Source organism: Enhydra lutris, unplaced genomic scaffold (genome assembly GCF_002288905.1).
Source record: "Enhydra lutris kenyoni isolate GAN:26980312 unplaced genomic scaffold, ASM228890v2 scaffoldscaffold12, whole genome shotgun sequence".
In the NCBI taxonomy this organism is placed as follows: Eukaryota; Metazoa; Chordata; class Mammalia; order Carnivora; family Mustelidae; genus Enhydra; species Enhydra lutris.
Window position 1 is genome coordinate 50,019,401 of NW_019154096.1, and position 60,948 is coordinate 50,080,348.

General features: G+C 51.2%; 2 protein-coding genes across 4 annotated transcripts; both read right to left on the bottom strand.

The window, feature by feature from the left end:
* Positions 1-3,220: 3,220 nt before the first annotated feature.
* Positions 3,221-5,500, bottom strand: LOC111145112 (FRAT2, WNT signaling pathway regulator). The gene has a single exon (XM_022499764.1). It carries the CDS (start codon positions 5,329-5,331, stop codon positions 4,618-4,620), a length of 714 nt encoding a protein of 237 aa, XP_022355472.1. The 5' UTR covers positions 5,332-5,500; the 3' UTR covers positions 3,221-4,617.
* Positions 5,501-28,806: 23,306 nt separating this feature from the next.
* On the bottom strand, positions 28,807-59,591 carry LOC111144799 (ribosomal RNA processing 12 homolog). Of its 3 annotated transcripts, XM_022499278.1 has the most exons (34): positions 59,367-59,591; positions 58,595-58,824; positions 56,182-56,265; positions 54,448-54,524; positions 53,910-54,015; positions 53,587-53,703; positions 52,351-52,489; positions 52,111-52,238; positions 51,129-51,227; positions 50,404-50,495; positions 47,808-47,919; positions 47,483-47,580; positions 46,156-46,270; positions 44,772-44,914; positions 44,436-44,557; positions 43,474-43,538; positions 43,217-43,379; positions 42,618-42,772; positions 42,325-42,392; positions 41,672-41,765; positions 40,953-41,111; positions 40,737-40,817; positions 40,426-40,531; positions 40,108-40,215; positions 39,426-39,583; positions 37,951-38,042; positions 37,585-37,746; positions 37,292-37,464; positions 36,937-37,074; positions 34,344-34,393; positions 32,888-32,960; positions 31,300-31,367; positions 30,953-31,035; positions 28,807-30,587 (listed from the first exon to the last, which is right to left on the bottom strand). In XM_022499278.1, the coding sequence occupies exons 1-34, from the start codon at positions 59,503-59,505 to the stop codon at positions 30,485-30,487; spliced, it is 3,900 nt and encodes a 1,299-aa protein (XP_022354986.1). In that variant the 5' UTR covers positions 59,506-59,591; the 3' UTR covers positions 28,807-30,484. The 3 variants fall into 3 exon arrangements, with proteins under 3 accessions (XP_022354986.1, XP_022354987.1, XP_022354988.1); XM_022499279.1 differs by lacking the exons at positions 53,910-54,015; positions 54,448-54,524 and having other exon boundaries at positions 59,367-59,541; XM_022499280.1 differs by lacking the exons at positions 53,587-53,703; positions 53,910-54,015; positions 54,448-54,524 and having other exon boundaries at positions 59,367-59,541.
* Between the last annotated feature and the right edge of the window lie 1,357 nt (positions 59,592-60,948).

Consider the following 60,948-nt stretch of genomic DNA (forward strand, 5'->3'; position numbering starts at 1 on the left):
TCTCTCCAGCTTCCAGTCATTTTTGAACCACAAGGCTGCTGTCCCTATGGCTTCCCACATGATACTCCTCATCGAGCCCCATCCCCCCACTCCAACAACCAGCTTCTGCTTGCCACTTCCCTATTGTTCTGGACCTTCTGGGCTCAAGACTTGCAGAATGTTACCAGGGAAACCTAGGCCCCAGCTCCTTCAGAAGATGAGAGCTGCCTCAATTCTGCCGGCTCCCACACCCCCAGTTCTGTGCCCAGCCACTCCAAAGGGCTAGGAATAGCCCAGGCATAGTCATTCCTGGGCCAGGTGCTAGGAATGGGCGATCCCAAGGTGCGGCGTCCCCTTGGAAATGGCCATTGCCTCAACACAGACACACTTGCCCAGGCCCAGGCTCTCTACATTCTTTGCAAATGGCTGAATCAGTAGCAGGGGCTGCTCGTGAGATGTGTGGTAGGTTCAGGCAGGAGGCAAGAGGATCAGCTCAAGAGCCATGAGTACAGATCCCGCTCCACCACCAATAATTCCTACCTCTCCCCATTATAAAGAGCAAAGTAACGTCTTATAAAAAGAGCCCCCACAGTACCTGCCCTTAACAGGTATCAGTTTTTCCCTCTCTCTCCCTTGCTTCTCAGGTCCTAGAGATCCTCTCTCCTTGTCTGCAGATACAGCCCTACCTTCATGCCCGAGTGCTGTTAACGGCAGTAATGCAGAGACTGCAGCATCTCAGCCTGATGCCCTCATCCTACAGACAACCTGAGGTTCTGCAAACAGCAGCCATATACCATTTGCTATCTGTGCCTCTCTGATGTGATTCCTACTACCTTACGGGAAGGCCTTGGCCCCAAACCTGCTGGTTAATTCTTCCAGGATGTCTCAAACCCTGCCCCATCCCAGATCCCCCAGGCCCAGGACCTTGCACATATGTGGCTGGCATTTAAGAGAAGTTTGAGAAAAGGGATGCTACTGTGTTAAGGTACTTAGTGGGTCAAGGTCTGTGGGATGCTCTTAAGAAAACTTAATAAATCCGGGACGCCTGGGTGGCTCAGTTGGTTAAGCAGCTGCCTTCGGCTCAGGTCATGATCCCAGCGTCCTGGGATCGAGTCCCACATCGGGCTCCTTGCTCATCAGGGAGCCTGCTTCTTCCTCTGCCTGTGCCTGCCATTCTGTCTGCCTGTGCTTGCTCTCTCTCCCTCTCTCTCTCTGACAAATAAGTAAATAAAATCTTTAAAAAAAAAAAAAAGAAAACTTAATAAATCCAACATGGGAGAAAATTGTGTCAACAAAGTCTCATACAGGGGCACCTGGGTGGCTCAGTGGGTTAAAGCCTCTGCCTTCGGCTCAGGTCATGGTCCCAGGGTCCTGGGATCGAGCCCCGCATCGGGCTCTCTGCTCAGCAGGGAGCCTGCTTCCTCCTCTCTCTCTCTCTCTCTCTCTGCCTGCCTCTCTGCCTACTTGTAATCTCTGCCTGTCAAATAAATAAATAAATAATCTTAAAAAAAAAAAAAAAAAAGGAAGTCTCATAGTCTCATACAGGTGGTACAGTATCCTGGACAATCTGGTTGAGGAACAAGAGATCCCAGAACCAGGCTGCCTGGGTTCAAATCCCAGCTCATCCACCTAAAAGGTGGTGACTTCCAGCAAGTCACTCAGTCTCCTGGGCCCCATCTATAAAATGGGTCCTCATCTATAAAATGGAGAAAACAGGGGCACCTGGGTGGCTCAGTGGGTGAAAGCCTCTGCCTTCAGCTCAGGTCATGATCCCAGGGTCCTGGGATGGAGCCCTGCATCAGGCCATCTGCTCAGCAGGGAGCCTGCTTCCCCCTCTCTCTCTCTTTCCTGCCTCTCTGCCTACTTGTGATTTCTGTCAAATAAATAAATAAAATCTTTATATAAAAAAAAAGGAGAGGGCGCCTGGGTGGCTCGGTGGGTTAAAGCCTCTGCCTTCGGCTCAGGTCATGTTCTCAGGGTCCTGGGATCGAGGCCCACATCGGGCTCTCTGCTCAGCAAGGAGCCTGCTTCCCCCTCTCTCTCTATCTGCCTCTCTGCCTACTTGTGATTTCTGTCTGTCAAATAAATAAATAAATAATCTTCAAAAAAAAAAAAAGGAGAAAACAGTACCTACCTCATGGCCCATCAATCCATGACCTAATGAAATGACAGAGTGATTACGCAGAACAGTACTTGGCGCACATGTGCCCAGTGAACACTACTCCCAGAATGATAAAAGCAGAGGGACACTCTGGTTTAGAAGGCCATGTGGGTACAGCCTTCTGGGAGTTAGAAAGAGGGACTTGTAGGGTACAGTAGCAAAGGCTGGGGACAGCTTGTGCTCATGGTAGCTGAAGTTAGTGAGGGCAAGTTGGGACACATTTAGGGCACAGATAGGGCCCCCCTGGGAGGAAGGGACAGTGGTGGTGCCAAGAATGAACACTACCACTTTTTGAACATGTAAGTTATCTCAGACACCCAGATCTTAATTTAATCCTGCCAACCACCCTATAAGTAGTATTGTTTTATTAACGAGAAGGAAAAAGCACAGAGCAGTGACTTACTTGCTCGATATGACACGGCTGATGAGTCGCAGAGCTGAGTCAAACTGTCATAGAGTACCAGCTTTCTCCGGCGGCCCGAGCGTGGGTGAGTGGTGGGCAGGCCAGGGAGGAAGAGCTGCTAAGCAGACCACCACCTAATGTGGCTGGCTGGCAGACCTCTGGGCTGAAGCAACTAGGAAGGAACTCAAGAGTTCCATGCCTGGGAAGATGGACCTGACGGAGGTCAGGAAGCCTTCAATTCAATCCAAACCCCGCCTGCTCTAACCAAACCATTTACAAGACCAAATGCATGGCTATGAAACCGTTTTCAGGGTGGCTTTGCCTGTGTCCTCCCCATTCTTCACATACAAAAATCCAGATGAAAATCAGCTCCTCCACCCCCTCCAGACACAGCGAGTCACTTGGCCTCTGCCCTCCAGCCTGGAAAACATTTCTGGAATATGTTATTTCACAAAGGGCACGGAAGCCCATCTAGCAGGTTTCAAAAACCTGGACTTAATCCTCTGATCTCGTGGAACATCAACCCAGAAACAATGAGGGAAGGCAGCCCTACCGATATTCTACACTGCACAAAGCTGGCTCCCACCATTTGCCCAGGTACCCCCCCCCCCACTCTCCATTAAGAAGATAGCCCCTAGGTGTTTTTCTCCCCCCCCCACCAAAAAGCCAGAGCACGCTCCAAAACAAAAACCAAATTTATTCAGCAGACATTTTAATTAAGAAATCCTATAAATCAGGACCACCACAAGTTCTGACACTCCGGTGCGAAGTGTACGTCAACAGCTACATCTGGAGGATGAACAAGCCATTGAATCTGTTTTTTAAAATTGGTTTAGCTACCTTAAGTGTGGGGGTGGCACTTTACTTAAAGTGCCGTCAAGTTTCACAAGGGTAAAGCCAGCGGGTTCTCCTCTCGGAGAGTCACATTTTGAACACGGTTTCATTCACTCACAAGAAGAGCTGGTGACAGGAGAAAACTGTGAAGGGTGAGGACCCACACAAAGGCTCAGGCCCACAGCTCCACAGACGGCCAGAACCGAGCAGAAAAATGGCCAGGGTCTCATCTATCCCATGCAGACAGCAGAACGGGTGGAGTAAGAAAGTCTGGCTGGGAGGACAGGGGAGACTGTTTATGACTGTTTTTGAGAAAGCTCATGGCACGGCCAAGCGTGGCCCCACGGGAGGAGGAGGAGGAGTTGTTCTGGAAAGAGGAAAGCACAGAAAAACACAAATAACTCTCCCCTCTCTGCCTCTGTTTGTCCTCCACGGACTCCAAGAGGTAGCAAAGCACACATGGCTCTTCTTGGAGCAAGAGAAAGAAAAGTCACAGGGGTGAATTTAGCTCTCCCAGGAACCCCACAGCCTTTTGCACACAGCAAACTGTGACCTTGAACCACAGGTGGCAAGGTCAAGTCAGTTAAAAGTCCACATTCAACTCCAACTCTACCCACCTTTAAAATTCTCCACCTCCCTCCAACCCCCTAACAGGACCTCCCATCTCCCACCCCGACCAAACACCAATTAGGTGGGAAGAAGGGGGTGATGGCAACCCACACACCAACAAGCTTTGACGTTCTTCTTCCCTCCCGAACTTCTTTGCACAGCAATTGTAGCACCATTTCCACTAAGCTCTTCCACCGGAAAATAAAGAAAATGTATGCGTATCATTAGTTTTCAAGTATTGTTATAAAGCCCGGGCGACACCCGCCCCTTGGAGCCCAATCTTTAAACAATCCAAGTACACGACGCCCCCAAGGGTTAAGTCAGGTACAAGTCGATGCAAGTAGCTGCCACAGTTCTCCCAGTTTATCCCAGGTCCTTGGCGCCGAGGTGGCCAGGGAAATTCTCACGCGGCACGTCTGCGCCCTGGCCGGTGCATTTCTCCACGCTCTTGTTCTCCGACAGCCTCGCTGGGGCCGGCAACTTCTCGCTTTGAGGTCTCTCCCCACGCGTCTCCCGCAGCCTGGGCGGTTACTCCCAGGACGGCGACGGCGGCTTCAGCTCAGTGTTGGGGAGGGCAGGACGCTGTTGGGTCTGCGCAGAGGCGTCCTCTTCCTCCTCCAGGGGCCCCGGGTCAGTGTAAGGCGCCGGAGGGCTGCAGGGCGACAGGGTCCAGTCCGCTGCGGCCGCCTCCGAGCCCAGAGGCGCCCGCGGGGCTCGTGGCTGCCACGGCGGCGACGGCTCGCTGGAGCCTCCGCACGGCCTCCTTGATGAGGTTCCCCGAGAGCACCAGCTGCTGCAGGAGCCGGTGCGGGTCGTCGTCGCGGGCGCGCGTCCCGGCTGGGGGCCATCGTCGCTGCTGCAGGCGGCGGGAAGCGGCGGCGCCCCGCAGCCATCCTCTCCGGCACGGCCCCGGCAGCGCGCTGGGGCCTGCGGCGAGCTCGGCCACGAAGTAAGGCGCAGCCCGGCCCCGCACGCGGCCGCGGTCCCCGAGGGCGCAGCGCAGGGCCCCCGGGGGCGCCGGGTCCACCGGCTCAGCCGGCGCGGGTGCCGGCGGCAGAAGCAGTGGCAGCGCCGGCGGCCGGGCCTTGTCCGCCCGCACGGCCGCCGGGGGCCGCGGGGGCTGCAGCGGCTGCCCCGGGGGCGCGCACGGGGAGGCCGGGCTGTCCTGCGCCGCGTCCAGCTGCAGCGTCTCGCCGATCTGGGCCACCAGCAGGTCCACCTCGCCCGAGCCGCCCAGCGTCACCGACTGCTCCAGCAGGAGGAAGCTGTCCTCCTCCTCCTCCTCCTCCGCCTCCCCCTCCGCTTCCTCGCCGGCTTCCTCTTCTTCCTCCCTCCGGCACGGCATGGCCCCCCGCCCGGGCACCCGGAGTTCGGCGGCCGGCAGGACTCGGTGGGTCGCGGTGGAGCGGGTCGCGGGTCGCGGGGGTGAGGCCGAAGCGGGGCCCGGGCCGGTGTTGGGGCCGGGGCGGACACGGAAGCGGGAGTCCGCCAGACACTCACGCTGCTCGCCTGCAGCCGCGGGAGCCGGAATCCTACCGGCTCGGGGTGATTTGTAAACAATGGGTGACGTCGCCGCCGGGCCCTACCACCGCGCGGGGCCGGGGTGGGGTGACGCGCGAGCAGGGGCTGGGCTGCGGGTGGTCGCGGGCGGTGCAGGGCCGCGGGAGGAGCCCTCTGGCGTTTGCTCCCAGTACCTACCCAGGAGGGGGTCCCGGGAGCGGGGAGAGCTGCGTACTTCCTCCGCGCGGTAACCAGCACGAAAACACGCCGACTCTGAGGTGGTCTGGTTGGTTTCTCCCACTCGCGGACACACCCACCCACACACCCGACCCCTCCTCCTCCGACGCTTCCTCGCTTCCCACGTGTCAGCAACGCCTGGGCCCGCCCCGCTCCTCCCCCGCGCACCCGCAGTCACCCGGACCTGGCGTGTTGGGGGAGGGGAGGGCTCCGCCGGCGTCCCGGCTTCGCCGCGGTGGGGGCAGGGAAAGAAGGAGGGGATTGGGGTGCAGAGGGGACACTGCAAAGGAGGGCAGGTTCGTTATGGATCCGCTCTCTGAGACTTTCCCTCTGCCTTGTCCTCCAGTCCGCACGGACACTGGGAGAGAAGGACGCGCCACCGCAGGGCTAAAGAAGAGTTGATTTTGTTCATTAAAAAAAAAGTTAAATAGACATATAGGACGGTGGGAAAAAAAATCTTTCATAATCATGGGGTTCAAACATGTTCACATTTAAAATTTTTTCCTTTCCAGCCTTTCTCTTATCAGGGTGTATCATACAAACAACCACACACACAGTGTTACACGCTTTTCCACTTCTCATTACACCATAAATGGTGTTTGTGTTACTGCATGCCCTTTGAAAACCTATAATGATTACATAAGTTTCCATCAAGTTGCTGTTCCATAAATTATTTAACAATTCCTTTAGCGTTCGCTGTTTACCAAATTTCACCACTCTAAGTGTGTGACTAACATTTCTTTCCCTAAAACTTTTTCCATATTCATGATTCTTTTGCTAAGACCAGATTCCCAGGAGTGGAATTTTAGGTCAAATGATATGGATATTTTAAGGTTTCTGATGAACGTACCAAACTGCTTAGTGTTGAGAACTACAGTTAAAAAAATTTTATTTTTATGATTTCATAGGTGAAACTGACATCTCCTTTGTTTTCATACCTCTGATTTTTAGTCAGGTAGAGCAGTTTTCTAAATGTTAACCAACTGCACTTCCTTTTTTGGCGAATTGTCTGTTTCCTAGTAAGTTTTTCCTCTTGAGCTTTTCTTACGTATGCATTTGCGTGACTCCTCTACACACCAGAAGTTAAGTTAACCCTTTTCTTTCACATTTGGCTCTATCTCTTCAAGTTTTTGTTGGCCCCGTACAGTCATTTTTTCCTCTACTAAAACTTAACGAATTTTAACGTAAGACAAATCTACAAAATCCCTTTCCTTCAGACTTCTAACACAATGCTAAATTTAGAGTCTTCTTGTCTCCAGAAAGTTATTAAATATTCAGTTCTATTTTCATTAGTTTTTTTTTTTTTTTTTTTTTTTTTTAATGCCTTGTGGTTGTTTTTTGTTTGTTTGTTTTGGTTTGGTTTGGTTTTCAAACCCATCTGGGATTAATTTTGGTCTTTGGTGTAGGGAGATGATATGAATTTTTTTTTTTAATTCCCCGGAGAGTTTGCCGGTCTGGGCTGTACATCTTCATTAGAACAGAGGTGTGTGGGCAGCGTAAACACAAGCCCCATCTTTGTGAGCTCCTAGTTGCTGGTTAAGTGATGGTTGTGAGGACTGGGTGGGGCTGGGAATATTTGGATGGGTCTGCGCTGTGTGAAGTCAAAAGAACCCTGAACAGGTTGTACAAAGACCTGGATTGAAGTCTCTCATTCCTGCCACATCCTGGGTGTGCGGCTCCTGGCAAATCAGTTTACAAGTGTTTTCACTTGTAAAATGGAAAAATAATCCCTGCCCTGCCTCTCTCTGAGGGTTGTTTTCAGGATCAAATGAGATAATGGGAACAGGCTTTGTCAGGCATTACACAAATGTAATGTGGGATTAGGTCCAATGATTTACTAACAGAGACCTGGCTCAGTTCCAGCGATTGCCCCCAGGGAAACGGCTAATATATTAATGATAAATGTTCCCCCTTGCAGCCCACTAAGTAAAATGAACCCGGAGGGCATTACTTCCTCGAGTTTACCCTTGAATTCTGCCTCCTGTCTACCCTGACCTGTGCTTCTTTGAGGCCTTCTGAAATCAGCCCAGAGTCTCCCAAGTCCCGAGGAATGTCACCACAGCCATGGTTTCGCAGGTTTGGCGACAGATCCTTTCCCAGCTGGGAGCCTTCCTCCCCTCGTCTCCGTGGAGGGCTCTTCACACACTTACTGATGAGGACTGGAAGCCATTCCCCCCAGAGAGAGCGATTCTCATTTTCATTCTGATGGTACTTACTGGAGAATTTCAGTGGGAATAAAAATTAGGGGAGGGCTTAAGGATTTCACTAGAGTTAAATGGTGATTTTTTTCCCCTCCTCTCTGTAAGATGATGCCTGCCTGTAAGTAGAGAAAAGCAGTTTTATGCTCCATTGATTTTAAACATTAATGGGGCTGGTGTAGCTATTGTCTCTAACCCAGCATCTCTGGGAGTCGGTTCTGTCTTCTTGTCAGGGTAATTCCCAGAGTGTTCTTAGTACTATAAGAAATGGAGCTTTGAGAGGACATTCTTTTAAAAATCTTCCCTTTGTAATGTTGCTTTTGTGTGGAGATTGCTATGTAAATATGCCAGGGTGCTTGGTTATTATACTCTTCATTATAGAGACGAATTCATTAGAGAAGACCAACTCCATTTTCTGGGGGCACTTCTCTGGGGAGCTCTGAGAAAAGGAAGTGCTGTGCTGGACCAGTGGGAGGCGGAGAAACGCCCTGGATTAGGAACCAAAATGCTCAGAGAGGCTCAGATGCAATTTAAAGTAATGAGAGGGCATCAAGAAAGGACTCGATGAGACTTGTGCGCTGGGCATGGGGGCTGCCTGCCTGGAGAGAGATGCTCACGGAGGGTATTCAGAACCCCTTGTGGAAGGACACAGAATTTAAGGGTTTTCTGCATTAGTCTACACTGCATTGAATTCTTCCCCAAGGATTTGCTTTCCACATGGACTTTGTTTTCAGTTACCTGCACTCAGAGATACCAGCAGGGGTGCAGTGGAATGGACTCTAGGCTTATAATGCCATTTGGATCCAGAAACTTCATCCTTCTATGCCTCAGATTCTGAATGTGTAAAATGGGGGATGATCCTTTCTTTACAAAAATGTTATATGGCTATGAAAACATGTATGGAAAGGCTGAGCACATGGGCTCTTGGGGTGACATTGGAGTTAGGCTCTGGGCAGTAAAAAGAATTTTAGTGATGTTCAAATTAAAAAGAAGGCAAATTCTGTGGGCCACCGGCCATCTGTGGCATAGCCATACCATGGAATATTACTCAGCCATGAAAAAGGAAAGAACTGCTCATCTGCTACCTTCCACTGAAGGGAAAGAAGCCAGACCCAGGGACGCCTGGGTGGCTCAGTTGGTTGAGCAGCTGCCTTCGGCTCAGGTCATGATCCCAGCGTCCTGGGATCGAGTCCCACATCGGGCTCCTTGCTCAGCGGGAGCCTGCTTCTCCATCTGCCTCTGCCTGCCACTCTGTCTGCCTGTGCTCACTCTGACAAATAAATAAATAAAATCTTTAAAAAAAAAAACAAAAAAAATAGAAGCCAGACCCAGAAGGTCACATCTGATCCAGCTATATGAAACATCCAGAAGAGGTCATTCATAGAGCCAGAAAACAGATTGGTGGTTGTGTAGGTCTGGGGGGTGGGAATGTGAGGGGTGCATAGAGATGGCTGCTAATGGGTACAAGGTTTTCTTTGGGGAAGCTGAAGGTGTTTGGGAACTTGACAGAGATGGTAGCTACACAACACCGTGGGTGGAAATGTCACTGAATTGTACGCGCATGCTCTCTCTCTAAAATAGATAAATAAATCTTTTTTAAAAATTGCCTTGGACAAAACTGTAAGTTCGGATAACAGAACAGTGGTTGCCAAGAGTTAAGAGAGGAGAGCTCCGGGGAATTCTGGAAGGTGATGGGACCGTTCAGGGTCCTGATTGTGATGATGGGTTCATACAGCTATACATAGGTCCTAAAACTCAGAAGTGTGCACATGTGATTAAGTCAAACATCTTGAGATGGGGAGTTTATCCCAGAATTATCCAGGTGGGCCCAATGTAATCACAAGGGTCCTTATAAGAGGGAATAAGAAGGGTCAGAGGCAGAGAAGGAGACATAGAGGTTGGAGGACTGTGATGGCTGGCTTGGAAGGTTTGTGAGCCAAGGAGTGCAGGAAACCCCTCACACTGGAAAAGGCAAGGAAACAGAAGCCTTCCACCCCCACCCCGGGCCTCCAGAAAAGAGCACAACCCTACTGACATCTTGATTTTAACCCAGTAAGAGCCACTTTAGACATCTGACACTAGACCTGTAAGAAAATGAATTTATGTTGTTTTAAGCCACTAGAGTGAGTGGTATAATCTGTTACAGAAGCAGTAGGAAACGAATACACATTCTAATACAGAAAACTGTGTAAATAAATGATTATTGTACTCTACCTTCAAAATGGGTTCTAAAAGAATTGGCTTCCAAGTATAGTGTTTCAACCCCAAAAGGAGCAGCTCAACCCAGTCAAAATGAGTTAGGAAATAGTTTCTGTGAAAGTGACTCGGGCTGACACTCAAAGATGGTGTGGCAGTGTTGACAAAATCCCATTCCTTCTTCTCCAGGAACATAGCTAGAATGTTGCCCAGACCCCCTCGCAGTGAAGTGTGGCCAAATGATGGAGCAAAAACAGTGTGCTGACCCGTCAAAACCTCCCTCGTAGGATCGTCCAGCACTCCCTCCTGTTGGGCAGACGGTCTGTCAATGCCTGGGGCAGTCTTAGAGGCCTCGTGGGGGGAAGATGGCAGCCCCCACCCTCACCGCCATCACGCGACATCCAGAAATATCAATCCAGGTCGTTAGGAGAACCTGAAAACGATTTTGTGTTCAACACGGAAGTTTTGAAATTTGTTACAGCAAATGGCATCACCCTAACCAGTAGAGATGGGGAACGGCTAAGAGGGGAGAGAGAAGTGGGGAGAGTAGCACACTAAAGCAACTTGGAAAAGCTCAGGGTGGTTGGAAGCAAGCGTCAGAGGTGAGAAAGGGGACCTGTGAGGGATGGGGGTGCTGCGCTGCAGGGCACAGGGTCCACTTGTGGGCACTGGTGCATGAGGGGACCTGATCCACATTTTGAAGAGGGTAGTACCACCCAAGGAGGTAAACCCCAAAGAAGTGAACTCGAAGGCCAGATGCCTGTTTAGACTCATGGCAAGTAGAGGCCTCCCAGTGTTAGGAAGGTCTCCACCATCTGGACGGGTGCAGCCCAACCCTTCCCTTCTCCCATGCCACAGCTTGTATCACCCTGGCCTTCCTCCCAGGAACACAAGTTCCATTTCCCAAGTCTCAGAGGCCCTGTGTTTCACAGAATCTTGATTAAGTTTGTCCTAGAAAGGGCAGGTTGCTTCAAGTAGGCCATTCTGCCGTTCTGAGTTTTCCTCCCCGAGTACCTTTGTTTCTGGTTTCAGGGGGTGGGGGGGACACAGGTGAGTCTATGCATCTGTAGACCCCAATCTGAAAGGACGCTTGAGGCCTTCTCTTTCCCATTTCAGATTCCTGCCTGCAGATCTCAGGCCCTCTCTGGAGACATTGCTGGTCTTATCACAGAACTACATGACCTCATTTGGAAAAACATAAATCCCGCCCCACTACCTGCCCATTTGGAAATGCAGACTTGAGGGCACTGTCTAAATTCATTATTAGCTATTTCTAGCCTCCATCCCTAGGTCTAGCGAGCTGCGCATGGCCTCCGGCTTCCCTGTGTAGTCCTGACCGCCTTTAGCGGAGGACACCGGGTTGGGAGTTGGTGACCTGGGTTCTAGTCCTGGTTCTTCCAGTACCTGGATGCTGAGAAGGGCAGTCCTTGCTCTGGGCTTCAGTGTCCCCATTTGCAAAGCAAGGGGTTTGGACTCAATTGCTGGAGGCTTCCGTGGCTCTGGGAGCCTGGGTGGGCAGCTTGGTCGATACACAGGCTCATAATTTCTTGAGACTTCCTCATATTCTTCTTCCAAAATTAGGATGGCCAGAAGCTAGTTTCAAAAAAGATGATGAGGGGGGACTCCTGGGTGGCTCAGTTGGTTAAACCGCTGCCTTCAGCTCAGGTCATGATCCCAGGGTCCTGGGATCGAGTCCCACATCGGGCTCCTTGCTCGGCAGGGAGCCTGCTTCTCTCGCTGCCTTTGCCTGCCTCTCTGCCTGCTTGTGTGTACTCTCTCTCTCTATCTCTGGAAAATAAATTAAAAAAAAATCTTTAAAAAAAAAAAAAGATGATGAGGGGACAAACAGGCTTCTCTGTGTTATTTACTCTGTTTCCAACTTTGTAAAATAGACATAATAAAAACATCTAACTCAGGACTTGTTTTAAGCAGGGAAGGGTCAGCTTCATCTAGTGACCAGCTTCCCAGCCCCCAAGTAAATGATGGCCCTTTGCCTATCACCCAGGTCCATCAAATGCACACTTCTAGATACCTATTAGCCTGGATTTGGGGTTCATTCTTCTCTCTCTTCTACTATGTGGTTTTATTTTATTTTATTTTATTTTTTCAAATGGATATTTTAAATGGAATTTTTTTTTAAAGATTTTATTTATTTGCCAGAGAGAGAGAGAGAGAGAGAGAGAAAGAGCACAAGCGGGGGGAGGGGGTAGCAGGCAGAGCAAGAAGCAGACTCCCCGCTGAGCAGGGAGCCAGACAGGGGACTCAATCCCAGGACCCTGGGATCATGACCTGAGCCAAAGGCAGAGGCTTAACCGACTGAGCCACCCAGGCGTCCTTAGTATGTCCTTAGTATCCTTAGTATGTCCAATATTTTCTTTTCTAGCAGTCTTGCTGTATTTTTGGCTTGGGTTTTTATATCTATCTATCTATCTATCTATCTATTTGTGGATGTAGATGGGCTATATATTTAAATAAATAAAAACTGTTGTGTTCCCAAAAGAACAAACAAAACCTGCAAGGTTTAATTGGATAAGAACTTAGGTAATGATATCTAACACTTACTTGTTTTTTGGTTTTTTTTAAAGATTTATTTATTTATTTGACAGTCAGAAATCACAAGGAGGCAGAGAGGCAGGTGGAGAGAGAGGAGGAAGCCGGCTCCCCGCTGAGCAGAGAGCCCAATGCGGGGCTCGATCCCAGGACCCCGGGACCACAACCCGAGCCGAAGGCAGAGGCCCCACCCACTGAGCCACCCAGGTGCCCTAACACTTATTTGTAGTTAACATAGGCCATGTACTGAGCTTAATGCTTTACGTATGTTTTATTTTATCCTTAAAATAAATGTACAAGTCAGATATTATCTCTGAGAATATTATCTCTGGAGAATAGAGAAGTCAGAGAAGCAGCCAACCCCAAAGAAGTGGGTCGCACAGCTCACAAGTGGCAGACTGTGGCTGGGTTTCTCTTGGTTCTAGCATCGGAAGTCCAGTGTCCTGGGAAACCCCCCGAGTCCCAGGCAAGCCAGGACAGTTGGTCACAACTCGGGTTCTCAGCGTATTGTCTCAGGAGATATTCTGCAAGTTTTTATGAAAATGGGGGTCATTATTTTTTGTATTACAATTTTTACCAGGTATAACTTTTTCATCTCTTACTCTCCTTTCCACCATAATATCCCTAAGAAAGTATTATTAGCTCTGTCAAACCACTTTCCGTGTTTACAGGAGGAGGAAAGGAGTTTGTTTAAGAGTACCCAGGGTGAAGGGTTCCTACGTCTTACCTTTAACCAGAACTGACTTTTCTGGCAAGACAGGGCTCCTTGGAACATCCTGCTTTGAAAATCAACTGACTCAGGGGCCCCTGGGTGGCTAACTCAGTCAGTTAAGTGTCTGCCTTCAGCTCAGGTCATGATCTCAGGGTCCTGGGATCGAGTCCTGCATCAGGCTCCTTGCTCAGCAGGAAGTCTGCTTCTCCCTCTCCCTCTGCCCCTTCCCCTGCTTGTGTACACGCTCTCTCTTTCTCTCTCTCTCAAATAAATAAAATCTTGGAAGGAAGGGAGAAAGAATAAATCAATTGGGCCATTTCTCTGGGTTCTGAGGACCTGGCTGGGAGTTTTTAAATGTTACCTGGGATACTGGTTTTATACTGGTACAGTGAAGTCAACAGATCAGTAAACTCCAACCACCAAAATGAGAGTTTGTTACTCACGGTTCCTAAGAGTTCAGGGCCTGCTGGATCCCAAGCAGCCTTCAGCCAGAACACCAGCTGCATGGGAAGAGTGAAGGCAAGGAACAAATCAATGAGTAACCCCTGAGCTCCTTTGTGGTGTCCCCTAAACCTGGATCCTTAAAGGGGACAGTACCTTTTTCCTTTCTGAACAATGAAAGTACATTGCAAATCAAGCCATTTTAAAACGTGGTTGATTAGTGGTTTCCATACAAAGAAAAAATCCTCTAAAAGCTAACCAGCCCAACACGAGTGTAAGATAGTAACTTTGGGGGTCCTGTGTCCTAAAGTGGTGGCCACTGCCCCATAGAAATAGTTCTTTTTTTTTCCCCACACCCCCCTGTAGAAGTAGTTCTAAGCCTCAAAAAAAGTCAGCGGAATTTGCCCTATGATCCCGCAATTCCAATTCTGGGCACATACCCCAAATCAGGAAAAGTGGAAAGCAGGGATCCAAATAGATACTTGAGACACCCGTGTTCATAACAGCCTTATTCTCAATAGTCTCCACTTTGGAGGCAACCCAAATGTCCACCAACAGAGAAATGGAGAAACACATGTGTGTACATATCATGGAATATTATGCAGCCTTAAAAAGGACAAAAATTCTGACACATGCTACAATGTGGATGGAATTTGAGGACAGTGTGCTCAGTAAAATAAGCCAGACACAAAAGGACAAATGCATCATGATGCCGTTTACAGGATGGATGTCGAGGAGTGACATTCAGAGAGAGGCATTGAGATGGTGGCTTCCAGGGGCTGGGGGAGGGTGACAAGGAGTTAGGATATAGTGGGTATGGGGTTTCAGTTTGGGACGATAAGAAGTTCTGGAGCTGGGGAGTGGTGACAGTTGCACAACAAGGTGAATGTACTTCATGCCCCTGAACTGTACGTTCAATACGGTTAAGATGGTGAATTTTAGGTTCTGCATATTTGACCACAGTAAAAAAGAGAAAAGGAGTGCCATTTGCAAAGAAGAGGGAGGAGGAGGAGAAGTAGCAGCAGCAGCTGGTGGTGGTGTTGGCAGGGATGTGGAGAGACTGGAGGCCTTCCCATACCTTGCTGGTGGGAATGTAAAACAGTATAACTGCCTTGGGAGTCAGTCTGGTAGTTCCTCAGAAAGTTAAACATGAAGGTAGCAGAGGACCCAGCATTTCCGCTCCCGGATGTACACTGGCCAGAGCTGACAGCATGCATTCACATGTAATCAGCATTATTGACTGGAGCCCCCAAGTGGAAACAACCCAGATGTCTATCACCCGACGAATGAATAAACAAAATGCACTGCTTATCCACACACGGAGTGCTATTCGGCCACAAAAAGGGTCTAAGGACTGATACGTGCTATACCATGGACGAAACTAGAAAATATTATGCTCAGTGAAAGAGCAAGAAAAAAAGGCCATATCTATGATTCAATTTATACGAAATGTCCAGATAGGCAAATCTAGAGAGACAAAGTCAATTGCAGGGCATGGGGAATGACCGCTTAATCGGTACAAGTTTCCTCTTTTTTTTTTTTTTTTTTTTTTGAGGTTTATTTGAGGCAGGGAGGGGCAGAGGGAGAGGGAGATAATGAATCTCAAGCAGACTCCCTGCTGAGTGTGCGGCCTGACTTGGGGTCCATCCCAGGACCCTGAGATCAGGACCTGAGCTGAAATCAAGTCAGCCGCTTAGCTGACTGAGCCACCCAGGCACCCAGTATAGGTTTTCTTTTTAAGGTGATAGAAATTTGTGGAATTAGATGGTGGGGATGGTTGTGCAACACTGTGAATATACTAAAAAAAACACTGAGTTCCACACTGTAAAAGGGTGAGTTTGGGGGCATCTGGGAGGCTCAGCGGATTAAGCACCCGCCTTTGGCTCAGGTCGTGATCCCAGAGTCCTTGGATTGAGTCCCGCATCGGGCTCCCTGCTCAGTGGAGACCCTGCTTCTCCCTCTGCCGCTCCCCCTGCTTGTGCTCTCTCGCTCTCAAATAAATAAAATCCTTTAAAAACAAACAAACAAATAAATTTTAAAAAGGGTGAGTTTTATGGTATGTGAGTTATATCTCAATATAGCTGTTATAAAAAAGATATCACTAAGAAAATAAAATGCCATTAACCAAGTGAAAATTGGGTAGGGGCGCCTGGGTGGCTCAGTAGGTTAAGCCTCTGCCTTCAGCTCGGGTCATGATCTCAGGGTCCTGGGATCGAGCCCTGCATCAGGCTCTCTGCTCGGCGGGGAGCCTGCTTCCTCCTCTCTCTTTCTGCCTGTCTCTCTGCCTACTTGGGATCTCTGTCTTTCAAATAAATAAAATCTTCAAAAAAAAAAAAAGAAAAGAAAATTGGGCAAAAAAATTGAATAGACATTTCATTAAAGAAACACAAATGGCCAAGTAAGTACACAAAAAGATGCTTGATGTCGTTAGTCATTAAGAAAATGCAACTTAAACCCACAATGAGATTCCAGTGTACAGCCACTAGAGGGCTATTAAAAGAGACAGACAATGCCAACTGTTGGCAGGGATGTGGAAAGACAGGAGTCCTCAGACATGCTGGTGGGAACACAAAATAGTCAGCTACTTTGGAAAGCAATTTGGCAGTTTGTTAACTTTTTTTTTTTTTTTTTTAAGTAATCTCTACACCCAACATGGAGCTCGAACTCATGACCCCGAGACCAAGAGTCACATGCTCTACCAACTGAACCAGCCAGGAGACCCTGTTCAGCAGTTTCTTAAAAGATTAAACATAAACTTAGCATATGACCAAGGAATTCCACTCCTAAGACTCTACTCAAGAGAAATGGAAACATATGTCCACACAAAGACTTGGACGTCAATGTTCATAGCAGCATTAGTCATAGCTCTAAATTGGAAACAATCCACATGTCTATCAACCGGTGAGCAGATAAACAAATGTGGGCATAGCCGTCCACTGGAACGCTAGTCAGCAATAAAAAGAAATGAAGTACCGACAAGCGCCAAAACAAGCAAGAATCTGGAAAACGCTACGTTAAGTGAAGAAAGTCAGAAGCCGGGACGCCTGGGTGGCTCAGTTGGTTAAGCAGCTGCCTTCGGCTCAGGTCATGATCCCAGCATCCTGGGATCGAGTCCCACATCGGGCTCCTTGCTCATCAGGGAGCCTGCTTCTCCCTCTGCCTCTGCCTGCCATTCTGTCTGCCTGCACTCGCTCTCTCTCCCTCTCTCTCTGACAAATAAATAAAATCTTAAAAAAAAAAAAAAAGAAAGTCAGAAGCCGGGGCACCTGGGTGGCTCAGTGGGTTAAGCCTCTGCCTTCGGCTCAGGTCGTGATCTCGGGGTCCTGGGATCAAGTCCCGCATCGGGCTCTCTGCTCAGCGGAGAATCTGCTTCCTCCTCTATCTCTCTCTCTGCCTGCCTCTCTGCCTACTTGTGATCTCTCTCTGTGAAATAAATAAATAAAATCTTTAAAAAAAAAAAAAAGAAAGTCAGAAGCCAAAGATGACACATTATACGATGTCATTTACATGAAACAGCCAGAAAAGGATAATTTATAGAGAGAGAAAGAAGACCAGGGATTGCCCGGGGCTGTGCATGGGAACAGAGAGTAACACCAAAGGGGCCATGAGGGAACTTTCTGGGGTGATGGAAATGTTCCAAAATTAGAGGTGGGTAATGGTTGCACAATCTGTAAATTTACTAAAAACAGTAGAACTGTACACTTGCAATGGGTAAATTTTATGGTAAAGAAATTATATCTCAGAGGTGCTTGGGTGGCTCAGTCAGTTAAACATCGGCCTTCGGCTCCGGTCGTGATCCCAGGATCATGTCTCACATTGGGCTCTTCTGCTCAGTGGGGAGCCTGCTCCTTCCTCTGCTTGCTGCTCCCCCTGCTTGTGTCCCCTCTCTCTGTCAGGGGTGCCTGGATAGCTCAGTCAGTAAAGTGTCTCTCTGTCAAATAAATAAAATCTTAAAAAAAAAAAAGAAATTGGGACGCCTGGGTGGCTCAGTGGGTTAAGCCTCTGCCAACCTGAGTCGGCTCAGGTCATGATCTCAGGGTCCTGGGATTGAGCCCTGCATCGGGCTCTCTGCTCAGCGGGGAGCCTGCTTCCCCCTCTCTCTCTCCCTGCCTCTCTGCTTACTTGTGATCTCTCTCTCTCTCTGTCAAATAAATAAAATCTTTAAAAAAAAAAGAAAAAAAAAGAAATTATATCTCAATAAAGCTGTTAAAAATGGTTGCAAGGGAATTTATTGGCTCAATAAAAGAAAACTCTAGAGCTGTGGCAACAGTTTGCTAGTCGCCAGCCACCCAGGTCTACTGAACCCTTGAAATACAGGTAGTCCAAATAGAGACACTAGATGTCATACTTAGCATGAACAACAGAATGTAAGATGGTTCATTAATTGTATTTTACATTTTTTTATGTTAAAATGCTTCTATTTTGGATATTGGGTTAAATAAAATATATTACTAAAACTATTTTACTTCTTTTTAATGAGGCTGCTAGATGATTTACCCAGATGACTTACGTTATATTTCTGTTGGACGGTGCTGTGCTAGAGGCAGATCGAACTTCAGATGGACCTTGATCTAGCAGCTTGATGGTGTCACCCAAGACCTGATTTTTTTCCAGTTCTCTATTTGGTCTTCTACGGGGTGGGTTTCATCCTATAGCCAGCAGCTCTTAGAGGGACAGTCTTCCTTATCCAAGAGCAGAGCCTGCATATCAGCATTTTCCAAAAGGGCTAGGATTCACCCATTGGTCTAGCTGACGTGCTCACCCCTGAATCAATCCTGAGGACAAGAAGAAAGACTCACAGGGTACCTGGGTGGGTCAGTTGTTAAGTGTCTGCCTCTGGCTTGGGTCATGGTCCAGGGGTTCTGGGATTGAGCCTTGCATCAGGCTCTCTGCTCAACAGGAAGCCTGCTTCTCCCTCTCCTACTCCCCCACTTCTCTTCCCTCTCTTGCTGTGTCTCTCTTTGTCAAATAAATAAATAAAATCTTCAAAAAAAAAAAAAAAGAGAGAGAGAGAAAGATAGACTCAGTGGATGGCTTACATGCCTCACTCCTAGAGCTGGTCATGGGTCAGCCTCCCCCGAACCATATTCTTACTAGAACTGAAATTAAGAGTGTTGAGAAGGGAAAGGAGGGAATGGGTGCTGGAGAAGCAACCAAGAAATGTTCCCCATTGAAAAAAGTTCACAAATAATAATAACACAATGTGGCCAGTGAGATCATAGAGGTGTGAAGAGATGTCCTGAGGTATATTCTTGTTGTTTATTATTTCTGCTTTTTCTCACTCACACTTTACTGTCTCCTAGTATGCCTGGTTACTTTTGATTGAATACCATATATTGTATTGAAGACTTACTTGTAGAAATAAGTTGGAACCTGGGATGATGTCGCTATGTTTGTTTCTGCAAAATTCCTGGGGACACTAGCCTTCCAGAACCATCTAAATCCAAGTCCTAGCCTCAAGATTCCCAGACCATCCCGACGGCATGATGGTAGTTGGCAAGCACGCGCCATGCGCTCTAGATTTACCCTTCTGCCTAGGCGGTGGCCCATTAGGGTCCCAGACTAAGATGTGCGTGTGTCGTTTATTTCAGTTTCTGCCCTTGGTGGTTCCCAAACTCCAAGTTCTGTCCCCTTGACCCCATGAGGCCTCTGAAAGTGCACTTCGGCCTTACAAGAGACTCTTCCTACTCTGCCCTTTCCTGCCCCACCACCCCCCCACCCAAGCTTAAGTTCCCCTCCTGCGGGGCTTTTCCTTGCCAGCTCCTGTCCACTCCTGGGGCTTGGTTAGGTAATTCTTTACTCTCCAGCTAGCTCCTTGTTGCTTTTAAGAAGTTTATTTTGGGGGGCGCCTGGGTGGCTCAGTGGGTTAAAGCCTCTGCCTTCTGCTCAGGTCATGATGCCAGGGTCCTGGGATCAAGCCCCGCATCGGGCTCTCTGCACAGCAGGAAGCCTGCCTCCCTCCCCACCGCCCTCCCACCGTCTGTCTCCCTCTTTTTTTTTTTTTTTTTTTTTAAAGATTTATTTATTTATTTATTGGACAGACAGAGATCGCAAGTAGGCAGAGAGGCAGGCAGAGAGAGAGGAGGAAGCAGACTCCCTGCAGAGGAGAGAGCCCGACGCGGGGCTCGATCCCAGGACTCTGGGATCATGACCGGAGCCGAAGGCAGAGGCCCTAACCCACTGAGCCACCCAGACGCCCCCTTTTTTTTTTTTTTTAAAGATTTTTTTATTTATTCAATTGACAGAGATCACAAGTAGGTAGAGAGACAGGCAGAGAGAGAGGAGGAAGCAGGCTCCCCGCCGAGCAGAGAGCCCGATGCGGGGCTCGATCCCAGGACCCTGGGATCATGACCCGAGCCGAAGGCAGAGGCCTTAACCCACTGAGCCACCCAGGCGCCCCGTCTCTCTCCCTCTTGTGATCTTTGTCTGTCAAATAAATAAATAAAATCTTAAAAAAAGGGGGGGGAGTTTATTTTGGGGCGCCTGGGTGGCTCAGTCAGTTAAGCATCCAACTCTTCATTTCAGCTCCGATCATGATCTTGGGGTTGTGGGAGGGAGCCCCACATCGTCGGGCTCCCTGATGAGCAAGGAGTCTGCTTCTGCCCCTCCCCTGCTTGTGCTCACTCTTTCAAATAAATGAATACAATCTTTTTAAAAAAATAAATGTTCCATCCTACTTTTTAGTTGAACTTGAGAGCAATTTGGGTGGAAATGCCGATTCCCAGAATGCCTCAACAATGACCTTCATGTTACCAAATCCAGCAATCCTCATCTTACGTGACCTCTCAGAAGATCTGATGCAGCTGATAACCTCCTTTTCCTTGAAATATTACCTTTACTTAGTTTCCAGAATACATGTTTTTCTTTTATCTTGTTGGTTTGTTTTTTCTACCTCCCTGGCTGTTCTTCCTTATCTGCTTTTATAAGGAATCCCAAGTTCAGACCTTAGACATGTTCTCTTCTCTATCTGCACTCACCCACTTGTTGACATCCCAGTCTATTTGCTTGAAACACATACACACGTACACACACCACTCTCAAGTGTATATAGCCATGCTGGAACGCTCCTGAGTTCCAGATTCCTATCTCTAGCTGCCCCATCTCCATTTGATGTCTAATACCATCTCAAACTCAGTATGTCTAAAACTGAACTCTTGTCTTTCCTGCCCCCAAATACTCCATCTGCAGTTGTTCCCATCTCAGATGATGGCCTCTTTGGGTCATATGACCCCTACATTCACAATCATCCAATGGTTCCTCTTTCCATTGGGAAGAAAAGTCAAAGTCCTCACAATGACCTATAAGATACTATGCCATCTGGGGTGCCTGGGTGGCTCAGAGGGTTAAGCCTCTGCCTTCGGATCAGGTCATGATCTCAGGGTCTTGGGATCGAGCCCCACATCGGGCTCTCTGCTCAGCAGGGAGCCTGCTTCCTCCTCTCTCTCTGCCTGCCTCTCTGCCTACTTGTGATCTCTATCAAATAAATAAATAAATAAAATCTTAAAAAAAAAAAAGATACTATGCCATCTGGTCCCAATTCACATTCTGATCTCATCTCCCTCTCACTGTCTCAGCTCCAGCTGTTTGTTTTTCTTTGAACACCACAGCACGTGCCTACCTCAGGACCTTTGCACTTGTGGTTTTCTCCATTTTGAGGAGTTATCTAAAGGCTCAATTCCTTGAGTCTTTAACCACCTTCTCTGATTGGCCAATTTAAAGTTGACACCACCCTTCCCTTCTATCCAGTATTCCCTATCCCCTTTTCTGCTTTTTAATTCTCCAGGACACTTACCACTAACATACTAAAAAAAAAATTTTTTTTAAGATTTTATTTATTTATTTGACAGACAGATATCACAAGTAGGCAGAGAGGCAGGCAGAGAGAGAGGAGGAAGCAGGCTCCCCGCTGAGCAGAGAGCCCCATGCGGGGCTCGATCCCAGGACACTGAGATCACGACCCAAGCCGAAGACAGAGGCTTTAACCCACTGAGACACCCAGGCGCCCCTAAAAAAAATTTTTTTTAAAAGATTTTATTTATTTACTTGAGAGAGAGAGCAAGCGCATGAGCGGGGGATGGGCAGAGAGAGAGGGAGAAGCAGACTCCCTGCTGAGCAGGACCATCGGATCATGACCTGAGCCAAGGACAGACACTTAGCCAACTGAGCTATCCAGGTGCCCCTAAAATTTCGTATTTATTTTGTTTGATCTTCCCATGAAAGCAGGAGTTGTTTTGTTCTCTGATGTATCTGCAGTTCCTAGGACAGTGCCTGACATATGGTGGGCAACAACTAAAAAGGGCTTGAATGACTGAATGAAGTTCGTTCAGCCCTTGTGGTCCAGTAAACAAGGGGCCCGGCTGTCCTCTCCTGAAGCTGAACACCCCTCCGCTAAGAGCACTGAACTTCAGCTTGCAACTATGGCCACTTCCCGCCATCTCCACCACTGGCACCACCACCCCCGGCCACATGCACCAACCCCTCTGGTCTGGATTCTGACAGAAGCTTCCTAATAAGCTGCCTTGTTTCCTCTTGCCCTGTTCCAATCTATGACTCACACAGCAGCCAGTTATCTTACCAAAAAAAAAAAAAAAAGCAAGTCAGATCGGGTCACCCCCTGGCATTGCCACGGCCACGGCCACACATTGGAGTTAGGTTAGTCGAAGACCCTGTGAAGCCCCAGCAGCAGCTTCTCCAGTCTGTGGCTGTCCCACGCTACCCCCCTTTCCCGGTCTCTTGTTCCAGCAACCTGGGCTTCTTTTCAGTTCTTTGAAGGGGCCAAACTCTTCTTGGCTTCAGGGCCTCTGCACATGCTATTCCTTTGTCTGGAACAGGAGCCAAAAGTGGGTGAGAGGAGCTTTATCTGCACTCCCCCATCCCTCACCACACACACACACACACACACACTCACTCACTCACTCACTCACTCACTGCAACAGTGAGCCTGGTATGGAGCAGAGCATCAAGACAGGTCCTGCCCAGGCCCACCTTCCAATCATATTGCTGCCCCTAGGCCCCATGATCTGGAAATTTTGGAGCCTTGGTCATTGAGGCAAACAACTTAACCTAAACCCTGCTCACCCTTCAGGTCTTATACAAACAGTATTTTCTCTAAGAGGTCCCCCCTGCCCCCCACGACCTCCTCGTCCAAATCGGGTCCGTTCAAGGCATCCGCATAGCACTATTCCAATCATGTGTTTTTATTCTTTCTTGACCTGTCCGTTCCTCATAAACTTCGTGAAGGTAAAGATCCTGTCTATCTGGCTTACTATTGTATCTTCTGTCTCACAAAATGCTTTTTTGGAAAGAAGTCCTTTGCTCAGAATAAAGGCACGATGCAAATTGTGTGCGCGTATGTGTGTGTTTGCATGTGTGAGATACACAGTGACAGAGGCAGACAGGGAGGGAGAGGTGAGGAAGAGGACAAGGAATGTGATAGAAAAGAATGGCAGGAAGAAGGGAAAGACCTGCAGACCACCTCCATCACCCTCCGCGAAAGGGGAAGAGGACGGAGAGGAAGGAATGCCCAGCCAGCAGCTCCCCCACCCCCACCCCGGCCCTCACAGTTGTCAAGAAAGTCAGTCCTGGTACGACTCCAGCCTCCTCTCACCAAGTACAAAGAAACCTGTTATGTAATTGGTTTTAATCCCAGAGTGGCAGGGCTTTAGGAATAAAAAGCCTGCAAGGGGATGAAGGGGAAGGACACGGACGCTGGTGTCCCAACCTCAGGCGGGGTTTGGAAAGGCCCCGCCAAGCCTCCTTGCAACACTGTGTTCTGCCCAGGGCCGAGTTACCCAGGGCCCAGCAGTGTGGTTTGAACGCTGGGGGCCTGGGAACTACCTCACAGCAAAACTACCTCACGGCAACGATTTAGCTCTGTCTTGGGCTCCCAGCTGTGTAGGATCATGAAAAGAACAGCCGTAATCAGTAGGCCACCATCACGGGGATCAGGAGATGGTGCCTGTGAACACATTTGGTGATAAACCAGAGGGCTCCGCGCCTGAGTGCAGCTTTGTGTCCCTGCGTGAAGTCCTGAGGGACAGGGTCTACGTGACCCCGCCTTGAGAGTCCTCATGTGGGCAGGGAAGGGTTTTCTTCAGAATAGGTACTAGACGTCAGCTTTGCCAACCTGGTTATTTGTTCTGGGTAAACTACTACTTGCAAGGAGTTGAACCAGCCACTGGAACGGTTAAGGAAGGCATTTTTAGGTAAGGGGTACCACACGGGGACCCAGTTAATAGGCGCAGCTGTGTAAAATCTTCTCAGGTAATGCTGCCCTTTATCATTTTTATGAGCTCATTTACAACAGAGGGCTGGTCCCAAGTTATCGGCTGTGTATGTATTTCAGGCTCAAGTCCAAGATCTCTGGCAAAACAACAGTTCTGGTTCAAAGCAAGGCTCTTCAAGAGCTTGTAAAACCAACAGAGGAGCCATAAGGATGCTAGCTACTCCTGGCACCATTCACAAATCCGTCCGCCTGTCATCAGTGCCTCGGGCCTTCTGAAATCCTGCCCTAAAATCCCATCAGCTCTGTAATTGCTACCTTTGGGTGTACAGGGTAACATCCCTGGAATCTGGAAATCAAGCTGCCCTCTAGAAGTTAAACCCTTCAAGTCCCCACACGACAGATAGGATTAGTTAACGTGCACCAGGCCCTAGAGAGAACAGGATGTCTCCCTGGTGAAAGCTGGAAGTTGGCCGTGGAAATTCAATCCAGGCATGCCTGCGTGTGAAGGAAACAGGGGCAGAACAAAAGCTCAGAAAAGCTTCCGTACAGCAGGTGAGGGGCTCTGAAGGGTCTGAAAGACCAGAGAGAGGAAGGATCTGGCACTCACCAGAATAGAGGGGGACCTGGTGGGCAGGTGTATCCCACAGAGCGCACACTGTCCTACCTCAGCGACACGACCCATGTAAACACACATGACTCCCCGTGCCCTGGTCCGTATTCACTGAAGCCTCTGATTCTGACTTCCTGCGCAGGGGAGTGTTGCTGAGCGGTCGCCATGACACGGGTCTCAGGCCCCTTGGCAATTTTATTTCTCATTATAAATTAATAAATCATCATTTTGATAAGCCTCTTGAGAGTCCCTTTATTCTTCTCGGAACGCTATCAACTCTGATTTTAGACTTGTACAGCTGATATCCAGACCTCAGCCCAACCTGAGTGTGCCACCATACTCCCCACTCACATTTTAAGTTTTTTTTTTGGTTTGTTAGTTTGTTTTTAGAGTACATGCATGCGTGCGAGCGGAGGCGGGGGAGGGGCCAGAGGGAGAGGGGAAATCTTAAGCAGGCTCCATGCTCAGGGCAGCCTGAGAGGCAATCTCACCACACCGACATCATGACTTTAGGCAAAAATCCAGTCACAGGCTTAACCGAGAGCTACCCAGGAGCCCTCCGCACTCCAACATTCTTCTTTTTTTTTTTTTTTTTTTAAGATTTTATTTATTTACTTGACAGACAGAGATCACAAGTGGGCAGAAAGGCAGGCAGAGACAGAGAGAGGGGGAAGCAGGCTCCCCACTGAGCAGAGAGGACTCTGGGATCACGACCTGACCTGAGCCACCCAGGAGCCCCTCCCACATTTTTTTTTTTTTTTTTTTGGTATTTATTTATTTGACAGAGAGACACAGCGAGAGAGGGAACACAAGCAGGGGGAGTGAGAGAGGGAGAAGCAGGCTTCCCACCAAGCCGGGAGCCCGATGCGGGGCTCGATCCCAGAATCCTGGGATCATGACCTAAGCCGAAGGCAGACGCTTAACAACTGAGCCCCCCAGGTGCCCCCCCCCCCCACATTCTTAATCAGTACTTGCCCATTATTGACCTCAGCCTCAAAATCCTGTCCTAGGCACTTCCATGACCGTTTGGTGGGACCAGGAATGGGAGAACACCTTTCACCCCTGCAGCCCTGGCCCAGAACAACTTGGCCAGCGTCTTTGACAGCATGGTAAATGGTTCTCATGGCAGAAGTTACAGTAAGCATGATTTCAGGAAATGGCAAGCCAGCTTATAATGCCCCAAATCAGGGTTATTTTCTGGAGTATGTTCATCTATCTATTCTTAATAATGTACAGCAAGAATAGAACAAAGAACAGTCATCATGTTGCTTTCTAAGTATTGCTTTGCACATGATCCCACATCGAGCAATGGCCTTACACTCCTGTGTACAGGAGTTCTCCTTACACTCAAGGAGCAATACACTTCTGGGCTCAAAGATTCTTTGTAAATAAACCGACCTACATCCCCTGGGAACGTGGACTGCCATTTAAACTGGGGCATTGAAAACAATGTTTATCAGATGTTTATATTGGTAGAGTAAATTTTGGGATAGCCAAGCACAAACTTAGAATATAAACTTGTGGGCACCTGGGTGGCTCAGTGGGTTAAGCCGCTGCCTTCGGCTCAGGTCATGATCTCGGGGTCCTGGGATCGAGCCCCGCATCGGGCTCTCTGCTCAGCGGGGAGCCTGCTTCCTCCTCTCTCTCTGCCTGCCTCTCTGCCTGCTTGTGATCTCTCTCTGTCAAATAAATAAATAAAAAAATCTTTAAAAAAAAAATATAAACTTGTATTTTATAACTCTATTTTTGTATCAAAAACCCCTCATGTATTATAAAACAGGAATGAAATATACAGTTGATACAGCTGACCCTTGAACAATGTAGGGGTTAGGGATACTAACCCCTGTTCAGTCCAAAATCCACACACAATTTTTGACTCACTCAAAACTTAAGTACTAATAGCCTACCAATGACCAGGGCCCTTACTGATAACATAGTTGAGTATATATTATATACTGTATTCTTATACAAAGCAAGTTAAAGAAAACGCTATTAAGAGCATAACAATGGGGGCGCCTGGGTGGCTCAGTGAATTAAAGCCTCTGCCTTCAGCTCAAGTCATGATCCCAGGATCCTGGGATGGAGCCCCGCATGGGGCTCTCTGCTTAGTGGGAGTCTGCTCTCCCCCACCCCCCGTCCCCTGCCTGCCTCTCTGCCTATTTGTGATCTCTCTCTGTCCAATAAATAATAAAGTCTTAAAAAAAAAAAGAACACCATAATGAAGAGATAGCACAGATACAGTTCTGTGTGGTATTTATCAAAACAATTCGGGCGCCTGGGTGGCAGTCAGTTAAGCATCTGACTCTTGGTTTCGACTCTGGTCAGGATCTCATGGGTTGTGAGATTGAGCTCTGCACTCAGCAGGGAGTTGGTGTGAAGATTTTGTCTCCCTCTGCCACCCCCCCCCAAGTTCTCTCTCTCTTTCAAATAAATAAATAAATAATTTTTTTAAAAAATCCATGTGTGGGACACCTGAGTGGCTCAGGGAGTTGGGCCTCTGCCTTCGGCTCCGGTCATGATCTCAGGGTCCAGGGATTGAGCCCTACATCGGGCTCTCTGCTCAGCGGGAAGCCTGCTTCCCTCTTCCCCTCTGCCTGCCTCTCTGCCTACTTGTGATCGCTCTGTCAAATGAATAAAAAAAAGCATGCGTAAGTGAACCTGTGCATATCAAATCCGTGTTGCTCCAGGGTCATCTATTCTAAGATTCACAGTCAGAATTTGGTGGAAGGATTCCAGCTCCTGCTTTTACTTTTGTTTTTTCCAAATGTTCTGTGAATCTTTATTACTCTTATAGCAAAACAGAAAATACATACTAATTTCTTAAGTTACCCTGTGATGAAACATAAGCACGAAGAAGAATGAGAACAGAGACCACTTGAATATCGTACGTCATTTTCTCACCTGTTGCACACAGTGCAGGAAACACGATGAAGCAGGTGGACTGAGGCAGGGATGCAGAGACACAGCGGACCTAAGGTGGCAGCCCCCGGCACAGGTTCATGTCAGGAGCCGTTGCCACCAGGTCCGCAGCCAGTCGCAAGAAGCTGCATTTCCCAGAAAGAGTTGAGGCTGGTTTAACCAGACCCGCTGATATCCACAGGCATCAGGACAGGGGGACACGAATGGACCGCCTTTGTAAACCCCCGACGCTGAATGCTGCCTCGGCCGACACAAGGGGTGCCGTTTCCGTGCAGTCAGGCAGGCCGTGTTCTGCCTTCCATTTCTGAGAAGGAATAGAGGATGAACCCCAGAAAAGCCAGAGGAAATCTGACTTGGATTTCACCAAAAGTATAACAAAATTAAAAGTAGCAGATCTGGATCTTGGTGGAGGCCCTCAGCTTTTCTAGCTGTCCAGAAACTGAATGAGCCTTGCGTTGATAAATATTCCCAATTCCCCTTCACTCCCACTGCTGGAACAAAAGCAGCAATGATTTTCGTAACAAGTGTTTCAAGCACCTTAAGTTTCTGGGCAGATTAATTCTTGCCTCTGCTTTAAGATAATTTGCATCTGAAGTCGACTTCCACAAGAATATGGAATTCAGAGCATCAGCAATACCAACCTTTTTTTTTTAACTTTTTTTTTTCATAAAGAAGTTATTTTTTTTTGAAGGATTTTATCCATTTATTTGCCCCCCCCACACACACACAGCACAAGCAGGGGGAGCCGCAGGCAGAGAGAGAAGCAGGCTCCCTATTGAACAAAGAGCCCGATGTGGGGCTCCATCCCAGGACCCAGTGACCACGACCCAAACCACAGGCAGGCACCCAAACAACTGAGCCACCCAGGTGTCCCTAAACAATTTTTTATTATTTTTTTAAAAAGATTTTATTTATTTGACAGTGATCACAAGTAGGCAGAGAGGCAGGCAGAGAGAGAGGAGGAAGCAGGCTCCTCGCAGAGGAGAGAGCCTGATGCAAGGCTCGATCCCAGGACTCTGGGATCACGACCTGAGCCGAAAGCAGAGGCTTTAACCCACTGAGCCACCCAGGCGCCCCGCTAAACAATTTTTTTAAGGATTTTATTTATTTGAGACAGAGAGATACAGAGAGAGAGCATAAGCAGGGGGAGAGGGAGAAGCAGATTCCCCACTGAGCCAGGAGCCCAATGTGGGACTCGATCCCAGGACTCTGGGATCATGACCTGAGCTGAAGGCACTTAACCACCTGAGGCACCCAGGTGCCCCAACACCAACCTTCTAGACACTTGCTCCAGCCCTACATTAGAAAGAAAATGAAGGTCCCTGGAAAGCACACTATAGTAAGCAAGCTGGTTTCAGACTTTTTGTTAAAAATATCAACATTGGGCAACTGGCTTATCCCCATTCCTACTCTCATGGAGTGTCTTTCGGCACGTGGCTGATTTCCTGACAAAGGAAACAGCAGAGGGCTACGATAGGCCTAGTTTGTACCGAAGTGTAACCACAGGGGTCACAGATCACGTTGGCAAATTTCTAATAGCCATCTCTTGTGACCAAGGTCCTGGCTCTCCAAGCCCGGACGTTCTGTGAACAAGGCATGGAAAGAGCGCCACCTCTGGGTGAAGTGTGGTTCCTCTCCACTTCCTAGCCCCCAAGTAACTAGGAAGAGATGCCCTCATTTGGGGGTGGATGGATCAAATCAAGACTGGAGCTCCTGCGCACAGTGCCTCCTGGGAGCATTATCTGAGCCAAGGGCATGAAACTAGAATGGAAACTACTGAGTATGTGTGTATAGAGGCTGGCGGGGGCGGTTGTCTCATCGCAAACGGAGAGAATTTAAGAGGAATAAAGCTATAGATCAAATGCTAGGGGAACATTCCTCCTGTTGGGAAAAGCCCCAGGGTTCCTTGCTTCTTGATGCCTGTTAGGAAAACACACACAGGGGTCCCCTGGCTGATAAAGTGACCTCAGGGGCAATGGGAGGTCAGCACTACTATTCCCTTGACTCCAGACCAACAAAGCATGCTGCTCTCTGCACAACTTGTCTACCTGCCCGGGAAACCAGGACATGATGATCAGGGAGGCAGGAGATCCTGCTGTGCTCGGCACTCAGAGGGGCTCGGTAATCACCTCAGTGAATCTGAGAACAAAGCTGCCAGGAGAAAGCTGTGTGCGGGGCGGCTGGGGGCAGCCGGCGCCATGGCTCTAGGCAGCTCTCGGCCGCTCCACAGACCGGCTCCAGAGCACTCCCGTGCCTCCCGCACCTCCAAATGTCACCTTCTGACTGGAGCTGTACAGAGAAGCCGGGGAGACCTCCTGACACAGGTGGGTGTCCCTGGGCAAGCCCTAAGGCCTGACCCAGGGCTACCTGCAGTGCCTGAGACCGGATGTTGGGACCGGCCAAGAAGCGGTCAAGCTACTGTTGCCAATAGCTGGACATGGTTCTTGGCCCCGGAGGTGCAGGTGATAAAGCACAGTGCTTCCAAGGATAACGCATGGTGGTGCCCGTTTATTCTACACCTGGTCACAGCAAATCTTACACACCCAGACCACAGCCAGGCTAAGCGCCACATGGCTATAAGCGACTGGAAGAAACAGAAGCTGTGCTCTGCTCTGGCGCACCGTCACCTGCACAGGAAGGTGCTCTGGTGCATGGTCACCTGCACAGGAACCACAGCGGCCTCACCAGCCTTCTTGGAGGCAGTGAGACCACATTCCCATCCCTAGGCCTTAGGGACATCTCTGAGGGGCAACTCCAGTTTGGAGCTCCCAAAATCCTGGGTGCCTCTCTGGAAGCCAAGCCCCGTCCAATAAGTCATTCTGAGTCCAGGCTGTGCCAGAACCTCGAGCATCGGGAGCTGCAGGGGGACCTTAGGCGGGGTCACAGAGCAGCTCTGGGGGCCCCGGGGCTTCAGGGCCGACGATCCTTCCTGCGGAGTTTGTGTCCCACCTGGGATCCCCGCTGGGCAGCTCTCACCAGGCCTTTGAACTGTCCCTGCAGCTTCACCTTCTTCCTGCAGGGAAAGGAACAGAAAGGTCACATCTCCCTGAAGACAGGCAGTCCCCCTAACCATAATGCTGAAAGATGGCCCCCCAGCATTAGGAGGAATAGGGGGAAAGTGTGCTGCCTGGCAGTGGACCGCACGTGATCTGGACAGACCGGGCGTTCCCCTGCCTGAAAGAGCAGTTCAAGTCAGCAGCACACGTGTTTGCCAATGGTGTGACGGTGCACGTTAAAAAGTCCAAATTAAAAAACTGGGAAACACTTAGACATTAAGCTGAAGAGTTTACTGAGAATGAGGCCCTCCCCTCTTAGGAGCTCGGAGCTCCCAGCCCCACAGCCACCATCCCAGCCGACCCTGCAGCACCCATCACGTACCTGCGGTTGAGCTTGGTTCTGTTGAGGGGGATGTAGGCGTAGGGGTCGAGCCGACCTTTCTTCTTCACGTCACCCTTTGCTTTCTGCTCAGCCATAGACACAGAATCAGCCAGGAGCGTAAGGTTGCCCTTCCTCCCTGCTCCTGACTTAACAGGGCCCGTGTCCTCCCCTTCACTCTGTGCCTTGGTGGCACCAAGGGCACTCACATCCCTGCAGTGGCGCCCAACAAGGGCATGGACTTGAGATGCTAACAGATCCTCAGTGCGCCCGTCGCCGTGGCCTGAGTCTGGACTACACAGCTGCCCTCGCCCTTTCCCAGGGGTTCTGTCTCTACCCATGGCTCTTACCTTGGCCTTGTACTCGGCCCCAGGCATAGCCTTCTTGGCCACAGGGCGGTGGATGCCAGAGCCTCCAGCTAAAGGGAGAACACAGAGGCCATGAATCAGGCAAAGCCAGGGCAGCATCCTCCCATGAGAAGGAAATGGGTACCTTCTCTCTGCAGAGCTGCCAGGGAGCAGACAAATCAAGGCTCGCAGCCGGCTCTGTCCCCTACCCAGCAAGGAAAAAGACCTTCCTCGAGAAGGGACTGTCCAGTGGCTTGACAGTTTAGACCAGTGGGCTCGTCAGTGGCCCTGAAGCTGCAGAGACCGACCAGCGACGTCTGAGAACACACCCCTTCTCTGCTAACACAAGCCACCCCACAGTCTCCAAAGCCAAATCCGCTCTGTCTGCTCTAGAGAAAGAACATAGGCTCTGAAGTCAGACCCAAACCCAGCTCCCTGTTGAACCACGACCGGCTGAAACCTCAGCAAGTCTCTGAGTTTCTGGAGCTTTTAACCTCATCTGTAGAACAAGGCACTTCGGGCTTCAGCTCGTTTGGGCTGCACACTGACACTGACAGAGAAAGGCGGCTCTTGTCCCATTGTACAGACTTGCGAACTGCAGGTACAGACACCCAGGTGCTTCCAAGGTCACCTGGCATTTCCAGTCCGGATCTGAACACACTCATGAGTGGAATTCTACAATGATGACTCAGGAGGACTCTCTGAGATACTCCGGATGAAGGCTGCTTTTTCTTTCACAGGTGAGAAACTGGAAGCTCAGAGAGGTGGCAGGACTGGGCCAAGTCAGCCTCATAGCAGAGCACCAGCTGTCCCGCCCCTGGGGCCTGTGCCACACTGGCTGGTTCCACACCACAGCACCTCAGAGCAGAGGCGACAAACTGGGTGCTGGCCTGGGAGGCCACAGAGGGAGAAGCCAGGAGGCTCTCTAGCTGGGTCAGGCTGCCAGAAGACTCCGAGGACAAATCTGTTCCTGCGGCTGGGGACTTGCAACAGAAGCCCCTGTCCCTCCAGATGCACCGCTGGGGCTCTGCTGGGGCCACTCAAGGCCAGGGGCTGCCCGCAGGGGAGGGGGCCGGAGATGAGTAACAGAGACCTCCCCTGGTCTCGGGCAGCCATGCGGGTATCTCTAGCAGCTGCTCTGGGGAAACGAACAGCTCAGGGGACCAGAGACAAATGAGTAAGGGAACACCCTGGGCTGACCCTCCCAGCTGACCCCCCCAGCTGCCACCTTCCATCCTTCCAGGCTAAGGTGGTCTCCCCAAACCCAGCCCAACTCAGGGCTGGACAAGAGATGCAGACACCCCCAGGAAAAGGGGTGTGCTGCAAGCCTCACGGAAGGCCTAGGTGGGTGGGACAGAGATGGGGCTCAGGGGCTCCCAGAAGGGCTGGGGGTTCCATGCAGAGACCTCCTGACCCCCCGGCCCTGACACTCTCAGGCCCTACCCCAGTCCTGGGTGACATATTGGCCAATCTTTGTCGGTGCTGACTGACTGCAACGTGGCCATGCAAACTCGTGGCTCTGCCTGCAACTCCCTGACTAACACGGGGACAAGGAACACAGTGTCCCAAGAGGGAAGCGTGGAGGCCTCACCTTGGTACCGAGGTGGCATTTCTAGCTCCTCATCGTCAGCCTCGTTCTGATGCTTGAGCTTCTGGTGTTTCTTCTATAAAGTGGTGAGCAACATTCATTAACAAGGATATATGATCACCTCATTAATGTTCCCAGTAAGAGCAAGCAACCTGTGTTAGGAGAAAAGGTTCCCAGCCAAGCACTCCACCCTCCACTTACAGACGAGCACACTGAGGCTCAGAGAGGGTAAGGAACTAAGATCACACAGCTAAATAGCACAGAAGCAAGGTTCCAGCCCAGGCCCTGACTGCTTCACACAGAACTCCTGTCCCAGGGCTCCAAGTGCCCATCTAGGTATCCTAACCTAAGCTTACGCTCCTGTTCGGAGGGGGCCTCCTGCATCAGGGGTCTCTCAAACCCTCAGCTACACTCTGACCCTGTAACTCTGATCTTTTATGTCTGGTTTTCACCCAGGTCTCCAAACAGAATTCTGCATGGGTGCAATGCTGTGGTAACAAGGCAGTTCGTCGGGCCCTGGTGGGAAGACGGACATCTGGCCAGGGACAGGGCAGTGGTGAATGATATTAACGAAAGCAGTAATTTGGGGAGAAGACCACCAGATGCTATACTCATGTGCTTGACATGTCCAATCTCATCCAGCCAGCCCGATAATTCTTTAAAATCCACAGGTGACAAACTGAAAAGTCAGGCTGCAGTCGGAATGGGGCCCCAGGACCTGCCTTCACTACTAACACTGTATCCCCTGCCTCTCCCCTGTCCCAAGGGGGATACCCAGGAAGGCTGAATGGGCTGGCCACAGTCTGAGAGGACAAAGAAATAAGACATTGCTCCAAAGTGCCCCCGGAAGTGTTGTCTGCTGGGCGTAGGAAGGACAGTGAGGGGCTGGGCTCACATCACCCTCGCTAGTTCGGGTGGGGCCGGTGAGAGGCTGCACTCCATCCTGGGAGTTACCAAGGGGGTTAAATTCTGGGGCTCAGGAGATGGGAAGGCCAGGGTTCGAATCCCCTCTGCACTTAACAATCCCTGTAAACTACTTACTTTCTGCAAGCCCCCTCTGCAAACGGGGATGATGAGGGTCCCCGTCACCTGTGAGGATTGCTGAGGTGACGCATGGGGCCCTGTGCACTCCCCAGTGGTGGCTGCCCCTGCCCCACGCAGGAACCTGCCCCTTGGAACACAAAGGCCAGATGTTGCTTGAGCCCTCGGGGGAGAGAAAAAGGGCTCTGCCTGTCTCCTTCAGCTGGTCACCCACTACAGTGTGCCCTGTAACACACACCATACCCTCTGGACTGCCCCCTACGCACCACCGCAAGGCTCTGCTGTGGATTCAGGAAACAGGGCAGGTGTGTGTGTGTGCACTGTGTCGGGGAGGGGAGTTAGGGATAGACAGGCAGAGGACCTGTCAGCCCAAGGCTTCGCCCTGAGGGCACAGCCGCCCATCAGAGGAAGTACTCACACTCCTGACACCCATGTCTTCCATCACGTCAGTCATCTCTTCGTCCTCCCCTGGAACCAAAAGGAAGAAAGGCCTGTGAGCATGCAGGGAGCACCCGTTTGCCCAAAGCCCACACACATGTCGTCCTGCCTTCTCCTGTCTCATCAGGCTGACGGAGCTGGCAACTCCAGCCCAAGAAAACCCACGTCCTTCTGGGCGAGACAAGACTCCTGAACACCGACTGCCTCTTTATCTTTCCCATCCTAGGCCCCATGGATGACGGCCCCTCAGGGAAGTGGTGATCCCACTTCTGAGATAAACACAGCTTGTTCTGAGACCCTAAGAAAACCCTGGGTTTCCTGGGGAGTCAGACACGCCTCAGCCCCACAGACATCCCGCTCTGCCTGGAGGACAGCCTCATTCTCCTACTTGAGAAACCTTTCTTTCTTTTTCTTTTTTTGCTCTCTATGAGCTGAGCGCTGTGAAGGAATGAGCCAAAGAAGTATGAACCAAGAAAATACACAGGCAACCAAAGTAAAAATAGATAAAATGGACTATCACAAAACTATACTTCCATGTCTCAAGGACACAACAGACTGAAAAACCACTCTATAGAGTGAAGGGGAGAATGTATTTTTAAATCACACAGGTGACAGAGGTGCCTGGGTGGCTCAGTGGGTTAAAGCCTCTGCCTTTGGCTCAGGTCTTGATCCCAGGGCTCTGGGATCGAACCCCGAGTCAGGCTCTCTGCTCAGCAGGGAGCCTTCTTCCTCCTCTCTCTCTCTCTCTCTGCCTGCCTCTCTGCCTACTTGTGATCTCTGTCTGTCAAATAAATAAATTAAATTAAATTTTAAAAAAATCACACAGGTGATAAAGGGTTAATGTGCAAATTGTGTGAAGGCCTCCACAACTCAACAACACAAAACAAACATCTCAATTAAAACGAACCAAGGGTTTGCGCAAAGGGAATTCTGGCACACGCTGCAGCCCGATGAGCCTTGCAGACACCAGCTGAGAGAAATACACAGGTCATGGACAGACAGTGCATCATTCCACTTACTTGAGGCACCTAGATTCCAACTCAAATTCAAATGACTACAGACAGATTCTGGAATGGGGACTGTCAGGGGCTGGGGTGGGGGCCAGGAGCAGGGGCTGTTTAATGGGCACAGAGTGTCAGTTTTGTAGCTGAAAGTGGTCGTGGAGATTGGTTGTCAGACAACGTGACTGTACTAAGCACCAGTCTACATGCTCAAAAATGGTTCATGGGGTAAGTTTCTTATTACCTGTACTTTCCCCTATGAAATTCTGACCAGCCGGGGGAGACACAGTTAAGCAAAGTCAATCAACAAGCAAATAACACCACAAGACAACCTGGGACGACATGCCCCGTGCTGGGTGGTGCCCAGGCTTGCCAGGAGCGCTGGGGGACGAGGCTGAAGGCTGAGGACCACGGACGGGCCACAGAAAAGCACTCGGATTGGATCTTAAAGAGCGGGGAGGCAGGAGGAGAAGGGAAGGGTGTTCCCAGCACCAAGGACATCTGGGCAAGAAGGGAGCAAGGAGACTGGAACCTAAGAGCGGTGAGAGGGGGCAGCGGCAGGACCGGATCAGGAACCAGTGTGGTCACCCTTCCACTATACGCAGACACGGCTGTTCTGGCTACCCACTTTATCTACAACCATGATGCCCATTTTGGGATAAGGATATTAAAGCACAGAGAGGGCGCCTGGGTGGCTCAGTGGGTTAAGCCGCTGCCTTCGGCTCAGGTCATGATCTCAGAGTCCTGGGATCGAGCCCCGCATCGGGCTCTCTGCTCAGCGGGAGGCCTGCTTCCTCCTCTCTCTCTGCCTGCCTCTCTGCCTACTTGTGATCTCTCTGTCAAATAAATAAATAAAATCTTTAAAAAAAAAAAAAAAAAAAAAAGCACAGAGAGGTTAGTGATTGTCCCTGGTCACACAGCAGGTAAGCCGTGTGAACACCGGTTCAGAGGCTGTAGTGAGTCAAGCGCCCAGGAATCAGGACAGTGGGAATGAAAAAAAAAGAGGAAGGCAGATAAATGTCTGAAAACAGGCTTTCTGATCCAACAGATGACACGGGGGAGGGGCATCAGGAAAGACTCCACAGGACGGAGACTTCTCACCAGGGCCGCTCCCAGACAGCAGGAGACCATGCAGTAGGGAAGGAGGCAGGCTCCAAGCCTGGGTCCTCTACCTCTAAATGAGCTTCCGGACCTCAGCCAAATCACATTTTAAAAAAAAGAAGGAGAAAAGGAAAAAAATGGGAGAAGAGGAGAAAGAAAGCAGCAGAACAAAATAGAGGCCAAAACAGTGTCACGCACTCTTAAGAGGAAGTACGGTGTTTTGAAAGTTCTGCCTGGATGATGTATGTATTGTATAAATGGCTAGCTTGCAATAGAAAGATTTCTTAATGTGGTCAAAAAAGTTTGAGAAACTCAAAAAGTTTGAGGAAGTTGCCTTAGCTCCCAGCTCCTTGTCTCTGCTGTTACCTACACCCCCCCAGCAAGTGGGCGCTGAACGAGTGAGTGAATGAACAAGAGAGTGCAGCCCCGCCCAGGCCAGCACTGTGTCCCCAGAACGGATGACAGTCCCACCTTTCGTGCCTTCCTCCTCCTCCGTCCTGGCCGTGACAGCATCGTCCTCGTCCTCCTCCCGGATGATGAGGCGGCCATCGGCGCTCACCTTGAAGCCGTGGTCCTTCTTCTTGGCCCGGCCAGGCCCAGGCTGTGTGGCTAGTGTGACAGAGTTGGACAGTGAAGAGGTGGCAGGTCAGTCCTAAGCCACCCACAGCCCCCTCCAAACCAACGACACGGGTGCCTGCAGCACACGGTGTGTGACTGTGGTGGTGAGGGGTGCCCACTGGCCTCTGGGGATGTCACCCCAACCCCTGAATGGGGCACCAAGGCGAGCCTCTTTTCTGGACTCATGTGCCAGTCACTTCTTGCTTACCGAGGACTCGCTGGGCCACCTTAGGGTCCAGGAAGTTGAGCGGCTCATCTCCACCACCCTCCTTCAGCCACGCCCGGCTCCTCTGTCGGGCCAGCCTCCGGCGCTCCTTGGCCTGGCTCCTTTCCTCTTCTTCCTCCTCCTCCTCCTCCGAGTCGGCCAGAATCTCCTCGATGCTAAGGACAGAGAAGTGGCAAGTCAGGGTGTTCCCAGGAGAGGCGGGGGCAGCTGAGCATGGGCTGGGCAGGCTGTGGCTGAGGAAGACCCAGTCCACAGGACCCCACTAGGGGTCTTACCTGTCGCCTTTGCCCTGGGCAGACTCCTCTTCCTCCTCCTGCTCCTCTTCCTCGGCAGCCTGGCTCAGAGCACGGTGCCTCTTGGCGCGGGCCTCTGCCTTCCGAATGTTCACCAGGACCTTGTGGTACTCCTCGGGCAGCAGCCCCTTCACCAGCTCAAACCTGCAGGGCAGCGAGAGGCTGGCAAGGCGCACGGCCACAGAGTGCTCTTTGGAAGTAGAAGGGCTCAGCCAGAGCCCTGCTGGCCACAGGGGCGGGACTCAGACCCAAGCCCTCCTGTCCAGTCCACTCTCTGCAGGCTCCCTGCGGGGACTGGAAGCCCCTCAACTCCTCCCTGGCCCTCCCCCGTGGCTCCCGCACACAGACCCGAACTTGCGGATGAACTTGATGAACAGGTTCCGAAGCTTCATGCGGAAGTGCCGCCGCATGTCGTCTGAAAGCTTCCCAATGGCCTCCATCTGCCGGGCAGAGCAGCGAGAGTCAGGGGCACCCTCCACCTTCTCTGCCCTCTCACTGTGGTGCAGACCAGGCACACAGCAAAGGGGTGAAGGTCGCAGCAACCCCGTTCCTGGCCCACCCCTTGATCCAACTGCATTTCTGCAACCCGGCGGCCGTCCACCTTCCCCCTAAGCCTCCTCTGTGACAATCCACGACTACCCTTCCGAGATTATAGCTTCCGAGTCTTCCGAATAGTCTGGCATCTCTCCTTTATTACCTCACTGAATCCTTAGAACCCCATGAGGCAGATCGATCATGACACCCAGTTTACAGACGAGGAAACGGAGGCACAGAGAGTTAAGTGGCCGCTCCACGGCCAGGGACAGCAGTCAGCCCAGGCCTCTCTGATGCCATGGCCCACACTGGGCCCCAACACCGCCAGGCTTCTCCAGGTCCCACACAACCCTTCCACCACTCTGCGTTCATCTCGTGGGGACAATTCGCACACCTTCGTCGGGCTTGGCTGGGACCCACGAATGGGTGGCAGATCTCTGCAGTGTCCCCAAACAGAGCTGGGGACACAGAGCCCCAATGACCCTTTGAAAGGCTTTCATAAACTGTTGGCACCCCATGACAGACCACTGCTCTTGCCCTTCTCATTTCTGGTCCCCAGTAAGGTGGCAGGCTCGGGAGGGCAGGGGCAGGCTACCTTGACCCCCATCTCCCCTTTCTTTCCTTTACCCAAGGCCAGATATGAAGAAGAGAGGCAAGAGAGACCTGGAGGTGCGACCCACCCAGCTGGAAGGGAAACACTGAGGAGGTGGACATAGGGGCCAGAGAGACCCTGCTGGTGGCACACCCTGGGCCCAGCTGAGGGGCTGGGACCCAACCCCAGGGCGCTCTGTGGGCCCTTCTGCAGTCAGCCGGACTGTCCAGAGGAGCTTCCTTGAACCCAGAAGGTCAGAATGCAAACACAAAAAAAAAGCAAGAAAATGGGCCCCTCGGTGGGGAGAGCCCTGAGGGTCAGTTCTGAGCTTTGCATTCTGGTCCCAGGGCCACTCTCACTAGCAATGTGACCTGGGGAAATCTCTGGCCTCAGTCTCTCCATCTGTAAAACAAAGGGTGGTCATGCCTCCTGGCCTGCAGCCTGCAGAGCCCTTATTTCTATGAAGGGGGAGGGGGTGGGCCATAGGAGGCGGCCTGGCACCATGTACCTCCTTCACTCCCACCAGGTAGGTATGTGTTACCCTACCGGTCCTTTCCAGGGCTCCTGCATGACCTGTTCCATGAGATGGTTCAGAGCTAAACACATGTCCGGAACTTGCTGGCCTCAAGGCTTGCTGGGTCCGTGCCAGCAGGCCAGAGGCCAGGCTGCCACCCACCAAGGGGAAGGGGGCGCTTACCACCAGCGGCACGTGTTTGGCCAGGCACGCCACATCCATGACCGCTACTGCCACCTTGATGAAGCCCAGTGCTGACTTGACCACATCACGGGTGCGGGAAGCCAAGAGCAAGCACACGTTCTCCAGCAGCTGCTCGATCGTGCTGGTCCCCATGAGACCTGGAGGGGCGGCAGGGGTGGGGGTTCCAGAGGGCCACCGTCAGAGACGCCCAGGACCCCATCCAGACCCAAGATCCCTGTCAGGTCACATGAGTTGGAACTAACATTTGGGGGACTTCTGTGTATCCGGCAAGGTCCTAGTCACTCCGCATAGAGTACAGCCAACCTGTGATCAAGTCGTGTTTTTCTCTCCCATGTTAGAGGTAAGAAATTGAGGTCCTACGAGGTCCATAAACTTGCTCGAGGTCTCCCATGGTTGGTAAGAGGCAGAACCGGGACTAACACCTGGGGCCTGACCGCCTCTGATCCCCTCTGACAGTGGGACACAGGGCAACTGCAGGTACACAGGAAAGATGACATGGATAGCAGCAGGGACAAGAGGCAGCTAGGCTTGGCTTTGGTTCTTTCTCCTCCCTCGAAGAAGGAAGGTGATAGCTACCTTATTCTGATAATGACCTTGCCCTGACCTTCTGGGCATTTTCCTATCCTGAGGGCTCCCAGGCTTTCAAGGAAACAGCATTCACCTTTAAACTCAAACAGGAGGTGGGTCAGGGCCAGGATGCTGCAGCTGACCATGGTCACAGCGCCCACGAGGCCAGGGTAGATCAGGACGAGGTAGCGCTGCAGGGCTTCTGGGAGGGCGAGACAAGGGCAGTCACACAAAGGCAGAGCCACTCCACACGCTGTACCTTGGGCCCCCCAGGGAATGGGACTCCACCCAGAGAGGAGCAGCCTGCCCGCTCCAGAGCCAGGCGGCTCTCCCCACCTTTTGTCTTTAGCTAGTGGTTTGGAGGGGTACCTCCCTGACACTTGCGAGCGGAGCACGTACCCCAGCCCCTCACCTTCTTGGTTTGGGCCAAACCGAAGGAAAGCACGGCCCATCTCCAGCAGCAGGGCAAAAGCGTTCTTCCGAGCCCCCACCGACACCTCCTTGGTGCACAAGATCACCTGCCCAGACAATCCCTTAAACACGAGCTCCGGAGCTGCCCGCTAAGGGACCAGGTGGTGGCCTGAGGCAGAAGGGGGCAGGCAGGGGTGCCGAAGCTCCCAGGCAGAGAACTGAGGCACCCCTCACCCCCGTACTGCTCTCCCCCAAGCCACACTCCAAGGAGCCCCTCAGAACACACGTACACCCCCCGCCCGCACCCCTCACCTCCGGGACGAGGGCAGTGATGAACTCCTCGTGTTCAGCGGACAGCTTCTTCACGATATGTATGAGGCACTTCAAACGGGGCTGCAGGGCAGGGCGAGGAGAGTTAGGACCCCTCAATGCCACCTATGCCCCTCAAGTCCCCTGTCTCTGGGATGCTTCTCCCCCAGTGTCGCCCCTCCTCCCGGGGGCAGAGCATGGGTGCCTCGGAAGCCTCACCCTCTTGGCAGGTGAGGAGGTGCCTTGCAGCGAGTCCAGCAGGGTCGCCTTCAGGTCGTCCAGGTGGCTCTGCACGAAGCGGGCCCCAGGGCCCTGGGAACAGGCGCACACCTCCTCCAGCACCCGGTAGGCCTTCTTCTGTACTCCGTGGGCCTTGCTCTGGGCAGGGACATGGTGGTCAGGAATAGGTGAGGGAGGGGACTCTGGGGTCCCCCATCCATCCATCCACCCCCACCTGCACTGTTCAAGGACAGTCACGGTACAGCCACCATTAACTGTGACCAGCACTGGGGGGATTCGGGACCGCAGCCTGCCTCTGGAGGGCTGGCAGAGCGGGGGAGGCTAACTCTATGCCAGGCAGGGCGGGGGATGCTGCAGGGGGAGAAGGCCCGCCAGCCTCCACTCCACTCCACTCATAAGCCTCACGGTGACACTCATCCAGCAGCGGGACCCTGCAGGGCCTCGCCTGCACTGAGGCCTGTGTGCCCACTCCCCTTTCTGGCTGGAGCACTCCGCTCTCCCCTTCTTTGCCTAACTCTTTGGCATCACAAAGGAGCTCTGTTACTCCCGCTAAAACAACTCTCCAGAAGTTAGGTGGCCTTGCCCTGGCCTTCTGTGCCTGCCCGAATGGTCCAGACAAGAAGACAGGTCCCACCTTTCCAAGGAGGCCCCTCTTCCCCCAGGGGTGGTCCCATGGGAGTCCAGCCCACACGGCTCACCTCCAGGTAGGGCCGGATGGTGGAGTACAGCTTGCCGATGGCAGCTTCATCCGCGTGGGGAGCCAAGGCCACAACCAGATCCAACACAGACAATCTGCTCAGGGCAGAAGACCAAGGACGGGCTTAGGGTGGGCTGGAGAAGGGCACAGACTATCAGTGCCTTCTATCTACTGGGTACAGAAGTGGGAGAAGTCGGGGTGAGGAGGACCAGGGGCCCCAAAGGAGCCTGGGAACAACAATCACAGCTCGCAGCCAGTTTAGCTGTAAGGAACCATCTGTGGTTCCAAGGTCTTCATGTGCATTTAAGCCTTCAGTCCTCACAACAACCCTGGTGCAGGTCTATTATCAAGCCCATCTTCAGAGAGAAGGACAAAGAGCGCACAGAGCAGGTAAGTAATCTGTCCAAGGTCACAGAGCTTGTCATCAGTAGAGCTGGGATTTGAACCTGGGCTGTGTATCGCCAGGGTCCGCATCCTTCCCCAACAGGCTGTAATGCTTCTCTGAGAAGGAGAAGCCAGTCAGGCTTCATTGTCGAGCTGGGACATTCAGTATCTCAAAACCTTCCCAAATAACAGCAGAGAGAAGCCACAGGGCTTCTGCTCGACACACACTCTAGCCGCCTGGGCTGTCCCAGCTCAAGTGGAGCGTTTTACCTGGTGAAGTCAGAGCTAGCAGAGTCCAGCACCTTCTCGCTGGCCTTTTCCAGGAAGCTGTTCACCAACTGGCAGCCGCAAGGGGATGAAAAAGAGGGAGTTGGTGAAGAGAGAAACACAGAGAACTGCACCCCTCCCCACACAGCCTCGACCCAGGTGCCGCTGGTATCCAGTGCCCTGTCCCCCAGGTGGTGGAGCCCAGGCAAACCCTGGTAGGTGGGCCCTTTCTCACACACCCAACCCAACAGTCAGCCACCTGACCGTTCCTCCCTCCCCTCCACCAGCACGCTCACCTGAGGGTCTGTAATGGTCAGGTAAGTTTTGACTGTTTCCAGCACAGCCCGGCGGGGGGCTGGGGTGTCCCCAGCTGCAACAGGTTGCCCGTATAGGTTGAAGAGGATTGGCAGAAAGTTCTTGGCAAAACGGCTCACCTCCACACGGTCGGCCTCTGGCAGGAGGACCAGTTTGTGTAAGAGGGGCAGGAGTCAGCCCCGCCTCACAGGCTGTTAGGGCTGCGGCCCAGAGACAAACTTCTGGAGGACTCATGACAGGACCTGGAGCCCACAGATTTGGGAATTCTCTGGGACAAGAGGTGTCCCCATACTCTACACTCCTCCGTGGCTCTGTCCTGTGGGTCAGCCAAGAGCCGGACACATGATAAAGCCCTTACACTGACTGGATAACACCCAGCAGCTGTCAGCGTAGTGGGAGTAAAGAGAAAAGAGGCAGCTTTCAGTGTCCTACTAACTCCTTGGGTCCCCAGCAGAAGCCCCAGGTCCCTGCAAAGCCTCAGCTATGGCTCTGGCAGTGAGGCACAGCAGGCCAGGAGACCCAGGCCACTGCCACTGCCACTGCCCCCCTCCCCACCCCTAGTCTTAGGGCCCATACATACCCGCCTCACAGCCCTTGGTGACGAGGGTGCGCAGGGCTTGGCACACAGTGACCCTTAGGTCTGGGCGCTCACTGATGGCCGTGCCCAGTGTCCGCGCCAGCCCTTTGAAGGAGGCGGCCACATCCGTGGGCTTCATGCAGAACCCAGGCAGGAGGGTCCAGATCTGGGGGGTTGGGGAGGGATGGGCAAGGAGAGTGATGTCCCGCCACTCAGGCCCCCACACCATCCAACTCATGTCCCCCCAGCTGATCCCTTACCTGCCACTGGAGTGTATCGTAGATCTTGGACTCCACTGTCCTGCCAGCCTGGGCCAGATCCGTTGCTGTGTGTGACACAAGGAGAGAGTGGGACCCTGGGCACCCTTCAGGCCAGGAGCCTCATTTTTACCAAAACCAAAAGCCCAGTAATGAGAACAGGAATGTGGGTGATTCCGCTCCCCCCACAAACTGAAACATGATACTTGTTCATTCGAAAAAAATTTAAAAGATCTACATAAAAGGCAGTGGGTGTCTCCTCATCATCTTAGCCTTCCAGGGATAGCCACGACCTCTACTGACTCCTTCACATTTCTTTACACACACACTTTTAAAAATATAAACAGGCCTGTACGATGCACATACTGTTCCGAAACCTGGTTTTACTTGACGGTAAGGTTTCTGAGTGGGAGGCTGTCTGCTGGGCACGTCCATGACGACTGCACTTCCCGCTCACATGGCAGCTATCACCCAGTCTACTGAGGAGCAGACCCGGAGGAGCTGAATCAACTGCCCACAGTCACCCCGCTGCGGTGCGGCTCCGCTGAGATTTGCATCTGACCTGCTCAACTCACCGTCTCCTAAATATGCCCGTTCCCGCGTGAGGTCTCCCTCTCTTCACAAAGACCACACCATGGCCCACGGTGGGACTTATTGTAACTAAGTTCACCAGAACCGCCCTGAGGAACGTGGAGGTTTTGTCAGATTTTTATGAGGAACGGCTCTGCATATATACAAACTGGTGTGTTCTTGTCTAATTACCTCAGTAGGACAGGAGGCCGCTGTTGGCCTGCCACAGGGCAGGGTCCCATGAGGGGGAGCTGCCTGGCTGTGCCTCTAAGGGAGGAGGAAGGCTCTCAAGCACTGGCTGGCCACCTGCCTAGCAGAGGGACATGGCCCAGTGTCCTAGGAGCCCTTCCTGACCCCTTCCAGCCAAGGCTCCAGGACTAAGGTGGGGCCCATACCTTTGTTCTTCAGGGTGGTAGCCAGGGGTAAGAAATAGGTGGTGAAGAAACCAAGTCGTGTTTTCTGGACGTGGTCCCGGATGACAGGCAGCAGCCAGCTCCGTGGGAAATCCAGAGTCTCCCTGGGAGGAGGCAGGGAAGGCCCAGTGTGAGGACAGCAGACCCAGCAGCCATGGCCCACCGAGCCGAGGAGCTCGAGCCCTGCTGTGGCCTCTCCCGCTGACCCCCAAGTGACACACAGAGACCTCACCCCAAAAAAGTGAACACCCTACTGAAGGAGAACAAGCCGCCGACTGCCCCGGGGCTCGTAGGGAAGTCAGCCAGAACCGCACTTACTCAGAGCCGTCAATTTCCAAAGGCACAGCCTCTAAAACCACCTCGGGTCCCATGCTGGCCACCGCTGCCCCCACGGCCTGATCCAGAGCCGCCGTGTGAGGGAAGTGCGGGGAGAGACGCAGGTCACACAGGGACTGGAGGCACTGGAGCAAAAAAAGACATGAGAGGATACACCAAGGCCTGCTCACAGAGCAGGAGCCCATGGCTGAGTCAGGGCCAAATTCTCAAACAAGAGGATGAGAGGTCAGGAACACGGGCCCATGTTCAGCTCTAGGTCAGAGATCACAAACCAATAACCACATTTAACCTGTTGAAGAGTCTCACCTCTCCCCAATGCCCCAAGAATTTAAAAGATTCTGTATTTATTAGTAACACGTAAAAATCAGAGTTCACATACAAACATACATTTCCAGTTTATCTTGAAAAAATGGGAAACTCTGGCCAAGGGAAAAGACACACCCACGTGTGACAATTAGCAAATTAGCAGATGCTGAGGAGTGGATGTCCCTCAAGACAAGGCTGTGACCTCTGGCCCACCACAGCCCCACAGAAGCCACCAGGGCCTTGCCTGTAGGCAGCCAAGTTCATCAATCTAACCTATTAGAGGCCAGGATTCTTGAGGAAGCCCTTGCTGTCCCAGAGTGGCTCCGTTCTTCCAACCAGCAATGATGAGAGTCAGTGAAGGCCCCAAGAGGCCAGGATCTGATGAGGGGTCTGGGGCCTGCCTCCCTAGCTGGGGAGGATCCCTAGGGGATACCTGACCCTTTTTTTTTTTTTTTTTAAGATTTTTTATTTATCTATTTGACAGAGAGAGAGAGACAGTGATAGAGGGAACACAAGCAGGGGAAGTGGAAAAGGGAGAAGCAGGCTTCCTGCTGAGCAGGGAGCCTGATGCAGGGCTTGATCCCAGGACCCTGGGATCATGACCCAAGCCAAAGGCTGACGCTTAACAACCGAGCCACCCAGGTGCCCCAAGGGATCCCTGATTCTTAAATAGTTTACTCTGGGCTGCAGTAATCTGTCTGGAACCTAAGGCTGCTTAAAACACTATAATCCCTTGTTAGAGGAAGTTCAGAGAATTAAAAACAGAGAATAGGAGTAGGGGTGAGGGAGAGTCATGATGGTTCCCTGTTCAAAGCCATCAACCCCAGCCAGGACTTACTGGCCAAGGGGCCAGGGGAGGTCCCACCCCTCTTTTTGTTTCTCACATGTTGACTCAGACACTTTCCTGGAGACACTGTGCTGGGCACCTGCTGTGGGTGCCATCAGGGATACAACAGGGGGTAAAGTGCACAAGTAGCAGGCACATGACCACTCTAAGAGCCCACAGTCCGACAGCCCAATCGCCACCTCCTGCCTTGGCCCTGGCAGCTCCCCAGCTCACCTTCTTCATCACAGGATGGGCCTGCCTCCCGCAGGCCTGGAAGAAGACACACAGCAGCTGCAACACGGAGCTCCAGGCTGCGTGGAATCTGTATGTCAGGCCTTCCTCCACTGCCCTGCCAGGGGAACAGTCAGGGTCAAGTTCCTGCTCACCTGGGCCCCAATCAGGAAGTCAATGGCTGGCCCATGAGCTTCAGACCACCAGCTGGCCAGTAAGCGTGGAGCCCCGGGAAAGGCCAAAGGGGAGAACTAGCATTTACGACGCAGCCCCTGTGCTGAGTTTCATCTGAAATCCTATTGCTTAAAGAAAACTCTGAGGTACGTGGTTTCTTCCATCTTCAGATTGGGAAACTGAGGCTGAAAGAGAGGAAATAACCTGCCAGGGTCACTCTGCTAGTGGCCACCCTGGGCCTCCAAAGCCCATGCTGTCCCTGTCTCATGCTCTCCTGGTCCGACCCAGGATGGGCTGCAACGGTAGAGCAGGTGGTCTGGGTCGAGCGGGGAGAGTGGCACGAAGTTGGCTCTGCCTCCCAGCCTCCTGGAGGTCTGAGGCAAGAAAGGCCAACAGGGGTCAGAGTCGGGAAACAGGAGAGCTGGAGGTGCGGGTGGCTCTAGTTTTCCTGAAACTCCATCACAGATGCATCCAGAGGCAACAGGCCCGTTTCCTCACAAGGAGCAGGACCCAAAGCACCACAGCCTGGAGGTGAGCACACAGACCCAGGGCAGACACCAAGGATCCTCACTCCTTCCCCAGGGCCCCTCCAATGTCTGCAGTGCTCGGAGGCCCCTCACCAGCTGCAGGAAGGACAAGGATGGTCAGTGGCCACGCCTGGGAATGGCTCCTCTTGCAGGCGTGGAGGGCAGCACGGCACGTGAACAAGAGTGGGCTCTGCTGTCAGGTGGCCCCCTCCTAGTTGTATGACCTCAGCCTGTCTGTAAAGTGGGGGTCAGTACATATCTCCTAGAACCACGAAAACCACTAATGGCTTTTATTCGCTGAGTGCTTAACTGCGAGCCAGATACAGTTCTGAGAACTTTACACATACACACACATTGAACCCTCACATCTGTCAGTAATCTTCGACTGATGAGGACCTTGAGGTATTTAGACGTGGAGGACACGGGGGAACTTGCCCCAGATGACCAGCTCAGAATCCATACTCATGAGCACATGATGGCACCTGGAATGTGGCCAGTGCTCCATCAACAGCAGCTATTCTGGCACTGCACACGTGCCCCCAGTAAGTGACAAGTGGAACACCTGTCACTACAAAGAACTTTCTAGAAGGTACACCTATTCCTTCCTAACACAGATGCTGTGTTCTCACCTGAACATCTTGAAGACATGCTGGGCAGGGCCAGAGGCTGAAGAGGTCACGAAACCAATGCTGGCCATGTGGGGAGCGACACATTCCTTCAGGATCTCCTGCAAAAAGAGGCCCCAGCTGTCTGGGCCTAAAGCAGCCTCCCAGCACCACTCAGACCTCCTAGCAAAAGTGATTGCTTTTGGACACTTCCAGGAAGCCGATCCCCACCCCAAGATCCTCCTCCCCAGATCCAGCTGGAGGTCTAGGGCAAGTTCCAGGAGAGACAGAGCAGCCAGTAGAACCCTCTGTATTCTCTGCTTCCCCCCTAAAGCTGGGGCTGGGGTACCTGAAGGCTCTGAGTGGCAGCTGTCACCACCTGCGAGTGTGGGGAGAGGAGGCAAGTGGTCGCGGTTCCAAAAAAGCGAGGGAGGTGGCCCAGCCCCAGGTCCCGCTGCAGTCTGTGAAGACAAAAGCCTTCTGTGGGGCCTGGTCCTGGGCCTCAGGGACCCACATGGCCCAGGTCCAATGACAGTCACTGATTTGGAAGGTTCTACAGGGCCCTTCTAGTGGGCAATTTTAAAAAGTACTGTTATTCAAGTTAATAGCCACATGTGGTAAAAAAAAATTCAAGTAGGTCTTCAGAATATAAAGAGTATACTTTATCACACTTTTCTCCCAGACTGACCTTCAGATGAACTTTCCAGAGGAAAATCAAGGTTAAGTTTCTCAAATACTCTTCCAGAAGGTCTTACACATGTAGAAACATAGGAAGTAATATATGCTAACATCTACTTAACACTCTTCTTTTTTTTTTTTTTTAAAGATTTTATTTATTTATTTGACAGAGAGAGATCACAAGTAGGCAGAGAGGCAGGCAGAGAGAGAGGAAGGGAAGCAGGCTTCCTGCTGAGCAGCGAGCCCGATGCGGGACTCGATCCCAGGACCCTGGGATCATGACCTGAGCCGAAGGCAGCGGCTTAACCCACTGAGCCACCCAGGCGCCCTACTTAACACTTTTCATTCCCCAAGCACTGTTATAACATATTCGTTCACTTAAACCTTGCGACAACTGAGATTCAGTCCAATGACTTAATAATTTATTGTAAGTGGGGAACCTGAGGCACAGAAAAGTCAAGTTACTTGCCCAAGGTCACGTCGCGAGTAGGAGGCAGGAGTCAGGATCACACCCTGACAGTTCCGCTCCAGAGTATGCTGTGAGTCTTCTCAATACATTTTGGGGATCTTTCCGGGTGAGCATGTACCTCTCTACTTCAGCAACTTTTTTTTTTTTTTAAGATTTTATTTATTTTACAGAGATCAAAAGTAGGCAGAGAGGCAGGCAGAGAGAGAGGAGGAAGCAGGCTCCCCGCAGAGCAGAGAGCCTGATGCGGGGTTCGATCCCAGGACCCTGGGATTGTGACCTGAGCCAAAGGCAGAGGCTTTAACCCACTGAGCCACCCAGGTGCCCTACTTCAGTAACTTCTAATGGCTACAGAGTATCTCACAGTATATTGACCAGTCCTCTCCTCGGATACATTTGTGTATGGTTGTGTTTGGCTTCTAGGTTTTTCTGCTATTAGCTACAGCACTACAATAAACAGCCTAGGACGTATGTCGTGGCACAATTGTGGGAGGCTTGCAATCTCAGGACTAATCCTGAGAAGTGGAGGGGACACCTGGGTGGCTCTGTCAGTTGAGTGTCTGACCTCAGCTCAGGTCATGGTCTCAGGGTCCCAGGATGGAATCTCGAGTCCAGCTCTGCACTCAGCAGGGAGTCTGCTTCTGCTTCTCCCTCTCCCTCTGGTCCTCCCCACTTTGCTCTCTCTCAAAGAAAGAAAAATCTTATAAAAAAAAAAAATTCTGAGAAGTGGAGAATAAGGCTATTTTGCCATTTTCTGGCCTCTCCAGATAAAAGCTGGATGGTGTGGATAGAGGATGTGGGCCCAGCAGGTGCGGGCTGGAGACCTGTCTTCGCTCCTTTGCAGCGGCATGACCAGCTACCTCGCACTGCTTGTTTCTGGCTCAAGAAAAAGGCTAGCAGGGGCGCCTGGGTGGCTCAGTGGGTTAAAGCCTCTGCCTTTGGCTCAGGTCATGATCCCAGAGTCCTGGGATCGAGCCCCACATCGGGCTTTCTGCTCAGCAAGGAGCCTCCTTACCCCTCTCTCTCTGCCTGCCTCTCTGCCTACTTGTGATCTCTCTCTATCAAATAAATAAATAAAATCTTTAAAAAAAAAAAGGAAAGGCTAGCACGTTCCTCCCGGATGGCTGTGATGAGTGAGGTGGACAATGAGGGAAAGCACTCAGCGCGGGGCCTGAGAGAGCAGGCCGATGGGAGCCCTTCAGCACAGGGAAGGGAAGACACAGCATGGTGGGGCCCCAGGGTCCTCAGAGATCCTCACTCCAGGCGAAACCCAAGTTGCCAACTGATACACTTATTCTTCTCAGCCTTATTCTGGAAAAGCAAAATTATCAGGTGGCTACTGTGAAGTGGCCAAGCTCACACATGCGTGTTCTGACAGACACAGAGCAGACACTGAGTGTACAGAACTGCAAACCCCAGAGGAGGGCCTGTTAACCCAGGTGGGGGGAGGGGTGAAGCCACAGAAAATGCACGAGGTCGTCTGAGAAGGAAACCAACCACAGAGGATTCAGTCAGGGGATGACAAAACTGAGGATGGAACTGAGGCTCCACCTCTGGGGCGGTATGCTTAGCCCACCCTGCTGCTCCTTAGAGCTCACTGGTAACTGCTCTGGCAGGATAGCACCAGCCCCACAGGCCACACCATCCTGCCCTGCACCTCAGAACCAGAGCTGGTCTACAGCACACTTGACAAAGAAAACACTGCCCTCCCTCTCTAGCTTCCGGCTTCCGTCCCTCCCGTCTGCACTGCAGAGCAGGTAGACTGGCTGGAGGCCTTGGGACACACCTCCACCACACCTACCTGACCAGGTTGATGTGAGCTTTCTCCATGACCTTAAGCCAGGCCAGCAGGGGTTGTAAGTCATTCTCGCTGGGAACATAATCATATAAGGCCTAGAGGTTGGACAGGGAATAAGCAGGGGACTGAGTGAGTGTGTCTGCTGTGGCCTAATGACAATGACCCCTTCCCAGCATGTCCTAATGACAGGCCTGCACAGGTGGCCCCGGAGCTCCCAAGCCCCTTGGTCTTTCCAGGTCCTGTCTTTCCCTAATCGATGAAACCCTCCCAGTTCTGCTCTTATGGGGTCAGTGTCTCTAGAATCAGCTGAGTAAAACCTGGGTCACACAACCCTTTGGATCTCACAAAAGCCACAGAGCCTCTCTCAGGAGAAATGTACACAGGCGCACATATGCACACTTTGCAAACAAGAAGGGGATGATTATGCTCCCTTCCCCAAATCCATCCAGGGATCCCTAAATTTGAGAGCCTCTGCTCAAGATATGGGTTACAGCATGAGACCATGCTGAAATTGTTTATTAAGTTAAGTAAGAGTCGGAGTCCCCATGTCCTGTGGACACTGATGTGGCTTCGGTGGCCAGTCTCCTAGCTGCCTGCTTCCTCTCTGCTTGACTACTGGCCTCCTCCGCTGGGCTAGTCCAGTCAGCCCACTCAAGCTCACTCTGTAGACAAGTAACAGGCCCCCCCCTCACCCCTCTACCATCACACCCCTCCGTATCAGGCCTCACCGTGATGATCTGGGCGTTGAGCTCTGCTGACAGGGTGCCTAGGCTGGGCTTGGCAAGGAAGAGGCTGTGGAAGGCCTGCATGGCACAGGCTGTCACCAGCTGGAGAGGACACATACATTCAGTGGGGGACTGCAAAGCCCATGGCTGCCCTGGGCTCCTCAACCTCTAACTCCAGCCAGTGGGCTGGGAGAGACCCACACCCCTGACCTCAAGCATGCCCCCCACGCCTAGACACTCAGAGGACTGTCACTTTACGAAGGCTTGGCAGCTACTGAGAAATTTTTAAGAGATTTAAACAAAGATAATAGAGGAACATGACCAAATAGTTTCTAACAGAATGGGTTATAGAAGCAGGCTATATGTGGTGGGCAGGCTATGATTATGGCTGTATTTTCACAGGTTTTTATCTGTTTGTTTATCCAAAAAAAATATCTGAAAGGACATACAGCAAGTTGTTCTGAATGGGTTCTTCCTTCTAAACAATGATTGTGTTATTTACATAATAGATGCTTTAGAAAGAATGTATCCTCCTACAAGAGGCTATACTAAAATTAACAGAATTGTGCTAGCATGACAAAAATGTAGATCATTTTATGTATTAAAGCTACTGTACAAATTTGTGAGTAAATAAGCAAAAAGAAAAAAAAGAAAAGAAAAGAAAACAGATCCATGACTGTGGCTGAAACAGCTCAAGCAGGGAGAGGGCTGCTGCCTTACCAGTGGCGCCTCGGCTCCCTTCCCCTGACCCGATCCCTGAGACCAGCTCCCAAAGGGACCGGGACCCTGAAGATAGCCTGGTCTATCCGACACCAAGAATGGCTGGTGTCCTTGGTCATGGACAAGAGCAGGGTTGGGGTGGGGAGGCCCCGGCTCCTGCTTCTGGCCGGACCGGCAAGTTCTCAGGCATCAGCATCATGGGCCTAGGGTCTGAAGTTTAGCCCCCTGCCCCAGCACACTCCTCTGGCTCCCAGGCTGAGCTCACCACATGGCTCAAGGTCATGACCCTGAGAAGGGTCTCACTGCAGCTCTTGACCAGGCCTTCTGGGAAGCAGGGCAGCGCGTCCTTCAGCAGCGTCAGCATGTGTAGTGTGGTGGTGGCCTCCTTAGAGCCTGGCAGGCGAGGGAGCTGAGCCTCCAGCCCACCCTCTCAGGGTGGCCTCAGCCCACTCCTCCCAGGCTGGCCTTGGCCCCCACCCGCCCTGCCGGAGACCCGGTTCCCCACCTCCAGACTTCTCAATCTCCTGGATGCAGAATTTGGCCGTGGAAACGGCAGCAGGATGATGGGCAGGGGCTTTTTCACCGAACATGAACTCACTGCCCTTGAGGACGGAGCACACGCCGTGCTGGGCAGCCTTCCGGATCTGTGAGCCAGGGAGAGGGGGGCCAGGCCCAGGTTAGCATACACCCAGCAGCGCGGATGGCATGCCTCCTCCACGACCGACGCTATACCCAGCCCCGCCTGTGTGCAGACTCCTGAGCGGGGCAGTGAGACGAAGCTCGGCTCCGATCTCTGCTCTCCCACTAGTTCCCCAAACGGCCTTGAACGAGCTAACCACTTCATCTTTGAGCTGCAGCGTCCTCATTACTCCAGGGGTTCCATCAGTCACCCCACAATACCAAGTGTGACCAAGCCTGGCACTGTTCTCAGGACTGACGGTCTGGCAGTCTGGCCAAAAACTCGCTCTCTCTTTGGCAGGCAGAACACACACACGCATACACCAGGAGGTAAAAGTACTTTGCAGACTCTACGGCAAGGGTTGTTACTTTTTACACAGTGGTCAGGCAAGTGTCACTCCAGTGAAGTGACACTGCAGCAGAGACCTGAAGAAAGCGCAGAGTGGCCTCGGGAATACATAGGGAAGGAGGCGTGACCCGACCTGGGGAAGCATGCGGAGCCCCTGAATGACTGCGGACTGCTGCTGCTGTGCTAGAACAAGCGCCCTGCCCTCAATTTCAGAAGGAAATGCGGTGGCTGGCCACCACTGCCGAGGGCCTGCTCTGAGCCAGGAACTGTGAGAGACACTGGAGTCGCCCCATACCCTTGCAGCGAGCTCGGTATTACCCGCCCTATGTTCCCGCTAGGAAGCTGAGGCTCAGAGACCTTAAGTAACTCACCCAAGGTCACACACGAGTGGTGAACCCAGCAGCCAAGTGAGGAGTGTGAGACTCCAAAGCCCCACGCTGCCCCTTCCTGCCACTGTAGCTAAACCTGTCACTAACCAGTGAGGCAGCAGGGACTCAGGACGGCCTGACAGTGAATACCCCTTCTGTAGGATGAGGAGCTGCCTCTCACCTTCTAGGACTAAACAAAGACGGTGTCAGGGACAAAAAGTAGAGCCTCAGGGCAAGAGCCCAGCCCTCGGGGCAGCCTCCCCTACTCCCCCTACTCAGACAGACGAGCCCACTTATTAGAATGGCTGCCCGCTGCCCCCATATCCTGGGGGCCCAGCAGCCTCACCTTGGGCTTCGGGTGCACCGTGAAGCTCAGCAGCCCCTGGTACACTTGCAGGGTCAAAGGGTAGCTCCAGGCCTCCAGGTCCTGCTTCCGCAGAAGGGTGGCCAGGCAGGAGAGGACCTTCAAGAGAGATTCGGAGTCTCTCAGTTTCACCTGCTCCAGCCAGCTGGGAGAAGAGCCCAGGTTCTCACCAACTCCAGAAAATCACATGGGAATCCGTCGGAAGCCCATGTGGTGCCTGTACCCCTCCTGGGGAGTATCCGAGCTCCAGCCAGATCTGCGGGGCTCTGGAAGACAGCAGAGGGGAACCAGACCCAGACACTAACCCATCGGAGGGCAGAGGTGGAGCCACTGTTGGTCTGGGCTGCCATGATGTCCATGAAGGCCTTGGAGGTGTCGGAAAACTTCTTAATGAGTACAGGACTGGGCACACTGTGGGGGAAGAAGAGAGACGGCGGAACCCCGAGGGGCGTCCTACAGCAGCAGGAGCAAGCTTAGCCCTGGTCTGAAGAAGGGAGCTAGACAGAGGGAGGCAGCGCTAGCCCAGTCACTCAGCAAGCGGGCGGGAGTCAGGACAGGAGCCCACCCTTCCGGACACCACCTCCCTGTGCTTTCTGTGGCACCTGAGCTCCACGCCTCTTCCCTTCTTCACTACCCATTCCATTCCCACGAGAAGGGCCCCCACTGCTCTCCTCAGTCTTCTCCCTACCTCCCCCACCTGCAAGACCAGGGGGTCACACTCTGTACAACACCCCAAGCTACCCCGGGAGCCTCACGCTGATAAGGCCATGATGATATCAGGCCAGCTGATACAGTTCCCTTTGCCCCAAGAGACTCTGGGCTCAGACCAGGGACAGGACTCACCGCTTCAGGACAAGGTTCAGCAGGTAAGCGACAGCAGCCAGAGACTCGGGGGACTCCACTGCCTCCACTGTTGTCATCTGAGGGCCAGACCACAGGGGGTGAGTGGCAAGTTGTGTAAGCTAGGCAGGTGGGGTGCTAGGGGCACCCTGTGCCCAGCAGGATGGTGAAGAACAAGAACACTGGCGTCAGAGGTTCAAATCCTGGCTCTGCCACTGTGTGACTTTGGGCTAGCAATAAACCTGTGATTCAGCTTCCTCACTAGTAAAACAAAGATAAGTTGTTCTAACATTTTACCAAATTCGTATGTGTCAATCCCAACACTGCCCAGCCCATAATAAAAACTATGTATTACTGGCTAACTTATTCATTATGCAGAAGGCTTCTTCCATAAAGGGCCAGATCAGAAATATTTTCGGGTTTGCAGGCCATAGATGGTCTCGGTTGCATATTCTTTTGAGTGTGTTTTGAACAATCCTTTAAAAATATAAAAACCATTCTTAGCTCTCAGGCTGTACAAAAACAGGCCTTGGATCAGATTAGTCCCATGGGCCGTAGTCTGCCAAACCCTGTTCCAGAGTAGTGCTTCTCAAACTTTTACATCGTAGAATTTCTTGCAGAGTTCCCGAGAGAAGTTTTGTTTACATAGGTAATATCTACTGATACTTACCACATTAAAAATTAAAACTGAGAAATTTTTAAAATACAAGCATACACGGGGCACCTGGGTGGCTCAGTGGGTTAAGCCTCTGCCTTCAGCCCAGGTCATGATCTCAGGGTCCTGGGATAGAGCCCCGCATCAGGCTCTCTGCTCAGCGGGGAGCCTGCTTCCCCCTCTCTCTGCCTGCTGCTCTGCCTACCCTCTGTCAAACAAATAAAATCTTTAAAAAAAAATTAAAATAAAATAAAATACAAGCATACACAAGTACAATTAGCTGTTGAAATAATGTCAGCAGACATGAGATAACTTCTGGAAAACTCCATAGTACACTCATGAGCGAATGAGAGTGAAAGGGCAAATGATGTTGTAGTATTATTATAAAAATAATTTTGAGGGGCGCCTGGGTGGCTCAGTGGGTTAAAGCCTCTGCCTTCGGCTCAGGTCATGATCCCGGGGTCCTGGGATCGAGCCCCACATCGGGCTCTCTGCTCAGCAGGGAGCCTGCTTCCTCCTCTCTCTCTGCCTGACTCTCTGCCTACTTGTGATCTTTGTCTGTCAAATAAATAAATAAAATCTAAAAAAAAAAAATAATAATAATAATAATTTTGATAGCCCACGAACCCCAGAAAAGGGTCTCAGGACCAGCCTCCCACCTGCCCCACCCCTGGCCACACTTTGCCAATCATTTTTCTAGAGGATTCCCTGGGCCTAACTCAGCTTCATGGATCAGGGAAGAAAACACAACAGCAACAACCAGAATGGTAGGTTTTTGTTCTGTAAGGATAGTGTAGCAAAATACCACCAGCCTTACGAAGCTACCACCTGAGAATGACTACAGCACTCTTTTTTTTTTCTTTTTTAATAATCTCTACACCCAACCTGGGGCTTGAACTCACAGCCCCAAGATATCAAGAGTCATATGCTCTTCCGACTGGGCCAGCCAGGCGCCCCTGAAGCACTCTCCCCTACCCAGGAATGTCCTGCTCTATCTCCTCATGCCAGGGGCACCCATCTTCTCTCTCCAACGGGAATAATCTGCTGTTCTGGACACCCACTCTCAAGTCACACCTACTCACCAGTGCAGCGAAGTACTCAGTCTCTGTCTCCTTCCCTCCCTGGGAGCGAATCACCTCAGTGACAGCAGCCAGAACAGCACAGATCTGCACGTAAAGGAGAAGGCACCTAGGACATTTATTTTATACTGAATCCCATCCCTGGGCTGCTTCTTTTCCTTACTCCTTCACAAATTATTCTCCTGACAAGGCCTAGAGATAGATAAGATGAACTGCACTCAGAGCCAGGCGCACACACCATAAGACCCAGCGAGTGGGCAGACACGTTTGCTGAGACTCCACCTCTAAGACCCATCTCTTACAGGAATACCCGCACGAAACTGCAAACATTTAGGTACAAGTGTGTTCACTGCAGCAACAAACTGAAACAACACAGCAGCCATCAACAGAGGATCAATGAAGTATTACTATTATTATTTTTCAAGATTTTACTTATTTATTTGAAAGATAGAGATAGAGAGCACAAGCAGGCAGAGCAGCAGGCAGAGGGAGAAAAGTAGGGTTTCCACTGAGCAGGGAGCCGGATGTAGGGCTCGATCCCAGGACCCTGGAATCATGACCTGGGTCAAAGGCAGACACTTAACCAACACTTTAACCGAGCCACCCAGGTGCCCCAATAAAGTATTATTACTACATAATAAGTAATGATGGATTCAAATACTACAGGACTATTGAAAATAATGGGAAACAATACTATATTAATTTAGAACTACTGTTCAGTGGGGCAAAATTGCAGAACACTGCATATAAAATATAATCTATAAACGTAAATAAAAAAATACACAAGAAAGTCTAAAACAATAATGTTCATAAGAGGCTACTGAGCACATGGAACACGGCTAGTGTGACTGAAGAACTGAATCTTGAATTCGTAAATTTAAAAATGAACACTTAAGGGGCACCTGGGTGGCTCAGTTGGTTAAACGTCTGCCTTCTGCGCAGGTCATGATCCCGGGGTCCTGGGATCAAGCCCTGCCTGGGAAGCCTGCTTCTCTTTCTCCCTCTGCCCCTCCTGCCCTTCTTGTGCACACAAGCACACACGCTCTCTCTCAAATAAATACTTTTTTAAAAATCTAGTTATGGGAAAACAAATATATATATTTTTAAGATTTATTTATTTGAGAGAGAGCACTCACATGTGTGCAAGTGTGGGGAGGGAGAGAGGGAAAAGGGAGAGAGAGAGAATCCCAAGCAGAGTCCAACTCGTGGCTCGATCCCACCACCCTGAAATCATGACCTGAGCTGAAATCACGAGTTGGAGGCTTAACTGACTGAGCCACCCAGGCGCCCTGAAAACAGATTTAAAACAGCTTAGATATATGACTGTAAGTTTTAAGAAAACAGATTTAGAACAACTTGGAAATATGAACATTTTGTCATTGTAAATTTTATGACCAAATCAAGTCCTTTCAAAGAAGAGTTAGCATCCAAATAGACATGTAAAGCTAACATACACTCCAGATTCTGAAGACTTAATATGATAAAAATAATACAAATCATCTCATTTTATATCGATTATAGATTGAAATGACAATAATTAATGATAGTAAGCTTATTATTAAGATTAATTTCAGGGGGCGCCTGAGTGGCTCAGTGGGTTAAGCCTCTGCCTTCAGCTCAGGTCATGGTCTCAGGGTCCTGGGACTGAGCCCCAAATCAGCAGGGAGCCTGCTTCCCCCCCCCTCTGCCTGCCTCTCTGCCTACTCGTGCGCTCTCTCTCCCTCCCTGTCAAATAAATAAATAAATAAAATCTTTTAAAAAAAGAAGATCAATTTCATTTACTTTTTACTTTTTTAAAATATGGCTACTAAAACTTTAAATTACCTGTGTGGCTCGCACCACATGTTGGACAGTGCTGGGCTAGGCAGATACATGATAAGCCATCAACAGTAACTGCCATGAAGAAGTTAAGTTGGGAGAACAACTTTGACGTTTTATTCTACTCCCATCACTTTGGTACCATTCATAATTTTGACATTTTTCATTTAAACAATTAATATAAATATGTATAATGTAAAAGTATTAACTAAAAAAATACAAATACAATCTGGTTCTTGTTAGATAAAACATTTTCTATCTATTGTTACTCAGCATTAATTTACTCAACAAACGTGTCTTGAAAATATTCTATGTAAAAAGTCCTGCCTTACGAGAGGTAAGTATTTGGAAAATATTTCTAACCCGAGGGACTTTACACTTGAGTAGGGGAGATGCTGTTAGAAAAAAGCAGAAAGTGGAACCCGCCCTAGGAGAGCTAGTGAGTAGGGAACACAAAAGTTAGGAGAGATGACACATCATCCAAAAATACCAGCTGTCTCCCGCCACAGTGAGCCAGCACTGGGAGAAAATAAAAAGAAGCCCAAGTCTGTCTGGCTCCTCCTCACCACCCCCAAGTCCTCCTGACCCTCCCCCCTACCTCCTTGTGCGCAGCTGAGTTGGACTCCCAGAAGCGCTGCACTTTGCTGAAGGTGACATTTGTGCAGTCCGAGAGGCCGCTCAGGAAGGTGCCCGAGGACTTCTCCGTGAGAGCGGCCCCCCACTCCTCTTCCATGGCCGTCTCAGGGGCTTCGCTTTTGCCCACACGCAGGGACCCGGACTGCAGCTCATTATGCAACTTCACCGCATCAACAGTCAGGTCGCTTTTTCCTGAAAACCGGAGGCACATGTGAGGCCCTCACTTCTACCTGAACCTCCTTTTGGCCGAGATCCAGCCATACGACAAAAACTAGCAGAGTCCAGGCCCCAGCTCGAGAGGCTGAATTCTGAACATGGCCTGCCTCATCGGCCCACCATACCCCTAGAACTTAGCAAACCCGCCGGGTTAAAGTTTCTGCTTCTGTGTCCCGACGGATTAAGTGCCGGTGGGAGACGGCGCGGGGGCTGCACGCAGGGGCTTGGGACATAAATGCAGGTGAAAACACTTTGGTAAGACTCCCCCAAAGTTAATTATAGGTAAGTCCCAACTCTGACACCCGTGGTACCCAGGGCTAGTCATTGCCCTACTGCGGACTCCATTTCCCCATCTGTCAAATGCGGAGGGTGGGTCTTTACAGCAGGCTCCACGTGCGACGTTCTAGGAGAAGAAACGTTCAGCGCCTGGGCCCCAGGGCCTCCAGAGAGGCCCAGACCATCAGACCCAGATCCGCCAGAACCCCGCCGCCAGCGCGTTGGAATCTCGACCCCGCTACCTGAGGGCCGGCTGAAGAAGCGGCTGCGGGCAGCCTGGCGGTGGCGGCAGATGGCAGGGTTGCTGTCGCTACTATGGCCTTTCTTCCAGCGTTTTAACTTGGCCGAGACACCAGAGGGCAACTTCCCCGAGCGACCCATGTCGACTATGCCGGGGACAGAGCTTAAAGCTCCGGCTACAAGGGACCGGGAAACACGCGCAGAACCCACGTGGATAAGTAGACTGTTTCACTTCCGCTTTCTCTGACGTAACTTCCGGATTCGCGTCTGTTTCTATGGCAAAATAGTCAACATCCGGTTTTACATTTCCTCGGTGCTCAGGGTCCCGGAGCTTCGCAGATGAGGCTGGTTGCTGAGGAGTCCCTCGGGCTTATCTTCCAGGGCATCGGTTCTTGGCTACAGGAGTGGGCCTTATAAAACTAGAATTATTTTGCAGATTAAAAAACAACCAAACGGGGACGCCTGGGTGGCTCAGTTGGTTAAGCCGCTGCCTTCGGCTCAGGTCATGATCCCAGCGTCCTGGGATCGAGTCCCACATCGGGCTCCTTGTTCTGTGGAGAGCCTGCTTCTCCCTCTGCCTCTGCCTGCCACTCTGTCTGCCTGTGCTCGCTCTCTCTCTCTCTCTCTCTCTCTCTGACAAATAAATAAAAAAAATAAAAAAAAATAAAAAATAAAAAACAACCAAACGTGGGATACCTGGGTGGCTCAGTCGCTTAAACCGTTGCCTTCCGCTCAGGTAATGATCCCAGGGTCCTGGAATCGAGTCCCGCATGGGGCTTCTTGCTCAGCGGAGAGCCTGCTTCTCTCTCCGCCTCTGCCTGCTTGTGCGCTCGCGCGCTCTCTCTCTCTCTGACAAGTAAATAAAATCTTAAATGAAAAAAAAAAGTATATTTGTAATTTTTTTAAAGATCTAATTTCGAAAGTAAAGCTTGGAAGCAAGTTTATTTGAAAGAGTCAAAACCTGGACAAACTTGAAAGAGTAGAAAATCAGTTTGCTCCGAAACGAAAAAAAAGCTGCCAGTGATGCTCTAAACCTGCTTAGTTACTTTCATTTAGTACCGGGGGGTACCCAATTGCTAAACCGCCCCCACGCCACTTCCTCTCACTAATGTCTTCTAATCCCACATCACAATCAGCAATCAATCCTGAATTAATTTCCACTTCCATCCTCCCCAAAGTCGTTTAAATGGAGCCCAAACCTTAAAAAGATGCTTTCCTCCCCTGTCTTGGGGTGCAGTATTCCAAGATTCCTCTAGAATTCCCTCTCCCACTTCAAATCAACAAACCTGATTTCATCAAACTATGGCTGGATCCTGGTGAGTTGTTTTGCTTTGTTTTTAAGTAGGCTCCCCACCCACCCAACATGGGGCTTGAACTCACAACCCTGAGATTAAGAGTCATATGCTATACCGACTGAGCCAGCCAGTCCCCCTGGTGAGTCTTGGCTGATTAGGCTTTAATGCATTCATTTTACAAACATTTTTTAGCTGCCACTGAACAAGACATTTCAATAAGTCAGACTTCCAAATGAACCAGAAGTGGACAAAATTTCTGTATACCGCTTCTTTCACTTGATACAGTGTG

What these genes read in the sequence shown, in the direction of transcription:
- LOC111144799 (XM_022499278.1), bottom strand. Translation starts at nt 59,505, where the DNA reads ATGGGTCGCTCGGGGAAGTTGCCCTCTGGTGTCTCGGCCAAGTTAAAA. An exon ending in TACCACCCTGAAGAACAAAG is followed by an intron (nt 43,539 to 44,435) that starts GTATGGGCCCCA and finishes TGTCACACACAG; the next exon opens with CAACGGATCTGGCCCAGGCT. An exon ending in CCTCCTGTTTGAGTTTAAAG is followed by an intron (nt 39,584 to 40,107) that starts GTGAATGCTGTT and finishes CCGCCCCTCCAG; the next exon opens with GTCTCATGGGGACCAGCACG.
- LOC111145112 (XM_022499764.1), bottom strand. Translation starts at nt 5,331, where the DNA reads ATGCCGTGCCGGAGGGAGGAAGAAGAGGAAGCCGGCGAGGAAGCGGAG.